Source organism: Xenopus tropicalis, chromosome 4 (assembly GCF_000004195.4).
Source record: "Xenopus tropicalis strain Nigerian chromosome 4, UCB_Xtro_10.0, whole genome shotgun sequence".
Taxonomy (NCBI): Eukaryota; Metazoa; Chordata; class Amphibia; order Anura; family Pipidae; genus Xenopus; species Xenopus tropicalis.
The window spans coordinates 117,404,311-117,476,399 of NC_030680.2; the positions used below are offsets into that span (position 1 = coordinate 117,404,311).

The 72,089-nt window shown below is 36.9% G+C and overlaps 1 protein-coding gene across 1 annotated transcript; it reads left to right on the plus strand.

Moving 5' to 3' along the window:
- Nucleotides 1-29,555: 29,555 nt before the first annotated feature.
- On the plus strand, nucleotides 29,556-55,934 carry rgs21 (regulator of G-protein signaling 21). Its single transcript, XM_018093248.2, has 3 exons — nucleotides 29,556-29,615; nucleotides 38,412-38,575; nucleotides 55,556-55,934. Exons 1-3 carry the CDS (start codon nucleotides 29,573-29,575, stop codon nucleotides 55,742-55,744), a joined length of 396 nt encoding a protein of 131 aa, XP_017948737.2. The 5' UTR covers nucleotides 29,556-29,572; the 3' UTR covers nucleotides 55,745-55,934.
- The last annotated feature ends 16,155 nt before the right edge of the window (nucleotides 55,935-72,089 follow it).

A 72,089-nucleotide genomic window follows, 5' to 3' on the forward strand; every position in this document is an offset into this window, starting at 1 on the left:
TATTATATGTAGGGATCCATAGGGTTAACTAGTCCCTATGGCTTTAAACCCTGCAGCTTCCTGGTTTTGTGCTGTTACTGGGCAAAGACCCCTGTATCAGTTTTGAGTTCAGATGTGTGATTATTGGTTCACAGGGAGACCACTCCCTTGGCACTCTGATATAGTGTTTAGCAGGGGGGTGGGTCTGCCTCTTTGGCTGCCTGTGTTCACAGGGGAAGGAGCACTGTGCTGGAGGCAAAGGAACTAGGCCCCCAGTAAAGCCATGTGCCCCAGAGTGTGTCAGCCACTCTGGTGAAGTCGGGGACAGGGACCCCGTGAATGAGGACCAGTTAGATAGCAAGTTTTGTGGAGCACTTTCTAGGAAAGTGAGATAGTGAGGGAAGAGAGCACGAGCAGTTTGGCTCAGAGGAAAGTAGCTGTGGGAGTACCCTTCCAGACAGGCACTGTGCCTTAGTGTAGGGCCACGGTTTAGACCTAGGAGGCAGGTAGATTGAACCCTGATCCAAAGTTGCCGTGGGGCCTGAGGAGTGTGGTATCCAGCTGACTGTTCCACAGAGTGAGCAACTGAACCAGTGGCACTGATCCTGCCTGGCTCAAGGGGAGTTGGGAGGAGCGGGTGTGCACCCTCTCTGTGCTGTCCGCAGAGAAAGCTATGCTAACTGATGTGTGTGAGTATATTGCATAACCCTGCAAGTTGCTTGTTGCTGAAAATAAACCAGTTCTACTGTTAAACTGCAAGAACCTTCTGGCGCCCATTTGTTATTCTGCACTGCACACAGCTACAGTGGGTTGTAGTTGCACTACACCATAGCTCCGTTTGGTTACTTCCACATAGCGAAGGCCCATCCTGAAGGATTGAGTCACGTGTACCCCATGCTCAAGGCCTATCTAGCCGTGCTGTTGGCTTGTTACAGCCAAGAAAGGGTTACATATATATTGTATAATATCGCGAATGTCCCTTTTTGGTTTGCGTAAAATTCCCAAAGTGGCGAAAAGTCCACAAAGTGTGTTTGTCGCGCAACTTTTTTGGCACACGTACTGTATTGTGGTTTTCTGAAGTTAAATGCAGCTACAATAGCCTAAATAATCAACCAAGTATGGGCGGGGTGTTAGTAGTCAACATATATTTATTCATTATAGAATATAACAGTTATATAACATTTTCTACATGTGTTAATTTTACTAACGGGTTGGAATATTTCACTTTTTTTAATTATAATATAAAGACATTTCATAAAAATATAATTATATCATTTTCTACATATCTGGAAATACAGCCAAATATTAACAAATGAAAATGGTGTTCTTGGTTCAATCACTTATCTTTACTACAAGCCTTTATTTGCATTGCTAGGCAGCAGCTAAATCAAATGTGAAGGCTGAGCCTGAAGAGAATCTAACTCATTTTTAAATATTTCCTAACATGTCCATGCTTGTTATTTTTTAGCCTCTCTTATATGATTTGACTAGATTATATTCTGTTCCAGGCTATCATCAAATTTCATTACAGAGCCTTATCCTAAATGTATGAAAACCCATAGGCCTAAAGCATTTAGACTTCTTTAGCAATACTAAAAGACTCCATGTTTACTGGTCATTTACAAGGGCATTTCTTTCTTGTTTAACTAAATATAATATTTGTTCATCTCTGTTTTATCCCTAATTGGTACAAGCAGTCATATTTCAAATATTATTAGTCAAAATGAGTCAGATTAGAAGGATGTGTATAAAAGATTCCACACTGTCCTTTTTTAGCCTTTCTATGAATATTAATCAGAAAAACATTACTCAGCACTGATCTAATACCACTTAACTGACCTAGAGGGTATTAGGAATTTTAGCAGAGAATGCAAAAAAGCGCTCTTTATTACAAATTTCATTTTAGCTTAGTAGGAAAATGCCAATCTTTCTGTATATAAATATTAAATCTGTATTAAATATGCACACACAAGTATCTGCTCATCCAACCTAACTCTATCACTGTCTTTTTGTATTACCTTTTTTTCTAACCCCACTAACTGCTAACTTGGGCAATAATTTATACAGTTATATCTAAAAGAACTAATAGGGTTGGATCTAACCAGATGGAGGTAAGTTGGCAATAGTGATGAGCGAATCTGTCCCGTTTCACTTCGCCAAAAAATTTGTGAATCTTTCAAAAGATTCGCGAAACGGCGAAAATGTTGTGCGTCAAAAAAAAATCGTCGCCCGTGACTATTCTTTTGTCACCCGTGACTATTCTTTTGTCACCCGCGGCTATTCTTTTGACACCTGCAACTATTCTTTTTTGACGCGCGACTATTCTTTTGACGCGGCTTATTTTTCCATCCATTTCGCGAAACAATCCGCCAAAGGCGGAACGTGGAAATTCGCTGCAAATCCATGCCTGGCGAAACATTTCGCCCATCATTAGTTGGAAATCAAGTATTCAGTGTGCAGAGAAACGGCTGCTCTTTTGAGTATTTCCTCAGGAGTTTAAACAAAGCAAACAGAAAATATTAGAGCTAAACATGCTCATCCATGACTTTGGCACTTCATGTGGCCCTGTGAGTTGGATGCATACATATAAATGCAGTAAGAGAGGGGAAATGCTTTATATACTGCAAATGCTGCCATTCATGCACTATTCAGAAGTTTTTCTGTGTCATGATGACGGACTCTATAATGATAATTTCCATTGTTCTAGATGTTATGGAGTCAGTTTCCTTAGGGTATTTTTTTTATGATGCCTCTGCAACCAAGTTTTAAGGATAACCAGCAGCTAAGTCTTTAATTACCTATGGCCTCCGCTGCAACAGTTTCCATGGTTAGTCAATAGATTGGGAAGTTAAAGGAATACTGTCATGGGAAAACATGTTTTTCTCAAAACGCATCAGTTAATAGAGCTTCTCCAGCAGAATCCTGCATTGTTCATTCCCCAGGGTGCCACACCCATGTGACCTGTGCCCCAGCAGCCAATCAGCAGAACAATGGGAAGGGAGCAAGATAATTTAAATCAACACATAAGTTTTTTAGTGAAAAGAACAGACATTTATTGGCTCAGAAGATTTAACACAAATTCAAAAAACATAAACCATACTATACCACAGTGGAAAGGAAAACCCAGTGCCTCATGGTACCCACTCTCCTTCCTAACGCGTTTCGCACCATTAGGTGCTTCATCAGAGGAAGTGTGGTGTGAACATGTCACTTCCTTTTTATACCCTAAAGGTATTAATTTTATACATATTCCAGGATTACTAATAAAGCCCTGCAACAAGCACATACTATATACAACCTTTACAAATACATCACACAGGGTTCAGAAAGTGGCCCCGAATTCAGCATAAATAATAACAAATGACCAAAAAAAAGTGAATCACCTATCAAAATATATCAAAAATTATTTGTTAACAAAGAAAATGTATAAACTAGAATAAACATACATATACATATACATCTAAGCAGTTCTAAGCCCATAAATGTATGTATAAATCACACAAATGGATTATATAACACATATAAATATATATATATATACCCAAATCACTATCAAAAAAACTTTTTTATTTACATTTTAAATTAAAAGTTTTTTTGATAGTGATTTGGGTATATATATATATATTTATATGTGTTATATAATCCATTTGTGTGATTTATACATACATTTATGGGCTTAGAACTGCTTAGATGTATATGTATGTTTATTCTAGTTTATAAATTTTCTTTGTTAACAAATAATTTTTGATATATTTTGATAGGTGATTCACTTCTTTTTGGTCATTTGTTATTATTTATGCTGAATTCGGGGCCACTTTCTGAACCCTGTGTGATGTATTTGTAAAGGTTGTATAAAGTATGTGCTTGTTGCAGGGCTTTAATAGTAACCCTGGAATATGTATAAAATTAATACCTTTAGGGTATAAAAAGGAAGTGACATGTTCACACCACACTTTCTCTGATGAAGCACCTAATGGTGCGAAACGCGTTAGGAAGGAGAGTGGGTACCATGAGGCACTGGGTTTTCCTTTCCACTGTGGTATAGTATGGTTTATGTTTTTTGAATTTGTGTTAAATCTTCTGAGCCAATAAATGTCTGTTCTTTTCACTAAAAAACTTATGTGTTGATTTAAATTATTTAACATTCAGGACCTTTTAGTGAATTTAACTTAAGTTTTTCTGCTCAATTTATTTTTTCTTGATTACTTATTTAAAGGGAGCAAGATAGCAGCTCCCAGTAGGTATCGGAATAGCACTCAATAGTAAGAAATCCAAGTCTGGCTTGGGACTCCTCCAGTTACATGGGAGTAGGAGAAACAATAGGTTATCTGAAAGCAGTTCTAATGTGTAGCAATGGCTCCTTCTGAAAGCTCAGACTCAGGCGCAATGCACTGAGATGGCGCCTACACACCACTATTACAACTACAAAAAAATATATTTGTTGGTTCAAGAATACAATTTTAAATGGTAGAGTCAATCACTTGCTATGTAAACAGTTTATTTGTAAAACAGTTATTAAGAAATAAAAAGTATACCATAAAAATCATGACAGAATCCTTTAACTTATGTTCTACCTAATTATTTGAATCTTTTAAACCAATATTTGTCTAAACTTTCCACTGTGCATACTTTTATGTTCCTATTTCCTGAATTTTAAATATAATATTTTACTAAATGGATCTCATCTATTCCAATAGATGATTTATTAAAAACATTTATAGAAAGGGCATAATGCTTAGACCACAAAGCATTGCGCAATGAGATGTGATAATCACCAGTTTCCTGCACTAATGGGAGGAAATTGCAACCTTATTAGGTCATCTTATTAATCTTCACTACAGTAAAGATAATAACATTAATAACAACAAAAATAACATAAATAGTGGATGGAGCATTGTAAAGCCTTACAGGGTTGTTTGTTATTTTCTTAGTATACCAATTTATCAATTAAGGGCCCACTAACACAAGACATGTAAAATAAAACCATGTATATTATTTGACATAAACCTTGAATTACATTTGACCAAGGCCAACTCAAGAACTAAAAACCATTTCATTCTAAACAAATAATCTTTTATCAGCTACAGCCCAAATAGACCCGGAATGGCAGCGACCTTATTTATATAAACAACATTAGAGATTCTGATCAAACAAAACATACAATTTCTATCAGTACGGGGTATGAGCATTTCATATTTAAACGTATGATACGATATATTTTCATATTAGCAATTTTAAACAGAATTAACATGTATCTATTAATGTTTATGGAGTTTTTATGATGATATGTGCAGGATAATTTCAGTTTATATTATTATGTACCATCAAACCAGTTATTGTTGCTGATATTATTATTATAATTATCACACTTGAGAAGTTAAAGTAAAAAAACACATTTTGATAAATGAAAAATGTTCCTAGTGCATTGTTTTTACACTTCAATGCCTTTACCCAAATCAATTTTGTGTCTGTTTTCTAATGTATTATTTTCTTTTATGGTCTACATGCACACACAGTATAGTTACTGTAAAGTTTTCTACCAAACTTTCAGAGAACAGTTAATAAAAACATAATTACTTCTTTGGCAAAGAACAAATAGAAGCCAGACCTTATATCAGCTGTCAATTTAGAAGACTGTAGACTATTTACAGCAGAAATGTTAACTGCATGATCCTTTTTCTCAAGAAATTCAGCTTGGGGCTCCACAAAAGAATGAAGCGGCATGTTAAGCTGGTCAGGTCACTCTTTGAGGTCAACCAGGGTAAATGGTAGAATTTTAACTGGTTAGATGCTTCTTGGCTGTTAACAAAATTACAATTACTAGTTATTAACCTTGTAAGAATGGTTACTTTTCAGGTCTAGCTTTAAAGAAAGAGAGAAAAAAAGTAATTTGCTGCAGTTTATGAGAACTTACTGGTAACCCTGCGCTGTGCCATTCCTTTCCCAGTGGGTGTAAGATGGATAAAGAACAGGTGTTACGTTTATTTGTGGATACAACTTTGTATAAAAAAGGTGTTTTTCTTTTATTCAGAACTAGGAACTTTTTTATATTTAACTGCTATTTAGCTTCACTTCTTAGTATTCTTTCATAGTCAAAGCCATCAGCTTGGAGTTAATGGCATATTCTATAAGTAAACGGAGGGGGGTTGTTCCAGCTAATACATAACTGAAAATGCCATATTTGGCTACTTTTAATGGACACTTTACTAATGGTATCATCCCAACCCCTGGGCCTCTAGAATGCAGCGCTGTTAGCCTTTTGCAATAGGAGTGTAGCACTACAGGAGATCTATGTTTTACGAGTGCCAGGAGACCGGTGCCAGGGCTCTTCTATTTCACCTAAAAGGTTGTTACTAGCAGTCTACGAGCTTCCTCATATTACAGTCCGTAACACTATGGGGCACATTTACTAATGCACGAAGGTGCCGAATGCGTCCGAATGCATTTTTTTCGTAATGATCGGTAGGGATGTAGCGAACCCGCGCAAAAATGTTCGCGAACCCGTTCGCGGACTTTCGCCAAAACTCGCGAATATTCGCGAACTTTGCGAACCCCATAGACTTCAATGGGAAGGCGAACTTTAAAACCTAGAAAAGCCATTTCTGGCCAGAAAACTGATTTAAAGTTGTTTAAAGGGTGCCACCACCCGGACAGTGGCATGCAGGAGGGGGATCAAGGGCAAAAACTTCTCTGAAAAATACTTGTAAAAAAATCGCCAAAAAAAAGCACCAAAAAAAAACGCCAAAAAATAACGCAAAAAAATAACGCAAAAAAAAAAAACCGCAAGCTATTCCTATGTATATGCATAGGCGATAAAACGAAGCGGAAAAAACGCGGCGGAAAACCAAGGAGAAAAAACGCGGCGCCAAAAAAAAAACGCGGCGAACCCAAAGTGGCGAACATCGGCAAAAGTCCGCGAATTTACGCGAACACCCGATGTTCGCGCGAATTAGTTCGCCGGCGAACAGTTCGCTACATCTCTAATGATCGGTATTTTGCGATTTTTCGCAAAATTGTCGCGACTTTTTCGTAGCCATTCCGAATGTTTCGCAAAATGTCGCGACTTTTTCGTAGCGTTACGACTTGCATGAATTGTCTCGACTTTTTCGCAGCTTTCGCGCCAAGTACGAAACTTTCGGATTCATTCAAGCTTCAGTATGGTGACTTTTCTTGGGCCAGGTTGGAGCTGCAGAGTGCCATTGAGCCCTATGGAAGACTTTTCTTGGGCCAGGTTGGAGCTGCAGAGTGCCATTGAGTCCTGTGGGAGACTTTTCTTGGGCCAGGTTGGAGCTGCAGAGTGCCATTGAGCCCTATGGGAGACTTTCCTTGGGCCGGGTTGGAGCTGCAGAGTGCCATTGAGCCCTATGGGAGACTTTCCTTGGGCCGGGTTGGAGCTGCAGAGTGCCATTGAGTCCTATGGGAGGCTTCCAAAATCATGCTAAGTCTGAAAGTTTCGCCCGCCGCTTACGAGCGCTCAATATGAAAAAATTGCGTCAATTTGCGAAAAGTCGTAACGGTGACGAAAAAATCGCAAAAAATACGAAAAAGTCGCAAAATGTTCGTTTTCCAATCGGAATTTTTCCAATTCGGATTCGAATTCGTGTCTTAGTAAATCAGCCCCTATGTGAGCAAAACTGTAGCCAGACAGTAGCATCTTAGGCTAAGCTAAACTGCAAGGTGAGCCAACAAAACAACAGCTAGGGCAAACAAAAACTAATGACACAAATACTTTGTAACATTTTCATCAAATACAGTTACATAAATGTAGACATGGTGGCATAATACACATTGGAGCTCTCCTTCCTTCGTTACCAGGTATATATTTGCTACAGAAAGGCCTTACAGATACACACCTAAAAAGTTCAGCTGTAGTTCCACAAGTACAGGTTTGTCATTACAGAAGAGTGGGTTTAAGGGAAGAAACAAAGGATAGAGGCCTAACATGAAAAACCAAAAACTCTTCAATATTCATCTCTCAGCAGTCTGATCCTATTTATTCTTTCTTCATTTAGTCGGAGACAGAGTTTGACTAACAGCTCTAAAACATTATTAGTGTTGCCTAGACAAATTATTATAACCAGCTATCTTTTAGTTAGCTGCCAATCATACCATGATTTCAGCATGTAGAGAGACAGATAGTTAAATCTATTACTTCAGCAACGGTACAGAACTTTTAAAGAATATAATTTTGCCAGTTCTATATTTCCATGAGATGAAGCTTATATTAAATTTTCATTTTTGCAATATTTCCTCTTCAATTTAAAGGCAGAGCATGATCGCTAGTGAGCCCTAGCAATGCAAAATTCCCTCTTACGATATAAACTATTTAGTGTCTACAGACCCAGACCATACTTTTCAGTTATCTATGGTTATGCATTAAAAAAAAAACTTCATCTGTTTCTCAGTTCTAATTTCCATGTACAGTCATCATGAACATAAAATATATTGTTCATCACTGTATCATTAAGGATGGCATTTTAAGTTTATTGCAAAGTCAGAAGTGGAATGAGCAATATATTCTGCCCACTCACAACAACCTGAAACCTCTCATATCTTACTGTGACAAATGGAGCGATTGTACAAATGTTAATTGGTCAAAAATAAATACACAGGCAGCCTGCAGAAACGGGAACTGAACAGTCTGCGAGGCCGATCTCCTTGTCACAAATCACCAGATTAAAACGAGTTAGGGAAGTCACGGAATGACAAATTCAATGAGAACAATTGTAACTTTCCTATCCACTGGAGCTCTACGACTTGATAACTTTCCTTATTTTATAATGTAGATCGGCAGAGTTACTCTGCTTCAAAAGCAATTGATAAATCAAGAAGAACTCATTCTGCGGAGAAATTATAACTGCTGTATCTTACAGCCACTTAAAAGAAAATGGCCCAATTTCTGTTGTTCTACATTTCCTACTAAAGGGAATTTTTAAATGAAATGAATTGTATAGCAGAATGGATACTTTCCAGTGTGTTACCGACCGTACTTTTGCATTGAATTGTTATTATAATGCATGGCGCAAGTTTTTTTTTTTTTTTAATTTATTATAGTTTGCTCGAGAGATTTACAGCAACTCCAAAATATGAGATATGTTGGTTTATTATACTGTCCTGAACTGTGCTCTCCAGTGAAATGTTTTACTGAACTGTGTTCCCTAATGTAACAAAAAACTGCACAGAGTTACTGATATATTATCCTTATCTTCTTCTGCAAAAGACGGATGATATATTTAGGCATTTCTCAATGTACATTGCAAATTCTTTATAGGGATTTTTTTAATATATTAAAAAGATTAAACAAAATTAACCATATAAATAACTGAAACAAAGGAAGTGCTTGCTCACAATCTGCAGCATTCCTAGGTATGAATTATTGCTTCCTATAGTTTCAGATAAAAACTGAAAGCAATTATAAGTCACAAAGGAAAACTGTATATTCATTCTATATATGCAATGAGATCAGTTTGCTGATTCTGACACTTCAGGTTTCTAAAATAGGATTCTAGCTACATTTTTCTTTTAAGATAATAAAAAAAAAATAAAAAGAAGTTATGCATTAGATGATACTGAAGAATGGATTGAAAATCAAGTTCAGCCTTATACAGTTCCCAAATCCAATTACTATTTCCTTGGGGTGCAGCAAATAGGCTTTAAGTTTGAGCCAAGTAATTGTTCAGAGTTTTTGAGAAGAGGAAAAACTCTTGCAGTGCCGACTGCAGTGAACTGTCTTGACCTTTTTCCTCACGAGATAAAGGTATAGGGCTGCTAGTACTTATCTGTGTTGGAGATAGATGTGATAATGTGAAATGGAATAGCTGTTAAGGAGATTTTTATTAAAACATTAATAGATTTGACATGGTATTTGAATTAAAGTTGTAGAATTCTTATCAGAAACATCTGGTAATCTCAGTGGATCTGACTTAGATTCACTTTAAAGGGGTGCCAAAATTGTGCCTGATCAATCTGTATGCTAGAGACGGAGGGAACTGCCTGTTGGGATAATCAGTTATACTCTTATGGAAAAGACTGGTGCATTATAGGTGAAATCTCAGGATCCACTTTGACCATGATACATAGATAACTGTGATTACAGAGATAGCATTGAAAGGTTAAGTGTTGAATAAAAGCTAAAGTGTATGTGCGGGCTGTGTGGAGAGCTGATACAGTTGGTTTAAATGCAAAGGTTGTAGTGCCTAATGTGATAAAAACATGAATCTGGATGTCTAGTTGATAGGGGTGAAGTGTCTATAAGAATTGTTAGATACAATGGTGCATAAGGGAAGAATAAGCTTCAATGGAATCCAGCTATGCATATTCCACTATCAAAAGCACTAACATACATATTAAGGTCGTAACATACATTAGTTATTCACATTTTTGAAAAGAGATCCTCGCATTTCTCCCATATTGTTACAAAGTGGAGATAATTGCCTGATAAATAGAAACGTAGAAAGGATTGCAGAGATAATGGATACAAGAACAGAAATGCAATGCCCTGCAGTGACAACTGAAATAGACCGTAAAAGAAAAAGATGTTTTGGAAAAGGTGCACTGACCTCGAAGCTGTGCAATGCAAGTCTGCGGTACTTTCACATACATATTGCAGCTATTAATGGGGGGAAAAATCAGATTTAAGGGTGCCATCGATATTATATTGATCCTTGATAGATCGAAAATACAAAACAATGTTTTTTCTTGTCATGGATAAAATTAGGGCAGTGTGTATGCAATATGATGGCATTTTGTGTATTTTAACTTTACATACGACTGAGTTAAATTGAGAAACATTATACAGAACAGTTATAGGTTTTAAAAGAAGCACATATTAAAATTAAAAATTAACATTTTTCAAATTTGAGTTTTTTGTACATACGTTTTCAATATTTATCATTTGAAAATTGAAATTGAGCTTATATTGAAGTCAATGGGAAATGGGAGGTGTATTTTTTCCATTGTAAAATACTGAGTATTTTAAAATTTAAAAGACAGAAGATTTTTGTTTGCAGGGCCATGTCAGACCATTTCCCTACTATATGGACTAAACACTTTGGGGTGCTTTAGATGGATAGATACTATAAGTTATATTACCCCAAAAATGTGTCAAAATGCTTAAAAACAAAATACAGCTTGATTCTGTTCTAACATAAATAGGCTTTTTATTTTATCAACTCTTTTTCTATAAATGAAGATTACATGTATTAAAACCACATGTAGCAGATTTGCAGGTGTAGAGCTTAGGCTTTACATTCAACAAAATACATGCACATGGAGAAATGTGCCTTTCTATGGAACTGCAAACAGAGCAAGACTATGACTATCATAAAGGGTTTAGTAGAACAGGGAATGTGCTTCCATTTACACAGTTTGAAGCATAGAACATTTAAAGTACATTTCTGAAAGCCCTGCCAAGAAAAGGATAATTTGCTGCATTAGCTGACCTGTGACTAAAATGACATCTAAACAACCTAGGGACACCTTTGCTACCATAATAATAATAATAATAATAATAACAGCAAAAGTGCATACCCTGGAAAAACTTAGCAATTACTGAAGCTTTGACCATGTAGCTCAACTAGAGTTATTTACTGTTGGTTACTGTACTTAACCCTATTTGTATCTAAGTTACTTGAGTAGGATCATAACCTCTAGGGCAGTGTTGTACAACTACTTACAAAAAAAATCCACATACTTATATGTGGATGTTAGGTGGCTGACTAGACAAAGGAAAGCCCTGGAACTATAAACGCAGGGGCTGCATGACAAGAGTTCCGAATGACCAGCAGCCACATTAGACTGGTTTATGTTTAAAGATTGGCAAAATCAGATGTAGCTGTGATTGGGTGAGAAGCAATGAGACAAGGTGGGGGAAAGCTGGGCTGGGGGTGGAGAAGGATATGGATGTGATGTCACAAGAGAAGCAGTTCACTTCCTATCTGCTGAGCAGGAAACAACCCATCCTCCCCTCTTTTTTTGCATATTTTGTAAAATGCCAGGAGATTCTATATGTTCTCAGGTTATATATTAATAACAGAATGTGGATGTTTTCCTGTATGCACTGATATATTGTGGTTTCAGTAACATTATACAGTATAAATGTGAGAGTCTGCATGGTATCATTTATGTTACATGAATGTCAAATCCTTGATCCTTGAAATGTTTCCGATTGCCATGGGGGACAGGAAGGAATTTGCTTGAGGCATGATTGGCTCAGGCTTTAAGTTGGGTGTTTTGCCTTCCTCTGGATGAAAACAGTTGATATATTTATTTGTCACAGCAGCGGCAGGACCTTGCCAGATTCTGCACAGGTAATTTTAGAAGAGGGAGAAAGGAGGTTTTCTCCTTTCTACTGCTTGTGCTAGGTGACAGCCCGATTGGATTTCCTATCATCGAGACTGTAGATTCAGGACCGGCAGCAGGGCTGCTGAACCTCTCTCATGGTGGAAGATGCAGCTCCTGCTAGTAACAGAGTTTGGGGCCATCCTCTTTGTAGGTAGAGGCAGCCTAATACTCATTAGGCAGGGGTGTAATGAGGTTGTGACCATAAAATACATATAGGCAACAACAAGAGATCCTCTGCACTCACCCATTATCAATATATATAGCACATTAAGACATTCTGTGCATTAAACTACCAAGAAATGCCCTCCCCATTAAGCAAAACAGGGATTGCTTGTCCAAATATTGCAATATACTACAAGTTTAAAGGGGAGGGCATTTCTTAGTAGTTTAATGCACAGAATGTCTTAATGTCCTATATATATTGATAATGGGTGAGTGATTTAATGCACAGTTGCAGGTAATACTCAGTCCCTTTGCTGAATGTACTGTATATTGAAGCAGTAGAATTCTTAATGAATTGCATAAGTAAGTGAAGGACTTGCCAGAGGGCATGGCTTTGACATACTGTAGTTGGCCAGCTTGAAGTATATTGCAATATATGGACAAACAATCAATGTTTTGCTTAAAGGGAAGAGCATTTCTTGGTAGCTTAATGCACAGAATGTCTTAATGTTCTATATATTGATAATGGGTGAGTGCAGAGGATCTCTTGTTGTTGTCATCTATGTAACAATGGGGTTCAGAGGGATGGTTAAAAGCGAAGGGTCAATTGAGGAATCCTCTTGTCAAAGGGTTTCCCTTGATACCACTTGTTCTGTTTTGATCCACACCTGATTTTAAACTGTACCCATAGACAGACATTTGTAGCTACATACAATTTGTATTATTCAGTAGATACAGTATATATATGTACAGGCCCAGACTGGCAATCTGTGGATTCTGGCAAACGTTGGGGGGCTGCTCTATGATGCCACAGTCAGTCACTGTTTAGTGGGCTGGTGGGGGTCTGTTTAGGCCTTTGTCTACTTAAAATCCCGATACAGACCTGTATATGTATTTATTTACAAAAATAAAGATTTTTTTTTTATTTAATTGCAAACCCACATTAACTGTGACCTTTCTTAAGGGAAGGGCTGTATCAACTTGGGAAGGGTCACAGGTCGTGACCAAAATGTCAGATAAAAAAAATCTTTATTTTGTGTAAAAAAAAAAAAAAGACCTGTTGAGGGCTGTACTTCCTGGAACTATTGAACTTTATGTTACTAGCACCCAGACATTTTTTTTGTGCAATTCTTTTGGGATTATGTATATATTTATATAATGATGGGGCATAGGTAGGTATGTACGTAGGTCCACAAGGTATCCCTGCCCCATATTTATTCAATCATGAGGCCAATATATAAACATATAATAGATAATAGGTGATGCAGGCCTTTTCACCCATTGTACCTAATTAGTGATGAGCAAATGTTTTTGGCAGACATGGAATCGCAGCAAATTTCGGCATTTCAGCATTGGCAAATTGTTTTGCCAAACTTCCACAAAAATTTGCTGCAGAAAAATTCGGCACACGTCAAAAAAAGCTGCGGTCAAAAAAGATTTTGTTTCATGAATTTTTCACCGTTTTGCGAACCGGGACAGATTACCTCATCACTATACCTAATCCTTTTTTTTTTGCTACTTAACTCACCACCTTTGCCCTTCTTTCCACCCAGGTCCTGTTACCCTTCTCTTGGGAGGCAGCCATGGGCATCTTCCTTAATATTTAAACCTTTAGAGTTAATGATAAAGACAGCTTGTGTCTACTTTCACTGCAGTACATATTGGGATGAAAGAAAATCCAATAGCAATTAAAGGCATCTGACCATCAAATCCCACCACTTCTCATGGCTACTGGATAAGCTTCTATCTAATGATGAGCGAATCTGTCCCGCTTCACATGAAAATTTGCAAACTGTTAAAAATTTGCGAAACTCAGCTATCACGCGACTTTTCAATGCATGCATCTTTTTGAAAAGCACATCTTTTTTTTGAAGAGCATAACTTTTTTGGTATTATATGTTATTTTATATAGTATTATATTCATTCCACCATCATGTCAGCAATAAAATTCATTTTACATTCACTTTTGGCTCACCCAATTGCTGGTTTAAAAGGGATTTCAATACTGTATATAACTACCACCTGTAGGCCAGACAGCCCTGCTCTTCATTAGTAAATAACTCAGTTGATTTATGAATACATTTTTTAAAGCAGTATCAGACATTCAAATCAGAAATCAGAAATTGTTTTGACAAAGAAATAACAAAATAAGCTAATGTGCATTTTTGATAAGAATGTAAATGCATGAAAGTTCAGTGTGCGTTGAGATCATTGAAGAATGAGCCGATATACCCAACTGCATCAATTCTGACAGATAACAACTGGATTTTTTTTTTTTTTTTAAATAAAACTGACAAATCTGAACACTGGCATATTGCCCTTGAGTAAATCTGTCTTTGAAATGTGAAGTTAGGACAAATCCTGAGTAGATTTCAAGATGAAAACAGGGCACAGCTCAAACTACAAATTATTCAGATCTATTAGTCTGTGGATAGCAGGCAATCTGAAGGGCGCATGTGGTCCTCACATTTACATATTCACTGATTGCTGTCCTGCTGTCTTTCAAGGGCAGAATCTACATTTGTACCCAATGTAAGAAAGCAAAATATCAGCTTAGAAAGTCATCCTTGAAAAAGTGCAATACAAAGCCTACAAACAAAACAAGGTACAGATCCCCCTCATTGTAATGCCATCTTCTTTTTTTTTTTTTTTATATTTTAGATATTTTTTATTTATCACTGGCTTATTAGGGTTCCTACACTTGGGCATTTCTGCCCACATTTAACTATGGTGGATCTTTTCTTTCATGCGTTTCTCCACAAGGTAATGCAGGAAGAAATGCATCTTATTCTTTCAAATGAGTTTGTTCTTGCTGAGGTGCAGGCCAGAAGGTGGACTGCAACTTGATGTGCATTTCACCTGCATTGTCTGAACCTCAGTCAGTACAGAGTGTTTCAAAACAATGGGCTACGCCACGCAGGAACAATCCACTTCAAAGAAGGGTGGGCAGGAACACCCGAGTTTAAGATTTTCCCGATTTTTACAGAGAGAATGTTCATTCACGAGACCATACACCCCTGTAGCATACAGTCTCATTTTCGTTCCAGGGGAACCCAACCTCTAGATCACGGACACATTAAATGCTAAATAAGCTTCAGGTTTTGGCCTGTGAATAGATATTTGTAGCATGATAAAGAAGCCTGTTTAAAAAACAAGGAGAACATAGAAATCTCACCAACTTAAAGGCCAATGGCACACAAACAAAGATTTCTGGCTTTGGCTGAATCATTTCTCTACTTACAAAATGTGGAGTAAAAAATGCTCCCTCATCCCTCTGCCTATGGCTGGCAATCATTACTAATAGTGATTCTATTCAAAATTGTAATTGTGCCACCCAATTCCACTGCAGTGGAGGCCATTTTACTAATTTTCGAGGTTAAGAAAACAATTCATACGGTTATGATAGATAGTTCTTAATTGTTAATTAATTAAGAATATTCTTGAGTATATTCACATTCTCATTTTTTCACCACTTTTTTTTTCTTGAATTGTAAAAAAAACCCACAAACCTGAATTTAGATAAATTGGCCCCTAAATGTAAATAATTGGAAGGACAGGTATATTAAATTGTTCATATTAAATAGCTACAGTTGCTGAATTTTTAGCCAAAGTAATATTCACAGTGAGTCTCTAAGGTATTACAGGATATTGATATAAAGTTCCACCTACTTGTATGTATGTATGCATGTGTTTATTTTTAAAGTTCTATTTATGTAAGCAGCATTTTACAGCAGGACAATAAATTAATAGAACAAACATAGGGTCATTACAATAATACTTGCAAATAAATACAAAGTACAATAGGTACAATTAAACACAATGTACACTTGCATTAAAGCTAGGTGCAAAGAACGAGGATAGAGACATGAGGATAGAGGTCCCTGTCCTGTAGATCTTACTGTACCTTAATTATACTTTAAGATAAAATAACATAATGTGTGTATCAAAGTACAGGTATGGGATCCATTATCCGGAAATCTGTTATCCAGAAAGTACAGAAATTTGGAAAGGCCATCTCCCATAGACTCTATTATCAAGCAAATAATTCTAATTTTTAAACAATTTCCTTTTTCTCTGTAGTAATACGACAGTACCTTGTACTTGATCGCAACTAAGATATCATTAATCTTTACTGGAGGCAAAACAATCCTGTTGGGTTTATTTAATCTTTAAATGACTTTTTAGTAGATTTAAGGTATGGAGATCCAAATTATGGAAAAATCCCTTATCCGGAAAACCCCAGGTCCTGAGCATTCTGAATAACAGGTCCTATACCTGTAAGTGAATGCAGGAGGGCTGCCAGTGAGCAGTAGAACTGTTGGCTGAGGAAAGTGACCTTACTCCCTCCTATCCTTGCAAACCCTTTGGTTCAGCAGATAGGGGATCAGCACAGAGGATTAATCCAGAAGGTCCACCAACCTTGCAGTGATTCTTTTCTCTAACATAGCTTTAAACAATAAACATTTTAATTTTCGAGGGACATTACAAGTCTGTGGTCAGTGTGCAGCATAACTTTCTTCCTGTGTTACAGACAATGGTTTACTCAAAATAAAGCACTGATTCATTGCCAATCAAAGCCAGTCTGAAAGACGAAACAAAAAAATCATGTTGTTGGACCAATCTATCCCCCTTAGAAAAATATATCCAGCAGAGATTGCATTTTATTACACCTTTGAGTTCCATGTGGGTGATTTTAATGAGATAATATCCAGAGGTCATTCTTGTTCAGAGTTGTGACTTACACAGGACTCCAGCTGCAGGCCCATTTCAGGAATACCAGATGCACATGACGAAATCAATGGGGCATAGAAGGAAAAAAAATGCTCCTTTCATTATATTCTCGGAAGATCTTACAGAAGTGTCACCAAACTGTTCTTTTCTCCTTGATGTCACTTTATATGAAATGCGACCTTAGATTGGGTTTTCCGTAAGCTGACACCGCTGTGCTCATAAATCCAAACCTTTGTGATTTCTCCTAGATATGTATACTATGCAATAAATTTAGGACGCGCAGTTATAAAGCAGTGAACATTTTACAAGGATATTATGAGTTATACAAAAGTTTGTATTTTTGCTTAGTAAAACGGATTCTTTGGTTTTGAAATATACAAGTGAATGCCATAATGTCATGAATAGAAACAATAACAGACTTGTAATCTATAACATAAATCAAGGTCAATAAAACAATTTTGAACTGTAGAGTAAGGTAATAGAACCAGAGGAGAATGCTGTACTGTCACTAGAATTCTGGGTATCAGGAATAAACAGTCATTTTTGTGTTTGGGGAGGAAGATTCATTCATAGTTGCCCTGGGACACATTCAGTTGTGTCATATGATGTTACTGGGCCCCACAGCAAATTCAGTTTAGGGCCCCAAAACATAAGTTGAGCTATTCTATAAAGTATTATTGGAATTGCTCGTTAACTAGGGCATTACTGGGTCCCCTACATTCCTGGGGCCACTGCAACCACAGGGTCTGCTTCCCCATATAATACCCCAGAACATATAGCAGGATAAATACAGTGCTGGTTTTACAGAACATATGGTAGTCTAAGGGGGGGCATGTTTAATGTTCGTCCACACGAACCACGCCCAATTTGATGCGGCAGAGCCCACTATGACAAGACCGCGCCCTTTTTTTGCCGTGTCCACGCCCTTTTTGCCGCGATGGGCAATTGAATGCGTGAAATTTTTTTTGATGCACGCCAAATTTTCACAGAAGGTTTGCGAAACACTTGACCAATGGCGAAATGCGGAAATTCGCTGCGAATACATGTCTGGCGAACAAATTCGCTCATCACTATTTTTAACCCCATATAGGGTTAATGTATCATATCCATGAACATATGGCAGGATAACTACACTGCTACCTTCATGTATAACACTTATGTTCAGTTTGTCATAGGATATTTATTGTTTCCAGTGTGGGACTGATTAACCTCCCTAAGCTTTCAATAGCTTATGATATCCATAAGAGTGATGGAGACAAATGGAACCATTTGCTGTTATAGGTTAGATACAAAAATCATTTTAGTGCCAACTAAATTCAAAAAATGCTTGCTGGCTTTTCAGGAAGTGGTTTAATATAAAAGAACTATAAAAACAAAAGCAAAACAAATTTGAAAAGCAACAAGTGTAATGTTTTTTTAGGAGAAGCAAGACAGTTGCTAGGCAATGCTTTTCTAAAAAGATCCTAGGAATATACAGCACACGGGTAGTCTTTTGTCAGCACTGCAGACTCCACTATGTGCAATACTTAAAGGGGTTCTGTCAAGATTTTTATGCTGTACGTTTTATTTCTAAATTACACCCTTTACATAAATAAGTAATTCACTCTACCATTTAAAATGTTATTCTGGCACCAACAAATGTATTATTGTTATAATAATGGTGTGTAGGCAGCCATCTCAGTGCATTCTGAGCTTTCAGAAGGAGCCAGTGCTACACATTAGAACTGCTTTCAGGTAACCTATTGCTTCTCCTACTCCCATGTTACTGGAGGAGTCCCAAGCCGGACTTGGATTTCTTACTATTGAGTGCTATTCTGATATCTACCACTTTTAGCAATACAGGTGAAATGGAGCTGCTATCCATTGTTCTGCTGATCAGCTGCTGGGAGGTGGGTGATATCACTCCAACTTGCGGCTCAGCAGTAAAGTGTGACTGAAGTTTATCAGAGCACAGGTCACGTGGCTGTGGCACCCTGGGGGAAATCAAGAATATGGCTAGCCCCATGTGAAATTTATAAATTAAATATAAAAAAAAATATTTGTGTTTTCAAAGATTTCAATGCAGGATTCTGCTCTATTAACTGATGTTTTTTTAAAAAAAAAAACCCAAAACATGTCTTTTCATGACAGAATTCCTTTAAGGGGTTACACAACCAGTGGAGTGAGTTTAGTTAAGGAGACAGTAGGCAGGAGAGTAGAAAGGACAAATAGAACAGGGGAAGAGTACTCAGTACTGTGGCTAGAATGCTACACTGATTATATTATTGTCTCCTAAAGCTGAGTAGACGCAATGTGTAATTAGGGCACCCCTAACTACCTATTAGGTAGGGTAAAGGGTAAAGAAATGGGTACAATTCTGGCACTACATAAATACTAGAAAAATCCCTAAGGCATTGGAAAAGGGAATGAGAACTTAATGGGCTAGAACAAAATAACAGGGAAACAGAAACATCTTGCCAAGGAAATAATACACTATACAAAGGCTAATGAGGGTAGCTGTTAGAAGCCCATTCATATATTTCTTCTAGCTCTACTGGTACAGTAGTTGCAATCAAACAGTATGAAAGGAAGGAAATGTTTTCTTCATCAAAAAAGCATTTCAGTTAGCCAAAAAAAGGTATCCTTTAATTTGTTTACCTGAATCATATATAATATGGCAGAAGCCCAATTTTACATTTTTCAGGGGACAGGAGTAAAATTTGTAAAATACAGGAAAATGTAAAATGTTTAAAAATTTACTTTGACATTTACTTTGAAATATATTGACTATGTTAATAAGAAGGGTTAAGCAGTGCAGCATTAATATCACACTATGCGGTGCAAGACCTTTCTGACAGTCAGATGAACAACCTAAAGCAATAGGTGTTTGTGAATGGCTGCATGAGGTGCAAACAATGGTAATGACAATTTATAGACAGAACCGTGGCAAAATATGCATCTAGTTAGTATTTAAACCTTTTTATTTTGCTAATAATAACATTCACAGAAAACAAAGAGCCATTTTTTGAAACATAAGGACAAACATTTTAATGTAAAATCAGGGAAGAACATTATGTAAAATGGAAAAGCACAACTGAAATGCATTATACATTGGTGTAACTACAAAAAAAACTATGTAAAATTTGGGAACTTAAAATCAGGGCATGTAAAATTGAGGTATTACTGTACAAACTGTACAACATACACTGTTTCAAAATGTATGAAGCTTACCAGTGCTGTCTCCTCAATGAAGAGAATTCCAAACCAGTTTAAATCCTATAAGCATTAACAATTCAGGAGTAACACTAGACTGCAGGCAAACCAACTTCCACGTGAAGTTTTCACTGGAGCAAAAATTGAGCGCAGATGCTGTGAATATATTCTATGTCTGCCTGGTCAGTGTTTAGCATGCACCCTGTTCTTTCAGTGCAAGTGTGCTGCACCTATTGACGAAAAGCTCTAAAGGAACCCTGAACTACCACCTGGTAAGGAGGTGGTGGTAAGTCTAGGGTTCCCCTGTGTCAATAGTGGCAGCAGTGCCTGGTAGTGATGAGCGAATCTGTCCAGTTTTGCTTCGCCATAAAATATGCGAAACGGCAAGAAAATTCGTGAAACAGTGGAAAATTTGCAATGCGCATTTGTCGCCCAATTTTTGTTTGTCACCCGCGTCTTCTTTTTTTTTTTGTTGCCCACGGTTTTTTACATGGCCGCGCCCTTTTTTGACGCGATGACGCCCAATTTTGATGCGACCGTGCCCAATTTTGACGCGACCAGGCCCAATTTGAAGCTCAACAAAATTTTTCTACACGGATTTTTCCGCGCAAATTTTCACTGAAGTTTTGCAAAACAATTTGCCAATGACAAAATGCGGAAATTCGCTGCAAATCCATGCCTTGTGAAAAAATTTGCTCATCACAAGTGCCTGCTTCAGAATGGAAAATAGGAAGGACTAAGCAATGCCAGGCGCAACTTTAGGTCAGTGCGAAAGGCCCTTTAATAAAAGAAGCAACTGACTACTGGGAAATCTCATGTTACTGCACCATAAATATTTTGAAACTTCTTTAAACTTTTCACTTATTTCTTGTTGCTGAACTATGTCAAGGCTCAGAATAACCAAGTGCTATTATTTTTAACCAGTAAAATGAACCAAGGCAGTCAGGTCTATTTAATCACTTTAATTAATATTAGATTTTTACATTTAACAAAAAGTGGAACTGGTGATCATCCAAAAACCACAAAACTAAAATAATATAAGGAGAAAATAAACAAAAAAGTAATTAGGAACGGGCAGCAAAACCTAGAGAATCTGAATTATAAGAAGAGAAAGCATAATGGCACGGGGTGGAGACCAAACCAATCACAGTTGACTGTAAAGCCACAATATAAACTGCAATAAGCTAATTCAGAAAGTAAAATATATTTTTGGACATTTAGTAAAATAAAATAAATACATAATTTTTCCTCTTCATAAACAGATCCAGTAGTCAGACTTTTGATATGTTTATCCATTTAGCCTTCTATCTCAAAAAAATAACTGACTTTAACCTACTAAATAGCAAAGGGTTAATTTAAATGAAAGAAGAGGAAAAACTATGTATTTATTTTATGACTAATAAATGTCCAAAAACATATTTTACTTCCTTCTCTATAAAAATGAACATAAATATACAGCACTTGTATGTAAATGTCAAGTAAAAAAAATGTACATCTCACCCTGCTGATTCTTTGCATATTAATAGTAACCCCCCCTGCTGTCACATTGCTTGCAGTCTGAAAGCCACTGTGTATCACCACTTTTGTATCACCTGTTAGAAAGTAGCAGTGAAAGGAAAATGGCCAGAAAGTGAGTTCCCATGTATAGCTTTGTATAATACACTAAGAACTAGTTTAAGGGCTTGTACTCACAAGCGTTTCCTTCCTGCGTTTCCCTGCGGTGCTTTCCTCTGAGTTCCACTACAGGGAAGTGCAGAAACAAACTCATCCTATTTTTCCTAATGTGCTCGTACTCATATGTAAGCCTGTAAGTGCCAAATGCAGGTGGAAGGTAACATGATGTAACTCACCTGTGTTTTGATGTTTACATGCGCCTGTGTAAATGCAAGCACATTAGAAAGAATAGGATGCATTTGTTTCTGTGCTTCCCTGCAGTGGAACGCAAGGGTACGAAATGCAGGGAAATACAGGAAGAAACACTCAGGAGTACGAGTCCTTAGAAAGATTTAACTCCTGAACACACTGAGCAGGCTGAATTTTCCAATCCAATTACTAGGTACGGGATATGCAAATTGAATTTGCTCCCAGTCTCTCCTTATTCTCTGTCATATGGTTCAACAGGCTTGTATATATGTGATTTTACATTGTCTAAAGTAGCTGGTGCTCTCGCACATATTATTTGCAACATTTCAATAAGTCCATTCATCAAATATGTACCCATTGTATTCTGCAATATCTAAAATGTTGTAGGTAAAACATATGCAGGTAAAAGATATATTCCAGGCATTTCCTCTTTGTCCCAGAATCTGTATATTAGGGAAATGCACCCGTTTGGAACAATGCACTAAATGAACAGTCAGTGAGAATTGGGACAATCATTTGGCACTACGTTCGTTATTTGCATATTAGCTAGAAACAAATGCCGTGTAATGGGATGGAAAGCAGAGGCTTTCTGCTTTCTAGAAATATATTACTTGTTTTGACTCCCAGGTGCCCCATGTGTAAATGGTAACTCATTGTCCGGAGCTACTTTGCTCTTCCCATAATGCACAACAATGGCAATATCAATATACCGTATATTCTCGAGTATAAGCCGATCCGAATATAAGCCAAAGTAGCTAATTTTACCTAAGAAAACTGGAAAAACTTATTGACTCGAGTATAAGCCTAGGGTGGGAAATGCAGCAGCTACTGCTTAGTTTCAATAATCAAAATAAATACCAATACAGTTACATTAATTGAGGCATAAGTGGGGTATTTGTTTTTAAATATTTATTTAAAAGAAAAACAGTAAACTAGCTCTGTAAGTGGAGAAGGTGGCCAACAAAAACAATATGAGTACTACCCCACGCTCATTGCACATTTGCAAACTGGCAGCTGACCTGATCCGGAAGACACGTAAGGGGAAATATGTATTGCGACTGGGAGTGGGCCAGGGCACTGGAGGGTCTGGTTGCGGGTGGCCTAATTTGCGCACAAAGGACAGAAGGTGGTAGTCTGGAGGGCCGAGGGTCACTTTTTCAGCACATTTTGGGTGCTGAAAAACTAGGCTTATACTCGAATATATACAGTAAGCCTCTGTAACAAATTCTATTTACATTATAACATTTAACGCTGACCTTCTTTTACAACCAATAAAACACCTTCACACCAGAGCTGGAACTAGTGGTAGGCAGAAGAGGCACGTGGTGGAGGCCGCCCTAGGAAGGTACCCCTTCTCTCTGCCTATCCCTAGTCTGGGCCTGTCCTTGCTCCCACCGCCCACTCCTCAAGGGATCTTGTCCCCTGCATCACTGCTGCTCACAAGTGCTCACCCACCCCACTTTCCACTGCACGTGAACACTCTTGTGCATTCGCTCGTATGTACATGGAGATGGAAGGGGGAGGCAATAGTGATGAACGAATCTGTCTCGTTTCACTTCGCAGGAAAATTTGCGAATCTAAACGGTGAAAAATTAGCAAAACAGAGAAAATGGCATGCGTTAAAAAAACAATTTTTTTTTACACACGCAACAAATGTTTTTTTATGTGGCCGATCATTTTTGGTCAAATTTTGGTGAAATTTTCAGTGTCAAATTTTGTCGCCCCTTTCACGGAAAAATCCACCAATGGTTAAAATGGAAATTCGCCATGAAAACATGCCTGGCAAAAAAATTTCACCCATCACTAGGAAGCAATGTAGGTGGCTGGATGGGATGCCTAGGGTGCCTTACTGCTTCACACCGAAGGACCTCACGAGATATATGTGCAAAAAAGCCCAACTATTTTAATCTTTATGTACAAACTGTTTAACGGCCATGGTAGCTCCATTTTGGTCTGAAAAATACACAGCAATAAATTTCCCATGTGCCACTGTGGTTAACAACAGGCCCCTTTTCTACAGCAAGTAAAGCAGGACCTGCAACTGTGTCCATACATATTCATTCGACTTTTGTGGCCCAAGATTTGCTCGTGGGTTTTTTTGCAGGTTTTGCAGCAGAAAAACTACCATAAACTTCATAAAAAAGTTGTGCAGCTTAGAAAAAGTTGCTGCTAAAAACTCCAATTGACTTCAATATGTTTTTTTTAACACTCACATTGACACAAATGGAGAGAAAATACAGAGCACATGGGAGCGTAATTATTAAAGTGCATTGCAGGGTGCTGCATTCTAATGCAATCTTTATCCTTCTTAGAGAACACTAAGGGGCTGATTTACTAACCCACGAATCCGACCCGAATTGGAAAAGTTCCGACTTGAAAACGAACATTTTGCGACTTTTTCGTATGTTTTGCGATTTTTTCGGATTCTGTACGAATTTTTCGTTACCAATACGATTTTTGCGTAAAAACGCGAGTTTTTTGTATCCATTACGAAAGTTTCTTACTTACCATTACTTTCGTAATGGATACGAAAAACTCGCGTTTTTACGCAAAAATCGTATTGGATCCGAAAAATTCGTAAAGAATCCGAAAAAATCGCAAAACATACGAAAAAATCGCAAAGTACCGATCATTACGAAAAAAACGCAATCGGACTCCATTCGACCCGTTCGTGGGTAAGTAAATCAGCCCCTAAAATTATCTCAAGGAAAATGCCTCCACTCAGTGCTGTGTGAATTCATCACTTGACATACAATATATTATTTGAAGGTTTTTATACATTAGTATCAGAAAACTGGTCCTCACCTGCAAGTGCAAGGGGATAAAAGATTTGCAACAGGTTGAAGAAGTCTCTTTCTCTATTGCACCATCACTTGAGTTGAGTTGTTAGATTCACTATTTATAAATACAAAATGGTTTATCTGCTTAATAATAAGTACAAACATTGAAATGTTTCTGCAGGATATCCTCACCAATCCCTATGTATAGTGGTTTGTTTTATACCTGTAGAGATAACAACACAAATCTGGTGGTTGTGGGGCCAGGAACCCAGTTGGTGGAACTCCACTCTGTCAGTAATTGAATGGCTTATACTAAGCAGAAAGATCTAAATGATTACAGCATGGCTTACATAGATGCCTACAAGGCTGACAAATATCTAAATCCAGACATAAAGAACTGAAATATAGCATGCACACGCGTCTAGCTTCCCCAATTATCTAGCATTAGTATATTTCACATTAAAGGAAACTATACCCCCAAACAATGTAGGTCTTTATAAAAACACATTGCATAAAACCCTGCTTCATCTAATTAAATAATTTTCATATACAGTAAATATACTTTTTTGGTAATCATAGTAACATAGTAACATAGTAACATAGTAAGTTGGGTTGAAAAAAGACATACGTCCATCAATAGAAAACTGTCATTTTAAGTTCTAAGGGCCACCCCCTGGGATCATACAATTTATGGTGCATATAAACAAGCCAAGGGCATACAGTACATATTAGGTCCCATGAGCCAGTGAATGGACAGAGTTCTGCCTTTTGCTCCCACACTACTTCCTGTTACAGTCAGAGCTGCATTATTTCCTGTCAGCTGATCTCTGAGGGATCACACAGCCCATCACTAAATGGTGGATCAAGGGAAAGGATGTAAAAAAAAACTTTATTCATACTCTGAATACTCTGTAATAGGTAATTTATTATGATATAAACCAGTGTTCCCCAACCAGTGGCTCGTGAGCAACATGTTGCTCCCCAACCCTTTGGATGTTGCTCCCAGTGGCCCCAGAGCAAGTGCTCATTTTTGAATTCCTGGCTTGGAGGCAAGTTTTGGTTGCATAGAAACAAAGTATAATGCCAAACAGAGCCTCGTGTAGGCTGCCAGTCCACATAGGGGCTATTAAGTAGCCAATTATTGCTCTTATTGGCACCCCAGGAACCTTTTTCATGCTTGTGCTTGCTCCCCAACACTTTTTCCATTTGAATGTGGCTCACGTGTATAAAAGGTAGGGGATCCCTGATATAAACTATCTGTTAGTTAAGTATTAATTCTAAACGCAGAGTTTTACTTTAGCATGGGACCTGCTTTTCCTGATTTAAATATTTTTTCAGGGGAATCATGTTTCCTCTAACAAAAACATTTTCATCTTCATCAGCGGTGAATTTCAATTTGCATTTCTATTATCAATAACATCTCGCAAACAGAAACAAGTACTGTAATTCCTTTCTGTTGCCATTTCCATGATCGTTGACTAACAGACTATGAAAAGACACCTTGTGGCTATAATACTGAATTAAATATTTATCTTATCACCTGAAATGGCTACTATCAGACATTCTTGCATACAACACACTTTAAGCAGGATTCAATCGCCCCCTCAGTATATACAGAAGATCCAATAGAACCTAATGTACATGGGAAGCAAACGATAGCAATATGCGGAATGAGTCAGGCAGGGCACAGTGTTTATTTTCAGTTATGCCTGCTTTTAAACAACAATCTGTCCCCCATTATATATATTTTGAAGTCCTACAAAAGCACAGAAATAAATGATACATAATAACTTTAACAACCGGTTTAAGAGCAACAGAAAAGAGTTTCATTTGCAAAATTTCAGTTTCTATAAAGTATACTTTCTCTTTTAACAGACATTATGGTCTTTATGCAAATAATCAGACGAGCAAATAAAACAGACTCCCGGAACTATGTCTTTGAAGGTCATCTTTTCTGAACCGAATTCATAAACTTGTTTCAACAACCCTTTTTTTAGTACGCATCTTTAAAATAAATGTGACACGTTCTCTTTCCAGGAGATGGGATAATATTTTCCAATAAAAAAAAAAAAAAAGGATTATTGTTTGTTTTATGGTTTATTTATAAGTTGCAAACAAAATGTTGGTAATGGTCTTTGGAAAACATATGTAGCAATTGCACAGCTTCAGTAGCTGCAGATCTTTGAAATTAAATTTACATAAAACAGTAGCAGATTGTTTTAGTATATTTTCAGTCTTCTACAGGTATGGGATCCATTATCCAGAAGCTCTAAATTTCTGGAAGGCCATCTCTCACAAAAAGATTATTCCATTTTCTAGAAAATGATTTCCTTTTTCTCTGTAATAATAAAACAGTACCTTGTACTTGATCCCAACTAAGATATAATTACCCCTTATTGGGGGCAGAACAGCACTATTGGGTTTATTTAATGGTTAAATGATTCCCTTTTCTCTGTAATAATAAAACAGTACCTGTACTTGATCCCAACTAAGATATAATTACCCCTTATTGGGGGCAGAACAGCCCTATTGGGTTTATTTAATGGTTAAATGATTCCCTTTTCTCTGTAATAATAAAACAGTACCTGTACTTAATCCCAACTAAAATATAATTAATCCTTATTGGAGGCAAAACAACCCTATTGGGATTATTTAATGTTTAAATTAGTTATAAAGATCCAAATTACAGAAAGAACCCTTATTTGGAAAACACCAGATCCTGAGCATTTTGGATAACAGGTCCCATACTAATAAACTGTAAAAAAATGGCAAATGATAGCGTAATAACAATGACTAGCAATGAGTGAATCTGGAAAATTTGTGAATCTTAGAAAAGATTTGCGAAACAGCAAAAATTGCAAAACAGTGAAAATGTTGTGCATCGAAAAAATTATCAAGCGGCTTTTGTTTCTGACGCATGTCATTTTTTTACATGTACAACAAATTTTATTTTGACGCACGCCAATTTTTTCCGCAGCAAATTTTGTCGCCCATTTCAAGAAAAAATCCACCAATGGTGGAAGTTTGCCTCGAATCCACGCCCGGCAAATTATTTCGCCCATCACTAACAATAACTTATGTAATTTTGCAAATTGTTCAGAGCATCCAACAGAGTTTTGTAGTGTATGTGAAGGTATCTGTATTATATTTATGGTACAGTTTTTATTGTATGTTATTTTGGGAAACCCTGAGTTTAACCCATTATGGTCCAGGGATCATATGATCTATTGATATAACAAGCACCAGTGTGCCTGTGTGCATTTTTCAGCTGAGAGAATTAAAGAATTAAACATTTGCCACATACTGTACCATATCTTCTACCAGTTCTGGCTACAATAAGAGGCACTATTTGTAGGCCATGGTGTGATTTGGTACTACTGTAACTACTGCAGGCTAAGTTTGATAAGTGATATCTGCACAATAGGATTTATATAGGATTGTAAGCTCTGTGGGACAGGGACCTCCTTGCTCTTGTTTCTTTAATACTGAACACTTCATCGTGTACAAAAAAGGATCCATTCTATATCAAACTTAAATGAAACTACAGGTAAATATAGAGTGGATTTGGCTTTCTAACAAGTCTAATAATGATTAATGACTAATGCAACAATGTATATTTGGTTCATGTTTAAAAGATGAAAATATTGCAGAATTTTTTTATTCAAAATGAAACCTTTGGGAAAGTTTATCTAAAAGACGTGGGAGAATAGGTTGCCCCTTACACTACCTACAACCAGTTGTTAAAAAATGCTGTTTCAATTCAAATTTACGGAGCAGTAACTATTAAATTAACAATATAAAGTAGCCGGATCCATTTTTTTTTTTTTTTCATTATTACATTCCCCTATTAGTCTCAATTCCCATCTGCAAATGTACCTATAGGGGGAGATTTACTAATCCGAATCCTGAAAGGGAAAACATCGTATTGGAAACGAAAATTTAGCGATGTTTTCGTTGCCGTCATGATTTTTCGTATTTGTCACGACTTTTTTTGTATTTGTCACAACTTTTTTTTTAGCGTATTTTGCGCGATGGCGCAACTTTATTTCGTCGCCGGCGCAATTTTTTCGTATTGAGCGATTGTAAATGGCGGAAAAACCAATCCGATTTTTTCGCGACGGAGACGAAAAAGTTGCGGAAAATATCCGAAAAAAGTCGCGACGGCGATGAAAAAGTCGCAAAATACCGATCATTATGAAAAAACGCATTCGGAACGTTCGTGGATTAGTAAATCTCCCCCATAGTGTCTGTTTAGTTATCTAAGTAGGAAGGGAGACAGGTCAGACCTAAAATATCACTACTATTAAAACTGCATTTAATGTTAAAAGTGTTGGCAAACTTTGCTGCCATGTCAGTTTGAACATGGATGTCCCCAAAAGTCTGAGAAACTTTGCTTTAGCATACACTGTATTTTCAACTATAATTTAATAAGTAATGGTAAGTTTACAAAGTATATTTGAACCAATACGGTGCAATTTTAATGATATATATCCTGTCTCCATAGTTCTACTTCCACTGAGGAAATGGAATGTTATGACACCTTGGACAAGTTACTCGCCAGTAAAGGTAACAAATATTTAGAGGAATTTATTAATTGATTAGTGATGTAAAAAGGCTGCTGGGCCAGAGTTGATACAAGGCGGCAATGTTTGGTGGTTTTAAAAGGCAACAAGTTGATTCCTTAATAATCCAGTAAAATAAAGAAAGAAAAGTTAGCCAGCAAGGGGGTGAAAAAGAGGATGCACACAAAACAGGAAAAAACAGCTGCCTAGGTGCAAGAAGAAAAAAAAATCAGCTAAAAAATTTAAATAAATCTATCTACCTATCTATCTTTCTCTCTCTCTCTCTCTCTCATTCTATCTATTTATACTGTATATATAAGGCCACCATCAGGGGGGGTACAATTGTGCCGGGCCCTGTAAAAAATGTTCTTTCATAAGGGAACCCGGTCACATCGTGAAAGTTATGCAAAATACATAAGTTACACATAAAGTCACGTCAAAACGTATGCAATTTACGTAACTTCCACAAAGACTGGCCTGTAAACTGTACTCAGTTTACAGGCCAGTCTTTGTGGAAGTTACGTAAATTGCCTAGAAACTTAAGTAACTTGTGTATCAAGAAAAACACAATGCAGAGAAGCTTTGCAGGGACAAACTCCACTGACCAACATTAAATTAAAAAACTTAAGGTAAATTCCACTTTGCAGCAGGGGAATGACTGGGTATTGCGCAACTTACGTAACTTATGCAAAAACTTTCAAAGAAATTTACGTAACTTACATGTAAACGCCACTTACCCCCCAATTAAATGAATTTTATAGTGATACTGACTCAAAACAAATTCTCTTCAAAATATTAGGGTGCAGGCATGGGATCCGTTATCCAGAAACTCGTAATCCAGAAAGTTCAGAATTACGGGAAGGCTATCTCCCACAGACTCCATTGTAAGCAAATAATTCTAACTTTTAAAAATGGTTTCCTTTTTCTCTGTAATAATAAAACAGTACCTTGTACTTGATCCCAACTAAGATATAATTAATCCTTATTGGAAGCAAAACAATCCTACGGGGTTTATTTAATGTATAAATAATCTTTTAGTAGCCTAAAGGTATGGAGATCCAAATTATGGAAAGATCTGTTATCCATAAAACCCCAAGTCCCATGCATTCTGGATAATGGGTCCCATACCAGTACATTAAAAGTCACCTATATGTCATGTTGATCAAGTATTTGCTTAAACGTCTTAAACCTGAATGTTTTGCCAACCCGACTGTCCATTCTCAACCTGGTAGAATTTTGGACTACTGCTGCACAAATATGGCAGCCTCCTTGTACAGGAACATGGGGGATCAGATAGGTAATGTAAAAGCACTGAGCATAAAATTCTGCCAAGATTATAAATATCAGGCAAAACCAATGTTATGATAAAAGCAAAAAAAGATTTTATTACTAGTGTCACCAGTTAAATCCTCACCAAATGACAAATTCCACCTGTTTGGCAGTCTCGTGTCCCTCAGTATACAGTATACAGTGTATGCAAAATGAAATACTGTACTCTTTATGTCCACTTAGCATCCATGCAGTCACTGGGTCTATTGCCACATTTGTTAGATTATTATACAACACAAATGCATACTGGACACATAAATGCATATTAAACTATAAGAAGGAACATAAACGTAAAGATGGAGCTAAAATGGAAACATGGATATCAAGGGTATGGAAGGACAGTGTTTCAGCATTAACCACCTGCAAATGCAGATTGTGTACTGTTGGCTTAAGTTTGACCCACACCTGCAGATGTTTTATACACGGTCATTATTTTTAGTTGCCTCAAAGGTATTGTGCTATTGCCATGACAATATGTTCTGCCAATGTGCTAGAAGCCTGGACTTCTTTGAAATTAAATTTTAATTACCAGAGAAATTTTATCCAGAAAAACAAACTAAAGGCAAAAGAAATAGTGCAGCGTAACTGTGGAAACTGCTAAATAACATGAGCCAAAAACAAGCAGCCAATATGTTTATTGCTATCATATACTAAAATAGCCAAATAAAAAAAAAGCCTCTGTGGAATATTTGATAGGAGGGGTTTCCAACTCTGCTGCCTGTTGGGATAAAATAGATAGTACAGGGTTAGCAGGGGAATACCTGAGGGCAGCTGCAGTCACTAGTACCATCTAGGTACGCCAGGACCTTGTTGCTCAAACCCTTGAATCCAACCTTATTCTTATGAAACTTATAGAGGCTCATTGCTCCTGATACATGGCTACTGGATTAATTTTCTTTCCTATTTTAAAGAATCTAAACTGAGATCTAACTGTGCAGTAGGTTAAAGTGATACTGACACTAAAAACGACTCTTTAAAATATGAATGTACATAAAGGGGCAGGTTTATCAAAATTTGAGTTCATGAAAAACAAAAATGCTTCTCGAATGCTAGCTTATTTAAGAAAAAAGTGTGATAGAATATTCCCCTGTGCATTTTGTCTTCGAAAAAAGTTGCATGCTGGCGAGAGAATCACATAGTTCCATTCATTTTCAATAAGGTAAATGAATGGGAAAATAAATAACTAAATAAAAAATAAAGGTATTAGAGACAATTCTTATTGACTTCTATTGAACCTTGCATCGCCTTATTGACTCCTGAATGGTGTCAACATCATTTTATATATAGGTATGGGATCACTTAGACGGAAACCCATTATCCAGAAAGTTCGGAATTATGAAAAGGCCATCTCCCATACACTCCATTATAAACAAATAATTCTAATTTTTAAAAATGATTTCCTTTTTTTCTGTCATAATGAAACAGTACCTCGTACTTGATCCCAACTAAGATATAAGTAATCCTTATTTAAAGCAAAACAATCCTATTGGGTTTATTCAATATTTATATGATTTTAGCAGACTTAAGTTATGGTGATCCAAATTACAGAAATATCCCTTATCTGGAAAACCCCAGGTCCCCAGTATTCTGGATAACAGGTCCCATACCTGTACCCATGAACAGCCAACTTGATGGTTCATCTTTGTCTTAAAAGAGAGCAAAAGCTGAAAAAGAAAAAATAGAAAGAAAGTTATTTTAGTAGTTATGACAATTTCAACCCATATATATACTTCCCTCTGAGATAATCTTTTTTTCATATAATTTGTCATATATTATATGTCTAAGAGAACAGGCAGTACTATGAGTGGAGCTCATTATGCACAGCTCAGTATGCCTATTATCCCTGAGTGAAATAAAGTAGAACTAAAGTTCTACTCTTTTTTTGCCGGTCATTCTTTAAAGTACAAGATGATACAATTTTTATAAAGAGTTTTAAGCACATACACACAGGTGTGAGATTTGGTATATGGTATATGGGAACCTGAAAGCTCCAAAATGCAGGAATTCCTTTTTGGAGTCCTATTCTTACATTTTTAATAATGCATATAATGCCTTAAAGTGATACTGACATGAAAAAAACTACTTTCTTTATGTACCCAGTGATAATGTGCTTCTGTATACAATTTGTTAATATAAACCAACCTTAATGTCACTGAGAGGCTTAGAATGATTTTGTTTCAGAAAGTGAAAATAAAACTTTTAAGCAAAATTTCAAGATTAATACAAATATTTTACAGGTTTCCAAAAAAAAGTCTATTTTATATTTTTAACTATTCATAGCATTCATAATCTTACATGTGTATGACATGAGATAAAATATTTTCTAGCGGCACTTTATCATTTTCTAAAATATTTTTTAAAGTCAGAAAATGACTATGGACAATGAAAGGAAAAGTTTAGAGGCCCATCAATACATAAGGGGCTTGCAGTAACCGAATTTATGGCAGCCTTAATGCTAATTTGTCTTGTCTCCCAGAAGTACTTGTTGGCACTGCATTGCCCACTACCATTTGGAAATAAATAATTATTGAACCTGTCATAGTTCAACATTCAGTAATGGCTGCTTGCTTTTAGCACACACTCAATCCTTCTCATGTCAAGGCTGCTAAAAGCACAATAAAGCTCTGCAGCCTACCATTGCCTTTCCATGTTCAGCTGGAAAGCTTATTTCAAATGTTTAAACTTTTAGAATGTGCAGAAGAAGGAAATGTTTGTTTGATAATTAAATAACTTAAAAAAGTGCAAAAACGTAGATGAAAACTCTGAAATACATTTATACTTGTGGACTTCATATATGTGTTCAACCCAAAAATGCTTCTTAGAAGGGAAACCCCTATTACTTTATTTACCCTAACAGTAGACATTGGTTATCAGTAGTATAAATATAAAAATATCTATGACTGTATAGGAAATGTATAATGTACAGGTATGGGATCTGTTATCCAGAATGCTTGGGACCTTTCCCCATGAAAAATTTACTCCATCAATTGTCCCCATCTCTGAAAGCTGTCCATTATCTGTCCCCTTGGCAACAGAATTTCACTCCAGCCAGTCATTGCTATTCAGGACAGGAGGAAGAATGGATCTTCTGTCACCTGACCCCTTTTCCTCCTCCCACATCCTCCAAACATCCTGCACCAGCTTTTCTGTTGCATAAAGTTATTTTGAAGCTTTTCTAGGTAAATATATAAAGATTAAAAAATGTGATTGTGATGTTGAGTGGGCGTACGGCATTGGGGGATTTGCCAAAAAGTGGGCCAAGCATAAATACATTTTGCACACTGCTCTGGGCTTGCTGTAGGCCTTTTCCTGTCCCTGGATTTCACTTGGATTTCATTTACTTTATGAGGCGCATCCTGAAATGCCCTGCCTGAGATTTCAGTAACAAAGTAGTAGTAAACAAAACAAAATTCATTTTAAAAACAATGCAGTTGGAGTTAGCTCTTTTTGTTGTATGTATGAGAATTAGCAGGAATACGTACCTCTGATCACAAATAATAACACTTATTTAAAACATGTGAAAAACAGAAATCTATATGAAAACAGGCAAGCGCTGAATCTGTAATATGTGAGTTAACCACGCTAGCATGATAAATTGTGGGCTAGAGATTTCAAGAAAGAGAGAAGGCAGAGGAGCAGGTGTTTGTGAGCAGTTTGTGCTATTCTTAATGCAAATGACACGGGATTTTGCATGGCAGTGAAACAGCGCGCTCCCTTTTAGACTGGAAAACAATATTTTCCTATGCTTCTTTTAATAAAGCAGGTTGAGCATTGAGGACACGGAAGTTAAATTAGCTACTTTAGAAAAAATAGAAACAGGTGCATTTAGAACATTGCAGTTTTAACAGTTTGCGGAGCACATAAAAATACAAATATCCCGGCAGATTTATCATAATCAAATCGCCTTCCTATAGCACCTGCACAGGTTTTGCAAGTGAGATAAATCTAAATCTTCACGTCCGAAGCACAAACACATTTGCTTTAATACTGCTTCTGTGTGTTTGAGCTTTTTAAATATTTATGGGGCATAACAAAGTCAAATATTTTGGCACAACTTGCTTCTTTCTATGGTGGTATCCATTTACAGCCAAAAACTGAGATCTCTGGGAAAAAAACTATGTTTCAATAAAGTATACGTTTCTGCATGTATTAATTTAGGGTTCAAGACCCAAGAACTGCTCTGTGGGAATATGGGGGAAGCAATTTTAAAGCTAAAATAAGATTGCTAGCAAAAATCAGTATTTTATATGATTTGGGAACTATTGTACATATTAAACAGCATAGCATGCATTTTAATTTTAATATCTTTCTGTTTAGAATTCCTATTTTTTTTGCAAATTCATAAAATTCCAGAGTACCCCTTTTTGTTAAAAAATACACAGCACGTTTGGTTTGCAGAACTAGGGAACTGAAGTCTGTTACTGGGTAGGGAAACCATAACAAAAACAGAAAGTTACATTTTAAGAAACCACCTTATTGCTATTGGTCTGCCTTTTACTTAAGAGTAGAAAGCCAATAGCTAATTAGACATTTGCTTTTATGAGTTTTTTGTACTTGACCAGCCAGACCTAATTGCTAATTTAATATGTGCTAATTATTCTTCAGTCAAATGAGATTAGCTTTCTGAATTTGCATATCTCTTCATCTGAAGTTCCGCTTTCGTTATTTTATTATTCAGTCTCAGAAAGTTCTCAGGTCCCACTTATGTGCAAAATGTTAAATAAGTCCTGGGTGATGCCTATTGATATATGTATTGTACTGATACAAGGAGCCATGGAAAAATGTAACCTTTGTGGTGAGCAGAATGGAGTTAGAAGGCAAAGTAATACTGTATCATGGCACTGTTGTTACCATAGTTATTATACACAAGCTGCTAAATGTACGGCAATTCTTTGCTGTAATGGAGCTCTGGGCTTAATGTGGGAGCAGCCATGTTTGTATATATCCAAACTCCATATTTTAGTCTTGCAAAGTGATTAAGATATCATATAAGCATTTCAATTTCACATAAATTAATACTATCACAAAAATGCTCAGTGCAAAGTTTAAAACATAATAAAAGATATTTTTAAAACCACAAAATGAATACATACATGTTTCATACCAGTCTCCTAGCTCCTCTAGCTCAATATATGGGGGCCCACATTTTTCTATCTGAAACTCAGCTACTTATTGGTTTTTACTCACAACATGATAATATTAGAAACTGCGTGAATACTTACCACACTGTACCATGCACCTATTCGTATATTCATAAATACATATAAACAAAAATAGCATAAAGTATAGAAAAATGCATAAACAATTCCTCACAATCTGTGTACTGCACCCCTTTTTACCGCGCACCTGGGTATTTAACTAAAGCGGTGTGCTACCCTCCTGGTAATATATATATATAAGTACAAACAGTTCGTAAGCTGCACACCAAAAGTTAGGGACGATACCTGGGTGCCAGAGCAATATAGCAATATAGACAAACGAAAAAGAACGGCACTCACAGGAAATTTCACACCAAGGACATCAAATGGTTTGAAGAAAAGTGAGGTTTCTTTATTAGTCCGACGTTTCAGTTCCTACAGGAACTTTCATCAGGGACAGCTGAAACGTCGGACTAATAAAGAAACCTCACTTTTCTTCAAACCATTTGATGTCCTTGGTGTGAAATTTCCTGTGAGTGCCGTTCTTTTTCGTTTGTCTATATATATATATATATGCCACACAGTCAGTTTCAATAGACCACTGGGTTATTGGCATGTGTATAATGGAGAGTGAAAGAGAAACAGTTTGTTATTATGTCCATTTAGATATGTTCATTTTTGCCATCAGTCCATGCTTTGTTTTATTTCACTTTTTGCTTTGGGAGTTGCCTGGCAATTAACAATTCCACATCTTTATTAAAACAAAATGATATGTAAAGAGCTAATAAAGCTATTCTGTCACAGGAAAACATAATTGTTTTTTACAAACACATCAGTTAATAGCACTCCTCCAACAGAATCCTGTATTGAAATCCATTTTTCAAAAGAGCAAACACATTTTTTTTTATTTAATTTTGAAATTTTAAAAGGGTAGATACTGTATATTCTTACTTTTCGAGGTGCCCACAACCATGGGACTTGTGCTCTGATAAACTTCAGTCACACTTTACTGCTGATCTGCAAGTTGGAGTGATATCACCCCCCTTCCCCCCAGCAGCCAATCAGAAGTACAATGGGAAGGGAGCAAGATAGCAGCTCTCAGTGGATATCAGAATAGCACTCAATAGTAAGAAATCCAAGTCTGGCTTGGGACTCCTCCAGTTACATGGGAGTAGGAGAAACAATAGGTTACCTGAAAGCAGTTCTAATGTGTAGCGCTGGCTCCTTCTGAAAGCTCAGACTCAGGTACAATGCACTGAGATGGCTGCCCTTTCACTTGCCAAAAATTAACTGAAGGAAAGGATATCTAAATAAATATTCCATAACATTTCTGATATGCAAAAAGTAAAGCATTTTAAAAGGAACTGCTCAAGGGTGGAGAAAGTTCTCACTGTGCGCCAGGGCCTCTTTATAGAAGGTCAAATTCTGCATTTGAATATCTAATTCAATTCAAATTACATTCATTACTTTTTTTTATTTGCAAAGTCTATTCTAGGTTACTATAGTACTGCCACCCTCAGAAAATCCCATGCCTTTGGTTAGGTACACATAGCTGGCTCATTGCAACTCTGGTTCTGACTGCCCTGTGGCGGATTTATTAATGATTGCATACACACGGGAAAAACTTCTGAATGTTGGCCAAAAGCTGAACACAGAACAAAAGGATCAAGATCATTTTTTCTTCATTCAGAAAATCTTTAAGCTTTTATCTTACTTATTCAAGAACACACGCAAATACATTGCCCAATTTTAACCTGTTCACTGCCTGGCAGGGGACTGGGATGGGTGCTAAAGGTTGCACAAGCAGCAAAGGCCCATTTGTGTTTTAAATGCTAGTACATACTGGACCTCCCAGCATACCTCTGGCAAGTTTAAAATGCCTCCTACCCTACCTCATTCACTTTACAGACTTTACCTTGATATTCCAGTGTTATAAGAAGTGCTAAATATTTTGTATTTATTTTAGCAATCATGTAACGAACATGTAGTGAACATATAAAGAAAATGATCCTGGCATGACTTGACAGATGTAATAGTTGTCCTGGGTCGGGCTGGCCATGCAGCATAGGCAACCCAGTGATTATTTTTTTCAGCCAGCTGCATGTAGAACAATGAATGCAACAATTTGATTGGTTGCCATAGGTTACTGCCCATGGGCAAATTTGCCCAGTGTTGATAAATTACCCCCTCTTGTACCTTTTATTACTTATAAATGATCATATTTGAAATATCTGAAATATTATTAGAGTCTTTGCAGAAAGCATTCTCTGTTGCGGGACAAGTAATTTATGGAGCTAAATACTAAAATATTCCCCCCATCTCTTTAAATCTAGATGGTCTGTCGGCTTTTAGAGCTTTCCTGAAATCTGAATTTAGTGATGAAAACCTAGAGTTCTGGTTGGCCTGTGAAGACCTAAAGACATCCACATCTGATCAAATTTCTTCAAAAGTTTATGACATTTATTGTGAATTTATCAAGGCTGAATCTCCAAGAGAGGTAAAATGATATTTACTGCATTGCAAAAAATCACTCAGTTTTATGATTAAGATATAGTATGTCAGCTCTTTATAGCAGAAAACACGACAGTCCGAAATTGCTTATAACTTAAATAATTTAACCATATTTTTATGAGCGTGTGTGTGCTTTTTAAATGTGTATTGTTGTCTGAAATAAAATTCCTTTCTGTTCCATTTGTAACTTTCCCTACTTCTAGCCCAGGCCTTTCTCTATAGGGAGAGAGGTGGAATCTAGAATGCTGATGCATAGGTCTGTATACAAGCACACAACTGCTAAATCAAAAACAATAAAGCAGAAAACCATATAATAGATTTGTACAACACCATAAGATTATAGTGACACCTTCTTAGGTCAATGTGGCTTCGTAGGAAGGAAAGGCTACTGTCAACACGTGTGCTCTCTTCCTCTCCAATCACAGCAAAGCATACAAAATAATAATAATAATAATCATCACACTCACATTGCAGTATAAAGTATAACAATGTTTTTATGCAGAAGATACTGTGTTCAGAAACCTGAAAATGATGGAGCCAATATGAATTCATATTCCCCAGTCACTAAAGCCCCCTTGGTGGTTTAATTGTTGATCAGGGCCCCCATAAGAGCATAACAAGGTTAAAACAAAACAGTACAGTATGTAATATCTAAAAGAGAAATTAAAAAAGCGATTATTGTAATTCTCGCCATAACCACCATATCACCATAATTCTCCCCAAACATCACCCTTCAGGCAAGTTAGGGAACTGGTGGGGGGAGGAATTCTGCTAATTTTTTTTTATGCCTTTTTATGCACATCTCATGAACACAGTGCTGCCAAACACAGGCAGTGTTGTATTCATGGGTGGGGTCCAGGTGCAAAAAATATTGTGGATTGTGCCCTGCAATAAATGACCTCTACTGAGTTTTATAGTAGTTCTCACAATTCACGTGCACTGGAGCACGTGAAAAATATTATACCGAAAGTCTGTCACAGACAGGTCTACTAATAAGTAACAATACAGTGGTGTAAATAATTCCTGTTAGTGAATCCAAGTGAATCCACAGGCTAAAATAAATACATACATGTCACGTATTAATCAAAGAGGTAAAATAATTCTATACTGGACAAAGATTGTACTAGGCACAAACCCCAGAGCACAGGGCTATGTTTTTGTCTCTAACCTTCCATCTATGTCTCATCCTCTGCTTTTTTCCTGTGTACTTTATCAAAGTCTAGAGCTTGCAAATCCTTCAGCATTGCTTGGTTAGTCTCCTCCATAATACCCTGTAGCGCTCCACCAGGAAGGAGCCTTAAGCTGGCCATACACACACCCATGATATCGTCCAAAACCTTGATGGCAGATCGACGAGATGACCAATATTGCAAAGGGTGCGGATATCGGTCATCTCGTCGAGATGGCCGGGTTAAAAGATTTTGATCAGGCGCCATTGTAGGCGCCCGAACAAAATCTGCGTTCAGGGCTGAATCGGCAGGTGGAGGTAGACAATCCTATTGTTTCTACTGTACCTCCACATCTGACGATTCAGCCCTGAACTTTAGTGGGGGAAAAGAAAGATCTTTCCTGCGACTGATGGTCACAGGAAAGATCAGAATTGCTACGTGTATGGCCACCTTAAACAGCAATCCTCTGCCTGCCCACTTCCCCAACCTTTAGTGGGCCTTTAGTTACTATTGGAACCTCCCTCAGAAGTTTTTAAGGTTCTTTATGGAAAGTTGCTGCATGGACCTCCATGAACACGGGGTACAATCTGGAACAACACTATAAAAACATTCCTTTCAAGACCTCATGCGTTTGTCTAATAACCAGAAGGTATGGCATCAGAGAAAGAATTTGTTTTTTACTTTTCCCTTTTAGGAAGCAACTTGCTTGAAAATCCATTTAAGACATCAGTACTACAATAAAATCTGTTAATGGGCTTAATGGGATTAAACTTGCACTGAGGAGCATTCATCATGAATAAATAATATGGCTTCTCCTGATTACATGGTTAAAAACAAGTTTAAAAATTGGAATTATTTCTGAGGCATTTCCATTTGTCCGTGGTCAGAATTAAACCTGTATGGCCCTGGGCCCTGTCATCACATCAAACCCTACACAGTTTAAGATACAGAACTCTATTATTTTCTTTAATAAATCCATGTTACAAACAAAATGTCTTCACAGTCAAAAGTGTCACAATGCCTTGATGTTTGCAGCACTGGGTCAGAAATAGTGTGTTTAGGAGTCCTACCGTAACCTGCTGGCTTAATGTTTTCTGCAGAACATTCTATAAGGCTTGTTTATTACTTTGCAGCTTTGCTGCTGAAAGATTCCTTAGCTCTTAGATTTTATGAAACATTTGATTGATGATCTCACAAAAAAAGGTTGCATGCAATTTGCTCTTCTCGCATCACCGTTACAATGTAATTCTTGTTCTTATTACAAGCGTATTTCTATTTGTTTTCTTGGAAAACTAGATTTAAACTTCTGTCAAACAATTATCAGAAAATGAGCGTTGAACTATACACTAGGACGCAAAGTACTTTATCTCACGAATTCATTGAATTAAGTGCTGAAAAAAAAAGAGATTTTTCAAACCAGACTCTAATAATATGCAGATCTGGAAGAAAAATGGCTGTAACACAAAATATGCTGTTGCTCTTAGCAGGTGTCATGCATTATAGGCACTTAATCTTGATGCTAAGGAGATCCGCGATAACTTACACTGAATCATTAGGAATTCTGCACAAGCAGCACTTTGTGTGGTCATTTATTCAGAGTGCACTATTATAACATGCTAATGTATTCTTCAAACATAAGGCTTTCTTATATACAGTATACACATACAGTATTTAGGTCATCGCAAAGCTAGCTAATATTCTTAGCTGAGAACTATTGGACGGCTGATTCATCAAAATGATTCCCAAATGTTCAATATAGGCTTGGATTTTTAGCAATTGATCCTATTGGCTGTTTCAATTGTATAACAAACTAGCAAATGAATGTGGGGATGCACCAGTAAGGAAGGTGCAAGGCATGGAGCCATCAGCCATATTTTATTAAGGCAGTGCATAACATAAAGAGGTACCTATTTTAACAATAAATCCAGATGCTTTAGGAAAAAGGGGCACCAGTGAGAAGATAAAGAAATAAAAAGTAAGTGCGCCTATACTGATGCATTTGCTTTATGTTTGACCAGTTTAATTGATTTGATTAATATTTATTTTTGTAAGCCTATAGGATTCATGTTCCCAAAGCACCAAAAATAAAACATTGGGATACCAAATGCTAAAATAGGTTATGGGCAATGATATAGATTTCTTTAATTTTCCTTCCTGATAATATGATAAAAAATAATGTTTCTAAAAACATATATTTGAGTGATATCTTTTGTTTAATGGTGTACCTTTGGCAGAGAATGCTTTATGACTGATATACTAGATGGGAACAACACCATTACAAGACATATGATGTGATCAGTGATCCTGTGAAAGGTTTACTGAGGGAGAGCTAATAAAAAAAGGACTGAACTTTCAACACATTAAAATGACCCTGATGCCTGTAAACATTTAGCACTATCATGTAGCTCTTTGAAAGCTGACTTTGTTTTGCTCTCTTCTTTTTCTTGCAGTTTCTATAAAGCAGGGTATTTACACTTACTTTAAACCCTGAGCTTTAGGGGAACCTCTTCTCCATTGTTTCATTGTAGTGTAGCTGTGCCTACATGTCACTGACTGCTTCAACATTTAATATTTTCCTTTCATATGCATTTATACATACAGCTCATATATAATGATGGACAACATTTTTTGCCAAGTATGGATTCGCAGCAAATTTCGATGTTTCGCCGTTGGCGGATTTTTCCAAGAAATGGCCATCAAAACTCACCGTGAAAATTTTTTCCGCACAACCAAAAATTGGCAAGCATCAAAAAAATTGTTGCGTGCATCAAAAAATTTATGCACATGACAATTTTTTTGGACACGTTTTTGCTGTTTCAAAAGATTCACAAATTTGTGGCAAAGTGAAACGGGACAGATCTGCTCATCATATACTGTACCCTTTACTCTTAATCCTATAACATTCTAGTGAAAATGTTAGATTATGTTGAGCTCCCACACAGACAAATGCTTGTCCAGTTTTTTCACAAGTTCTTTCTCTAAGCAGAATCTTTTTGCAGGCATAGAAGGGATTTAAAAAAAAAAAAAAAAAAAACTGGAGATCACTAGTCTAATTGTTGGGTAGGGTAACTGGCATTAATTGGTAGTAGCAGATGCTTACCAAGTAGGATGCATATTCCAGGTGCACATGCTCAAGATGTTTAGCAAGGGGTGGTAAATGGACCAGTTGTACCAACCACTTGTATGTACTTTATGTGTAGATTTGTAAATAATGCGTGCAAAAAAAAAACTAGAGAAATATCTGATTATTTTTTCTTCTTTAATGGTCCTGTATGGTGATCAAAACATCATTCTATAGGGTAAGGCCAGCTTAACATATATTTAAGGTCTCAATTACATCCCCACAATTTAACTGCAGTCAACACCTCATTAAAGGTACTTGTGCCAAAATGTGCTCCTTGCATTTCCATAGAGTTGCCCTCAGTTCTTCCTACTTCCCATTCAGAATCAAGCGCTGCTGCACCTATTAACCCCAGAGAAGGCAGTATCTTCAGTGTTACCTTTACACCCTACATCAATAGGCATGGCACACATGCAGCTAAAGAAACAGGGGCAGACATCACTGGCATAGTGAACCCTGGAAATGAACCCCTGAATAAGTCACAAGTACTGAGATCTTTCATTTCTGTTTCAGTAGTGCACCTTGCGTACTGGATACCCTAACTACCCTATATTCTAGGTTGGTAGATTCCAGTTCTGTGTATAATTACATGCTGCCAATAAATCTATACCCCTTTTACTACATTACAAAATATCTTGCATATCTTCACTGTTGCTTGCTGAAATTGCTTACTTTATTATACAAAAGTGCTAATTTTTTTTATCATATATGTATTTTTTACATTCTAAATCCATCATCTTACACTTGCAGTATCTAAAGTGCCCTCCACAACATCATTAAATAAACATTAACACAAACAACAGGAAAGTGTTGCACTGCACTGGTAAAAGTTGTGTGTTTGCTTCAAGAAAGACTGTTATAGTTTATATAAATAAGCTGCTTTGTAGCCACTGGGCAGCTAGTAAAGCTGGAAAAAAGGGAGAAGGCGCATGTTACATAACAGATTACAGATATGCTCTGAATACAATGGTGTTTTACTGAGCTTATTGGTTATCTGCTATGTAACCTGTGTCATTTAGCCCTATTTTAGTTTGAATAAATAGCTGCACAGCAGCTTTGTTTATATAAACTACAGTAGTGTTTCTGAAGCAAACACAACTTTTACCAGTGCAGGGCAATAGTACATTATATTTTAATTACTTTGTTATACTCACATTTTTTGGTGTTACTGTTTTATCTATAAACATATATATATATGTACACATTTATTTATAAACATATAATAAAAGCAAACCCAATACAAATCATTGTGGGCAAACTATTTAGGACGCCTTTGAAAGTAAGCCCTAAGTGTAATGAGCTAAACTGGAAAGCTTTTCAATAAGAAATGTCTTGCCTTAGTCTATGGACACAAAGTGCTTGAAAGCCAATGCATAACTTTGCCAGGATATCAGTATGCAAAGCAAGATATAGAAAGCCGAGCAAAGAAAATTAACTTTAAGTAATCTGGAACAAAAAGTAGATGTTGCTATACATTACAGCACTGGCAATTTTCTTAAGCGCAGAATAGAACAGCAATTTGTCTACAATTATCAACTGCATTAAGTGGTTCTATATTTTTCAAGTTACTGTTCGCACCCTCTTTGCAATAAAAAGAAAAGGCAAGAAACATACAGTATTTGTGAAAACATCAGAATAAAATATGCTGGCTACATTTAAGCCATTTTTACTGTAGGAAAGTTGGTCCACAGAGAGAAATCATTTATTATAATCCCAGTATTTGATTACCTCTTGCAAATATATTCCAAGGCAGGCAAATGGCATCTTTTTCACTTCTTTCGAGATCAATAAAATTCGGAATATTTCAGAGTACAATATTGCATTTAAAAGACTGGATTTTATTAACATTTTGTAGCAAAGTATTTTTATTTCAACAGCCAGTACTATGTATTCATAATTACATCACAGATTCCTGCATGCATAAAGAATGTTACTTACAGCCAGAAGTTTATATTTTGCATGCTTCTGAGTTTTATTGGTACTAAATTATCTGTGTGAGAACATTCTTAATACAAGTGCAAGTCTAATAAATTATGCTCGCTAACCTTGTTAAATCTCATATTGATATTTCTGAAAAATGGCAGGGCAGAGAAGATAACATTTCTGTGCAAGTGTAATTCAGTGCTTTTGTCCTGATAACAGCGTTACTACTATAAAGAGGTGCCCCGACAATAGAACCCCATCACATTATTGCTGTTTTGGCATTTTTTCTATTGTATCCTATGGAAGAAATATATAACATATCTAAAATTTCCTTTCTTGAACTACTTCAGACTTGTCACAGACAGTATAAGCCACGACTAATTAAATACCTGTGCTAGTTATTGTAGCTTTCTAACTCAGTGATTTTAATCATTTCAGGAGGGAAGCAGACAATTTAATTTATGAAATGGAAAACAGCGTTCTTTTAAAATCATAATTCACATTTGCTCCCAGGAACTTTTCTTTCTCTCCTTCACAATAAATCACTTTATTCTGAAACTAAAGTTAAAGCTACAGATGCAGTCTCCTTAAATGCACTGAAAATGGCAAGATGCTTTGTCTGGAATGAATTAGTGGAGAAAATGGATCACAGTCTGCTTGTGGGGGGGGGGGATAATTTGCTAGACAGCCCAAGCTACAGCAGAAAATACTTCTTGGTTCATTATGTTTTTGATTTAAGAGCAAAGGCATACTTTTAAGGGCAGATTTATCAAAACGTGAGAGATCACCAAAGAAAAATGCACCCACTTTCTATTCATTCCTATGGGATTTTTTAGAAATGTGTTTATCAATGGGTGAACATTAGCGGCCACTATTTGATAAATACACTTCTAAAAAATGACTAGAAATTTGGTCTTTCTGTGGTGATCTCTCACATTTTAATAAATCTTCCCTTTAGGGTTCACTTCTCTCTGCCTGCATTTCGTAGGCAGGTGGAGAGAGGTGGATCTGCTCCTATACCAGGGATCCCCAACCTTTTTTACTTGTGAGCCACACTCAGTTGTATAAAGTGTTGGTGAGCAACATAAGCATTAAAAAAGTTATTTGGGGGAGCCGAATAAGGGCTGTGATTGGCTATTTGGTAGCCCCATATGGACTGCTGGCCTGCAGGAGGTTCTATTTGTGTATTTTGTGTAGATGCACTGACAGTTACAGTTTTGCCCAGAGTGCAGCTACACGTAAAATGCTCTTAAATGATTGCTTTCACATTTCAATCTCTGCTCCTTGCAGCTGCATTCAGGCTGACACTATACCTGTCAGAACAGCTACACACAGGAGTGGATAACAATTTGGACTCCATGCTTAATGTGCCCGTGTCCAAATCACTAGGCCTTAGTTTATTTTTGAATTATCTTTGGAATGGAAAGTGTAGGGTGTTAACTAGAGAAGGAAATAGAACAAGGAGATATACATCCAATTCAGATAAACCACATCCTCAAAGGATATTACTAAGCAAGATTATATCATTGATGCACTGTAATTGTTGTTAATCAGTGGTGTGAAATGTTGGGATAATAAGTTAACCCTCTGTTTTTCTTTGTGGCTATGATGATCACATGATGATATGTATATATATAAGCCAACTCTTTCCAACATAAACATCAGGGGAACACAGTTCATCAGCATTACAACACAACTTGTTCAAAACTTGTCCCCACTCTGTGCTCACACAGGCAGACAGCCTCCCTGCCCTGTGCCCAGCTCTGAGAGTGAACACCTTGTTGTGTAAGGCTGATATCAGACGTGGCGTATGGCATATATTTTTGGCAAGCGGAAAAGCGTCATCCGCCTCCTACCTGTGCCTGCACCTGAATGAATGGAATACGCTCGGGTGCAGGCACATGTAGCTGAAATACACATAAAAATGTAAGACTTTGCATTCTCTCACGTTTTTATGCATATATCAGATACATGTGCCTGCACCCGAGCGTATTTCATTCATTCGGGGGCAGGCACAGGTAGGAGGTGTATGTCGGTATTTTCGGCAAACGCTTTTCCACTTGCCGAAAATATACACCAGACACATCATCTGACATTAGCCTAATCCCACAGCTCTTTTATTTATCTGCTAACCTGCAGCCTAATGAGGCAGCTCCCTACATCTGGGCTTTTCCTAAGCCGCTAGCATTAGCTACTGCAAAACCAGGCACTCATTTCCTGGTACTAATTGTACACTATCTTCAACACTGGTGGATATTAGTGATGAGCGAATATGTCCCGTTTCGCAGAAAACTTTGCAAAACTGAGTGCAGGCTGAAACGTCAGTCTCCAAAAACTTCCTTAAAGTATATACATATAACCATATAGGAAATAACAAATAAAGACCACAAATGTGATGAAACAAAGAAAGAGAACATGGATACATTAAATCAATGCATAACAAATTCTAGGCATATGGACACATTATTGAGCTTTAACTTATTTTGGGAGGTTAAATAAGCAACCCACACAAAGGAAAGAGGAAACATTGCAATATAATATCCACCTCACTTTCCCATCTGACTATACACCCCTCGTCTTTCTCTTTGGTTCCACCTTAGTATACTATTCCCCCATTCTCCCCTGCGCAAATTCAAATGACCTCTCTTTGGCAACATTAACACAACCTTCCTGTTTTTTGGTTGCTTTAAAACACAACCTTGCTTCTCTTGGCTACTTTACTTACCCAGGTACTGTAAATAATAAACTGAAGCCTAACCAAGCTACCCCATATCATACACTAGGGGGCTGATTTACTAACCCACGAATCCGACCCGAATTGGAAAAGTTCCGACTTGAAAACGAACATTTTGCGATTACTTTGCGATTTTTTCGTATGTTTTGCGATTTTTTCGGATTCTGTACGAATTTTTCGTTACCAATACGATTTTTGCGTAAAAACGCGAGTTTTTCGTATCCATTACGAAAGTTGCGTAAAAAGTTGCGCATTTTTCGTAGCGTTAAAACTTACGCGAAAAGTTGCGCATTTTTCGCGTAAGTTTTAACGCTACGCAAAATGCGCAACTTTTTACGCAACTTTCGTAATGGATAGGAAAACTCGCGTTTTTACGCAAAAATCGTATTGGATCCGAAAAATTCGTAAAGAATCCGAAAAAATCGCAAAACATACGAAAAAATCGCAAAGTACCGATCATTACGAAAAAAACGCAATCGGACTCCATTCGACCCGTTCGTGGGTAAGTAAATCAGCCCCTAGCTGTTCGAGAAAAAACACACTTCCTTTGTTTCAGTTGCTTTCCACCCCTGCCCCTTTCCTACCCCAAGTGATTTTGTCTCTACATCTATATTTCATTGCAGTCACTGAACCTTTCATTCCACCGCCTCAACTAATTTATCCTCTATTATCTCTCCCTCCAATAAGCTCTTTTCCAAGAAATGCTATTTATGAACAGTCCAGGACAGAACATTGTTCTAAAAGCCCATTTTCATTTTCCCAACTAAGAAAATGTATTTCATTTTTAATTCGCCATGAACAAACACCGCTGAAAATTCAGAGCAAATACTGTATACTGTGGGGAAAATGCCAAATCTAATTGCAGTGAGCCCTTTAAGAGAGGTCACAAATGTACTGTAACTAATTGAAAAACACTCACAGAAGCAAACCTGTCACTGCCCGTATTGTACCATATGAATGCTAAACTATGAATTAGAGTTGCTTATATGCTTAGTATTAACACCATATTCTAAGAACTGGAAAAAATATATACCTTTCAATTAAAAAAAAATGAAGCGAAGTAGAAGCAGTAGATGCAGTAGATTAACTCATGCTCATTCCAAAGAATACTCTAAAATACATTCACTAAAAAATGCAAAAAATGTGTGGTTTTCACATTTTTTCAATGCTTTGTGTGTTTTTTGATTCAAATCTTTTAATAAATAAATAGACATTCATTTGTGGTATTAAAATAAGTTTAGTTGTGGTTTAAAAAAAACTCTAAAACCACGAATATGAAAATGTTGATGTATGGACCTCCCCGTCCGAATAAAAATTATATCTAAAATAAATAGGAAAAGGGACCAAACACATTGCAGAATAATCGCTGTTCTAAATGCTTCTATTTATCTAAATGAGTCTTATATTCTGTATTAATAAGTGTCCAAGCTTATTAATGTCTGCTTCTTTGATTCAGCATTCCCTCTAATTTTTGGTAGGGCATGTGTGCCAAATTTAGTACAGTTTAGTGTGCAAAAACTATTTTTATTAAAAATAAAAATAGGGTTTTCCTACAGCAAACCATATATATAAACCTTGATTTTCTGTCCGGCCCCTATCTGTATTACTGTAATGCACTGATTGAAGGAGTTTTGGGATTGGAGAACTTTTTTCCAAGTGACCACAGTTATACAAAATAGTTTGTGGGTTGGTTTATCTATTTAAAAATCTATCTATTAGAAAATTGTTATATAATTTAACCAAACTTTTTTGTCCGTGTAGCTCCATTCAGAGCACTATTGCCACTGCTGTCCTCTATATTATTGGTTTCAGATTACCATCAGAGATTTCTATAAGAACCATAGTAAAGCCACAACCAACGTATTTTTTTCCTGAGTGAGCAGCCGTTGCACCAATGTGTGATAAAGCTCATATTTAAACATGATTACCTTTTGCCCAAAGTTGTCACTCCTTGATATTTTGTTTTACATCAGTGGCCACTGTACGGCTGTAAATTTTGATTAGGTATGGTGAATGCTATTATTACGCTTTTTTATATAGCGCATACATATCCTGCAGTGCTTTACAGAGGTTATGCATTATTCCCATCATGTTTAAAATGTTCTGATTTCTTTTTTATGGGAATACATTATGCAACAGGCACAGCACAGAAAAATCATTAGTATCAGGGTGACATTGTTTTAATAATATAATGGTTTCATCTTGGTTGTTTAATTGCTGCTTTTATAGAGGAAAATAGATAAGACCTGATAAAAAAATGGTATCCCAAAAGACTAAATTGCAACTTCATATGATCTCTTTTGTGGATTTGGGCCAAGATAATTAATCTTAATATCTCTTTGGATGGGCGCCAATTGAGGCTCTCCGCTGCAACATGCCAAATTTATAACACAAATGAATAAGTAGGTTTAAAATAATACTATTTTAATTTTTATCGCTTTATTATAGCTTTCCCCTTGTGAATCATTGGATAGCATATGAACATACTGTGTTATATTGATTTGCAGTTTTAGAAATTATACTGTGCAGGTTGAATAGAATGTCTCTAATTATGCAAAGAAAATAACTTTTTGACACTGGCACTATACATCTTCCACAAAAACCACTTAAAATTCATTAGACCGAGTTACATAGATTGTGCCATATCCATAAAGGGATACATGAGCACAATCATTTTCCAGCAAAAAACTCTGTTGTGCATTTGGGTGATTTGCAAATTTATGGGCAAAATATATCTTAAATCAGTGCCATGCAATTGTTTTATGTAGTAGGACACAAATCCAATATTCTGCACCAAATTTCGAGAGGCTTCTATCAGGCAACCAGAACTAAGGCAAGAACTAAGGGAGGAAAATAAATCCTTCTGGCCAGCAGATCTCTAATTGGACAGCCCTGTTTAAAATAAGAGACAAAGAATGAAAGATACTGCTGTTACCGAGCATCCTGAGACACCAGCCATGGTTTCCTTTCAGCATGAACGAGCTTGCAAAGACCCATTGTACATTATAGCTAAAATAATGTGACCTATATTGCAAAAGACTACAATATAATCTACAATATATTTGCTTTAATAATGTTCAGAGCTGGAATTCCTGGGTGCATCACTGTCACATTGCTACTTACCCTTATCTTGAAGTTCAGTGCCTCCTGTGCAGGATTTGGCTGTATGACTTGACTTATTTCTGCCAATGAAGACGTAGCAAAAATCATCATTGCCACGTGCCATCTGTATGAGTTTACTCAATCATAAGTATGTGCTCAAAGTTTCAGTCCTTTTTTACACTTAAGGCAGTGCTTGTCCAATTATTTCATATGTATACACAACGGACAAATGTGGAACATTACAAAGCAGGACCTCAATTCTGTTACACTATGTGAAGTAAACATATAGTTTACTTAGTATTGGGCTTGTATTGCAACCATGAGAAATACAGTAACTGCTTATTATGAAATAGATAAGGTTGCACCTTAAACATTAATGTACCCAAGTGAAATGAATCTTTCTTACTCTTTGTTGCTTATGTTTTAAAAATCAATACCCCATCATTATTTATATGAAAAGTGATAACCTTTAAGCCACAGAGGCAGTTAAGCTGCCTAACCTTGCCTTGGGCCATATTCTGTAGCTAGCTCTGGTTAGAAGCTATTCCCAACAGTAGAGTGTATCCATTGTTCAGCATTTGTGATGCATGCAAGAAGCTAAGATCAAGGCCATTAACACTGGGCCTGGTGGCCGTTGCGCTCATCACTAATCTATCAGGGAATTTGATATTTCTGTAGTATTAAGTGAGTATTGTTGGGGAAATCCTACAAGCTGCCTTCCCCAGTAAGTGTTCTGGTGACACTCATTGATAAGTACCTGCCAAAAGTGACCAGTGCAAAGTATTTTTAGCTACTTTCTCATATGTTTTAAACACCGTGAGAACCTATCTAGCCCTAGACTTTCTTATAAACTTAAAATTAAATTGAACTCTGAGTCCTATGGAAAAAAATATGCTAAAAAACAGTCAGAGAAGAATTTAGACCATTCCCATACATAAGTTATTTGTTCTTCCCTATTTTATAAGAAGTCATGTTTGTATAAAACTGTTAAACACATCAAAATATACCATGATAAACTGGGTTCTGAAACAGCATATGGTGAATAAAAAATGTCTAGTTGTATAGTTTTTCTCTGGTTAGATCTGACAGACACCTCAGCATTCTTAATGCGAAGAATAGCGGTGAGAGGAGAGAAAAAAAGATGAACAAAATAAAGCCCTATAAATCCTGGTCTAACACCTACTATATTTTCATTTAAGGATTACTAATCACATTGTCTGGTGCGTGTGACAACAAATCTGACAAAGTGACACGTGTACATTGATACTAATCCTCTTTTGTTGAATGCCGTTGCATCTATTATGTGTTCGCCCATTTATAAAGATTAAGATATGACTACTGAGTAAATTCGCCATCAAAATGTTCCATTTTTCAATAAATGCTTGTTCAGGACATTTTTTTAAATAAGATTTATTATTTCTTGTAGCAGTTGTTATAGCAGCACTAGTTTGCTGTCTCCATTGTAATGTGCGTTTCCGTGATAAAGTATATCAGGTCTCTCAAGAAATGCTTATTTTAGCTTTTTGAATTCACTGCTGAGAAGCCAGTGTCCCATGATCATATTTGTTCTATGCATTTTAATGTTATAAGCCATAGCCAAGTCCTGAGAAATGCTATTAGCTGGATTAGAAACTAGAAATGACATATTTCCACTTACATTTTTCAATACTTTTTATAGTCTCTAGTCCATTTTCATAGACTAGTTAATCCCTGCTGCTCTTGTAATATGAAGTGGAACCATTTCAGATTATGAAAAATAAAACCTCTTTGTTGGAAATGTAATAGGTTTTTCAAAGCTAAAAATAAAAATGGGATTGATTAAAACTCTTAGCTTCTGAAAATCACTTTCTAGAGAGGCAAAATTTTGTTATTATAACCCAGAGCTTTTCAAACACTTTCCAAGATGTCAAATGTGAATGTTACAGCAAAATCACAGTAGAGTTTGGAGTACTCTTTCAAAGCTTTTATATTTGCTAAGGTGAATAAAGTCAATGCTTAGAAGGATAATTCACTGTAATTTGTTCTATGCCTTTGCTTTTTTCTGTTTCAAAACAAAATACAATTAGATCCAAATATCTATCTGTCATCTATCTGTCTATCTGTCTATCAATCTATCTATCTATCTATCTATCTATCTATCTATCTATATATCATCTACAGTATCTATCTATCTATCTATCTATCTATTGTCTATCTAACTGTCTATCTATTATCTATCTATCTATCCATCTATCTATCATCTATCTATCTCTATCTATCATCTATCTATCTATCTACAGTATCTATCTATCTATCTATCTCTCTATCTTTATCATCTAATTCTATATCTTAATATACAACAGTCTTTTATTTATACTGATCATGATAGCATCATTATTCATTTTTGTATTATTGCAGAGCACGAATAAATATGTGCTGGGTTCTCAAATAATTTATTCAAATCAAAATTATTAACACCGTTAATTAAATGGCTGGCCAGCCATCTACTCAGAATTCATTAAAACAACATTAATAAATATATAAAAAATACATGAAAAGGCCATTCATATCACCCTAAAAAATGCAGCAATTCAGGTTTGATCTAAGATTAAAAAAAACAGAGTTCATTAAATCAGTACACATGGAATTTACTCAAAGGGGAAAATAGGCAATTGATGTGGGGGAACAAGTGTTGACCTTAAGTACATGGTATATCTTATGGGTACTGAACACTGCCCACAATTCTCCACTGTGTTAGATAAGATGTACTGATATTAATATAAAAAATAATCTAAAAGCCTTCAATTAAGAATTCTTTTGCAACACGTTCTCCCCACAGCAGGGCTTCCTTAGGCATACTGTATAACAGTGATCCCCAACCAGTGGCTCGTGAGCAACATGTTGCTCCCCAACCCCTTGGATGTTGCTCCCAGTGGCCTCAAAGCAGGTGCTTATTTTTGGATTTCTGGTTAGGAGGCAAGTTTTGATTGCATAAAAAACCCAATGTAATTGCCAAACAGGGCCTTCTGTAGGCTTCCAGTCAACATAGGGGCTACCAAATAGCCAATAATAGCTCTTATTGGCACCTCCAGGAACTTTTTTCATGCTTGTGTTGCTCCCCAACACTTTTTCCATTTGAGGGTAGCTCACGGGTATAAAAGGTTGGGGATCCCTGCTGTATAATATTGACCAAAATTATTATAATTCAACTGCTAACAACTGCTACTGTGTGGAAGAGCCCTACCAACTAAGTCCGCCTGTATATCTGCATTCCTTTGGCAGGGATTCCTGCAAAGACATATTCCCACTGTGCAGTCCCCATAAGATATTCCATATACTTTAGGCCAACGCTTGTCACCCCACATTGCCTGCCTTTTTCCCCCTTTGAGTAAATTCCATGTGTACTGATTTAATGAACTTTGTTTTTTAATCTAAGATCAAACCGCTGCATTTTTTAGGGTATCATGAATTGCTATATTTGAATTGTTGTATTTTAATATATATATTATTACTGTTGTTAATTGTGATTAGTAGGCTTGCCAGCCACTTAATTACCTGTGTTAATAATTTTGATTTAAATAAATTGTTTAAGAACCCAGCACATATTTATTGGTATTGTCAAACATTTCCCCTGCTTTGGAAATAGAGCTCTTGATTGGTCCTCTGCAGAGTGTGGGTCCTTTTCTGCACTATATCCCTAAAACAAAATGGGTTGTATTAATGCATAGATTGTTATACTATGCAGTGCTACTAATAAAAGTAATCCCAACTACACAATTTAGTCATCTTATCATATGATCAATTCCTGAACACAGAAAATGAAAACCATAAAATAGGAAGCAGCTAATTAACTTAATTACTATTCTTTATTTATATAGTGCCAACATATTCCACAGTGGTTCTTCACATCTGTCCCTGCCCCCTTGGAGCTTGCAGTCTAAGGTCCCTATCACATTCACACGCTATGGTCAGTTTTATAAGAATGTGTTTACCCTTCTTGTATGTTTTTGGAATCTGGGAGGAAACCAGAGTTCCTTTCAGATAACCATAAACAAGAAGTTAAGAGGGTGCCCCAAGAAGCATCTATAAGGCGCCCTGTTATCCCACACCCACCCTAAATAAAGGGTGTTTTTTTGTTGGAAAAAATAGTTATAATCCACAGTCTGCACTAAAAGAATTTCCATTTAAAAAAATGTAAATCCAGCTCTTAAATTTACCAAAGGAAGCTTTTTCGACACTATTGGTAACCCACTGCCCTCTGAAGCACGGTTCTGCCAGCAAAGCAATAAAAATAATAACAAAATAATAAAAACCTTAGTAATTAAAATTCCACAAAACCACACACACAATGGTCCTTTCCTCTTGTGTATCTATGAGGGCCATTTACTAACATTCAATTTCTTTTTTCACGATTTGAAGTTTTTTTGTGTGTCACATACAATTTAATCGCAGGAAAAAAAATGTTTTTTTTTTCCGCAAATTAATTATGTGACAAAACTTCAACAAATTTGAAAGCAAAAATATGCCATCTAAAAGCTGTTGAGATCATGTAGAAGTCAACGGCAGGTGTCCCTTTTACAACTAGAATATCTTTTTTTGCTTTGTGGTTGTAAAAGGTTTTCACGTTCTTCAGCATGTTTTTTCATTTGTGCTTTTTCAATTCAGATCTTTTAATAAACGACCAGACATTGTTGGTTTTAGAGAAAATTCGTTTAGTTGTGGTTTCAAAAACCTCTAAAGCCACGAAAATGAGAATGTTGATAAATGGGCCTCCCTGTGTTGCTGAAGACAAGAGATGAAATGCTTCATTAAAGTGATCAAATTTATATTATATATATTATAATAATCAGCATTACAAGCAGAAATTACAAGACCAAATGAACATTTTGATTAAGTAAACACTTTGCACTTAAAATTATTATTTTTTTTTCCCTACAGATAAATATCGATCATAAAACAAGGGATGATATAGCTCAGAACATTACACAAACAACGATTCATTGTTTTGATGATGCTCAAAAGCTTATACTTTGTCTAATGGCCAAGGACTCATTCCCACGATTTCTAAAGTCCGAACACTACAAGGAGTTGGTGCAGAAACAACAAAACCATGTGCAAAAGAGATGATTGTCATGATAAAAATGCAATATGCTGTTTGCTCTGGCTGGGCCACTATCAAACACTGTTGCAACTTAGTGCTGTTTTTCAAAATATATCAGTGTACACACACACATATTACAGCCCAAAATTAAATATATATTTGACTTTTTGAGGACAGAAAGGAAATGTGTCTACTAAATAAAATCTCCTTTAACAATTTTGTAGTGATTGTGTCATATTTGTTTAAAAATAACACATCATGCAATGTCTCAAAGCCATATTCCACAAGCCATGGTTGCCAAAATACTATGGACTAGCCAACCAAGTGCGTAATTATGTTGTATAAAGGATGTGGACACTGTGGTTTTATCTTTCTTTGCCTAAATATTTCTGGACTATAAACCCCAGCATGGGATCTATATACCAACAGCATAACTTATTCTAGCACTATACACCTAATCAACACTATGTCCTTTTGATGTTGTTTTAATATACTTTGTATTGACTAGTATCTCTGGGAAGCAAATCATGGTTTTCAAAATTAAAAAAGTCAGCAATTTTATTAATGTATGTTATTTTATCTGTACTGTAATGCTTCTCTTTGCATTTGTTGATATTTAATATGACAAAAGAAAGAATGGTATGCAGGACCCAAGAGTAGAAACACTAAGCAAGTCAAAAACATAGTCCAGGCGCACTATCCCTAGGCGCACAGCACAACCCATGTCAACCAATTAAATTGTTGCTTCTTGGTGTATTTGTTGATATTTAATGAAAAAAGAATGGTATGCAGGACCCAAGTGTAGAAACACAAAGCAAGTCAAAAAAATAGTCCAGATGTAGTGAGTAGCGAATTTTTCACCAGGCATGGATTTGCAGCGAATTTCCGCATTTCGCCATTGGAGAATTGTTTCGCGAAACTTCCGTGAAAATTTGCCGTGGAAACATTTTTGCACTTTTTTTTGTTGTTGCGCGTCAAAGTGAACGCGGTCACATTGTTACAACTCGAATAACAAGGACTGCAAAACATGGATAAAGGGTTTAAAACCCTCTGTTGACCTTGCTGCATTTTCCTTTGCCACTTTTTTTTGCTAGATTTATACATTTCAGCCTTGTACAAGATAGGAATGCATGCTTGGGTATATGTAAATAAAATTAGATTATCATGTAAAGTCAAATACCAAATATTGCAGAAAGGAAAAAATATAACTCAATTATACACCTTAGTTAAATCAGCAACAATTAAAGAATCCCAGTGGGATAACTATTGTGCCTTCTCACACCTTTCAAACTTCCAAGTGACAGGCAAGGTATTAGTTTCAAGTTCAACACAAAAGATTTAGTGCCAGGGAGTTTTTTAATGTGATAGTGACACTTTTCTTTATTTTTATGTTTAACTACTACCAAAAAAGTCAGGAAGAGCTCTGTGTGTGCTAAGATCACTTGTACTGGGATGTAAACACCATGAAAGATCTTTCTATTCTCTATTTCCCATGGCATGGGCAATGTCAAGTCTTGACCCCAGTCCCCCCCAACCAATGTCCCCACTCTTTGCTAAACACTCAAGCGGAAACCTCTTTATTAACCATAAAATTACCAATCAGAAAAATGTACATTACCTCTTCTTTATCCCTCCCCTTTTACCAGCCGCAGACCTAATCAACTTCTCTCATCTCTCCTTGTCAATAGCTTTCTGCCCTTTACCATAACTTTATATGACTGTGACTAAGTAACTTGCCACTCATTATACCAACTTTGGGCAGAGCTGCCAAAGTAAAATGGCACCTGCTAACTTCTATTCTGAACACTTAAAACCTTCTATTGCCCTCTGGCCAATCACCTGTTAAACTACAACCCTTACTGCCCCTTGCAAACTACTTTTTCCTGTAGCCACTTCCTAACCCCAATACTGTATTTTAGTCCAGTGCCGCTCTAGGCTCTGGACCTCATCATGCTCCATTGACGCATGCCCAGTACGGAAGTGACATAATGTGCATGCATGGAAGTGATATAATGTGCATGCATGGAAGGAACGTAATGTGCATGCATGGAAGTGATATAATGTGCATACATGGAAGGAACGTAATGTGCATGCATGGAAGTGATATAATGTGCATACATGGAAGTGATATAATGTGCATGCATGGAAGGAACGTAATGTGCATGCATGGAAGTGATATAATGTGCATACATGGAAGTGATATAATGTGCATGCATGGAAGTGACGTAATGTGCATGCATGGAAGTGACGTAATGTGCATGCATGGAAGTGACATAATGTGCATGCATGGAAGTGACGTAATGTGCATGCATGGAAGTGACGTAATGTGCATGCATGGAAGTGACATAATGTGCATGCATGGAAGTGACATAATGTGCATGCATGGAAGTGACGTAATGTGCATGCATGGAAGTGACGTAATGTGCATGCATGGAAGTGACGTAATGTGCATGCGTGTTTCTTCACTTCCATCTGCCACAGGCCAGCCAGGGAGCCCCTACCCCACACCCCCTTCCTCCACTGCTAGATTTAGCCAGAAAGCATCTGGCTGTGGCAGGGGAGATTTTTTTTAATGAAAATGTTAATTTTCCATATAGGTGACCAAGGGCAGGCCCCTAAATCTGCCACCCTAGGCACAGACTCTCCAGTGCCTATAGAGTAAATACAGCCCTGCCAAGCCCTGTCAATAGCCCCATACTTTCACTTGGCCCCTAGAGTCCCTGGGGCCCCATTTCCTGTACATCACAATTCTTACATTTATTATAATGGCAATTTAATGGTTATGACTCCCAAATTAAGCTCCCAGGCACAGCTTGCCTTGAACTTTAGTCTTGACAGATTCACCTGGCAATTTAAGCTGAATGAGGGAAAGTGAAACAAATTAGAACTCATCAGAAATGATGAGGCATGCAACAACTACATAGATCATCACATAAGGAATTAAACCCATGGTGGAACATAATGAGGCATAGTGCATGTAATAACCACACAGACCATTACACATGAAATAAATCCGAGAACCTGACTCTAAGGCAGCACATTGCATTACCAAAGAGCGCAAAATCAGCTGACAAGCAACAGTGTATGGCAGTAAACCTCTAATATAAGGCTCTCAATTAAAAAAATAAAATGTGCAGACAAGCACCAAGCCCCCTGCCAAACTATATTGGACTTTAAATGTTTGGAAGTTTTCTTTGGAAGGATAAACAACTTTTATAGAAATAAATTCATTTTTAGCAGTGTAGACTCCCAAGCAGCATCTTGTGAAGCTATAGGGAAAAGATATAGTTTAGGTTTGTAAGGTTTGTAATTCAGTCGGCACATTTGCAGGAATAGTATTTAGCGGTGCTGAGCGTTATTTAAGCACGCCATGTTTTCCCACAAAAATATAAGATAAGCATTCAAAAAGTAATTTAACTCACTGCGCACACAGACAAATATATGCAAATTGTTAAAAAAGGAATCTTATTTGCAGGCTTTGCTTTCTCAGAAAATATTTATTGTCCTATTTATCAGCTAAAGAGGTAAAATTATACAATTTAAATTTGGCCACTAGATGGCACAATCCAATAAGTTTGGCCTTTAGGGGGAAGTCCCTTGCAGGAGTCTATATAAAGAGGTGCATTAGCCATGCACTCCCTCTTTCAGCCTGGTACTATCTGCCAGAGAGACAGACACCACTTAGTAAAACCAGGTGGGCATCTGCTCCTTGCTAGGCTGGCCAGGGAGGTAGAGGTTGGTAACTACCTCATTCTAGAAGCAAGAATACAGGGTAGCTAGCAAGGACAGTTTGAACCCCCAAAAGGAGTCAGTATTTGGGGTAGAGCACCAAAGGTGATTGTGCCCCCGACAGAAATTGTAAGTGTGTAGGATTAGTGTAGGGGCCTTGTAGTAATGCTGCAGAGAGACAGCCCAGTTGAAACTTGGGCACTGTAAGAACACAGGGGTTCTGGAGGCTTCAGAGAAGGTACACTGTATGAAGCTTGGGCACTATAATGAGACAGGGCTTGTAAGGAGATACGTGGTGTGAAAGTGTGTGTGACCCATACTCGTGAAACTGAGAGAGAGTTCCCTCATTAGTTATTCCTGTCAGTCCTACTTTGCCTTAGGAGAAGCATGCAATAAAGTTAGTTCTGGTTCAACACACTATGTGGTCATGACTTCACCCAATTGTCATATTTTACAAGGTTATTTTACACCATTATATATATGGTGTAACCCATTCAAATTAATGGGAAAAATTCAGGTGGCAAGTACATTTCTGCTGTTAAAAAATTGCTGGTTTTATGATGTGTGGATTTGGTTTTTACACATGATAGATAAGCCAAAAGGATATATTCATAACCTACTGTATGTCTATTTCTAACTGGCACCATAAAGCTACATACAGGTGGAGCACAGGCTATCCCAAATGATTCCATGAGATATCCCAGATAAATTTAAGATTTTTGCTGGCTTTCTAAAAGTTGATTTGATAACATGGATCAAAATGTGTTGAACTGTTTTTGGATAAGAATACCAAGAGAGGAATAGAGCTTAGAAACTCTGGCAACAAGTGCTCCATCTGTACATACAATGTTATTCGATTAATTAGTCCTTAGCTAATGTGATATTACTGAGCTGAAAAGTGGACATTTGAAGCTACACCATTCTCAGTTTCTGAGCTTGCAGTTGCTAAGTGTCCTTTTCATATGGAAAGAAAGTGTGACATCTTTAAATTTCATCTTAGACATAATGTACATCTATTCTGATAAGTGAAAAAAAAAAATAGAATCCAATCTTACTGAAGAGTTTAAAGCATAATAGCTTAAAGCCATCATACATGTGTCAAAGAAGATCTTACCAGCTGTCTCATTCTTTGTTAAAGCATTGAATGGCAGCTACCAGTGATCCACTTATATAACTTAGGGATAAAGAAGTATTTAAAGAAATTGATCACTTTGAACTGCTATTTTATGGACAGACTGTATGATGAAAGTTTGAAACTTTAAAGTAACACATCCTCTAGCTACAGGCCATAGAAACACTATAGTGGAAAATTAGCCCGGCCAATGTGCATCAATTAGGTTTGAAATTTAGCCAGGACACCAATATGAAGGATAGTATGCATCCTAATTAATTCTAAGGGGCTGAAATGGTGCTTGAACTGCAGAATTAAAGGCAGAAAGACAGATTGTACTGTCTTATTGTCTATGCACTAAAATGCAAATGCTCAGAGAGCTTGGGAATCTGGTTAATAGGATTTTTTTTTTGTAAACATAGTTTAAATCTCAATCTGGCAGCGTTCGCAAATACCTTAAAAGACCTTTTTTCTTAATAAAGGTAAAGTATCGCTTTTTTTTCCCTCTTTCTAATAAACTAGCGTTTGGCTCATTTTCTAATTAAAAAGTTAGTTCTGTGAACAAGAGCCTACAGTATGAATCTACGTTAGTAATAAAATAATAAAAAGAAATTGAGGACTCATTAACTTATATTGAATATTGCTGGAAGAAAGCTGACCTGAATACTCTGAATACTCTCTGGAAATTGCAAATATTGTGTTAGACTGCTTAAGGTGTGTAATGAAATGCGGCAACTGCGGATGAAGTGCATATATTATGGTTTGTTTTCAGTTGTAACTTACTTGGGTTTAGGTGTTTTAACACTTTAGGGTGAAGACACACAGAGCTACTAGTAGCAGCTACTTGTCACAGCTACTAAAATAGACAATGCTGATAGTTAAATGATAATTGTCCCTACGTGTGTTTTAGCAGAGGCGAATATCAGTATTGTCTATGGCAGGGTGTTCAGTAGCTGTGACAAGTAGCTGCTACTATGTAGCTCCATGTGTCTTCATCCTTAAGGGTTAAGGGCAGTGGAAGACAGGGAGATTAGTCACCCTGCAACAAATCTTCGTTGCCAGAATGTAAATTGCTGGTGGGAAGTTTCCTCTCAAGGCATCTTCGGGCGACTTCAGCAAATCGTAGTGACGCGTATGCCATCCCACCGTCGTTTTACATTCTAGCCGGTGGGATGGGGAGATTAGTCACCCGCGACAATGGAAATTGTCACGGCCCTAAGATACACAGAGCTACTAGTAGCAGCTACTTGTCGTGGCTACTAAAATAGACAATGCTGATAATTCACTGATAATTGTCTCTATGTGTGTTTTAGCATTGGCAATATTCTGTATTGTCTATGGCAGGGTATTTTCTGCCAGTTAGTAGCCATGGCAAGTAGCTGCTACTAAGTAGCTCCATGTGTCTTCACCCTAAAGCTGTGATCCTCAACCAGTGGCTCGGGGGGCAACATGTTGCTCACCAACCCCTTGAATGCTGCTCTCAGTGCCCCCAAACCAGGGAGTTATTTTTGAATTCCTGACTTGGTGGCAAGTTTTGTTCAATTATAAACAAGATTTACTACCAAATAAAGCCCTGTAAGCTGATAGTGTCCATAGAGGCTGCCTAATAGCCAATCTTAGCCCTTATTTGGCACCTCCATGAACTTTTATGATGCTTGTGTTGCTCTCCAAGTCTTTTTACATTTGACTGTGGCTAATGAGTAAGGAAGGTTGGGGTCCCCTGCCATAAAGGTTCAAATCTCTTCCTTAGATATCACTTTTTATTTACAACTCTGCCTCATGCTTTTTCTGCCGTTTAGCCCTTGACTTCAGTTGCTTACTGTTTAAGCAGCCTGTGTATAGGCTTAAATCTTCCCTTCAAACTAAAGTGAGATGATTGCATGAATTTAGAAGAGGGTATGGAATTCATGTCCCCTCTCCTTGTTTGCAGACATTCCCCACCCCATGAACGCACACTTTCTCCAAACAGAGTGGACATCTAGCAAGCTTTTGTCATTAAAGTGACTACCCTTGGACTTACTATCACCTAAAACTCACTAAAAACAATCTTGATGTGCCAATGTCATTTTCATTCACAGTTTCAGAACCAGCAAATTCTGCAAGACAGCGCCATTTAAAGAAGCATTAAAAGGAAAACATGGGGGTGGCCAAATTAATGTTATATACAAAATGAAGAGGCTGAGGCATTGCTAAACTATTCAGTATGGTGTGCTTCACTTTTAAAGTCTATTTTTCTTAGTGTCGGTGCTCAGCTAGCTCTACTGTATGGTTCTACCTCTCATTGCATTAGTCTGGCTACAGTATTTCAGCACAATGCCTCTTTTAGATTGGTTTATTAACAAGTACCCTTGTATTTCCTCTAGGCTGCTATTTACCAATCTGTTCATGCTTCATTAGCTCTCTGCATGTGTGAGGAGTAGGTGAAATGTGCATGAGGGAGATAGCACAATATTCCCAGGGATGTTATTGCTTTAGAGGAACACTTGGAATGGAATAGTTTATTTTTACATACAGCGCTGCCCGCGACCTTGAAAGTAGGAGAAGCCCACACAGACTGCAAACACATCTCTCTTGCAGTTTCATAAGTTTTACCTAGATGCGTGGCATATACTGTCCCCGTGTAATGATATAAAACTACAATATATGTTGTGCTGAATATTGTGCAATATTATACAAGTTTGTAGATTTTGGAAAGGTTGAACATCATGGACTTTTTTATTTTTTACATAAAAGGGTCACTATGCTTTCAATAAAATACTCTGTGCTAACATCACAATTTAATTTTGGAGGTCTTTTAAAAAATTAGCAGGGGATATATGCTTCCCCAAATGGCTACCCCCATTAGACTAAATGTCATCTTATTTCTGGCTATTACTGTCATTAAGCCATATGCTTTTTTTGGCCTTTTGCCAAGATCTCTACCTACCTGGCTTATAAAGTGTAGGTGATATCTTTTATTGGCTACATTAGTAGATTATAAAATGCAATCTTTTTATAAAATATTATAATATATTATAAAATACATTTTACCTAGATGTGTGGCATATATTGCCCCCCCCCCGTATAATGAGATAAAACTACAATATATGTTGTGATGTATACTATGCAATATTATACCAGTTTGTAGATTTTGGAAAGGTTAAACATGATGGACTTTTTTTTTATATATATATAAAAAAGGGTCACTATGTCTACATAGTGCTAACTTCACAATTTAATTTTGGAGGTCTGCACGGTTTTAAGTCTCTAAGAGAATGAGCAGGGGGCATTTGCTTAGAATCCCCCCATAAGGCTACCCCCTTAGACTGAAAGTTATTTCTGGTTATTACTGACAGTAATCCCTTGGGCTTTTGCCAAGATCTCTACCTACCTGGTTTATACAGAGTAGGTGATATATTTTATTGACTAAATTCGTAGATTATAAAATGCAATCTTTTGGGACCCCCGCAGGGTCCCCCACCCAACGGTCCTCCCCTAAGCGTGCATACGTTTAACACGTCAGGGGAGGAATGGTCGGCCAGGGGAATGCTGGGCTGGCAAGGGTTGGGTCTGGGCCCAGTGCGACCCTGCATACCATGCCTGAAACAGATATCTAAGTAGTCCTGACAGCCCACATTTTATAATCTCCTAATTATCCAGTAAAAGGTATCACATAATCTATATTTTCTGGTTTTAATTTATGGCTAACACTACCTAGCTTATGGTATCACAGCCTGTTTCCCCATTAAAAGTCCTCTACCTCATGTTAATGAAAATGCAGGAATTTTACTGACAGGACATACAAGTTACCTAATTTGATTCTTTCACAGAATGCTATGTACATAAGCAAATGCTTAACAGAACTAAATATGATTCTGTAAATAGATTATTTAAGTTAATTGAGCAACTTGCAAGTAGCGAAGGGAGAAGTACCTTTGAACCTGTTAGCAACCACATGCACCTTTAGTAACATTAAACAGCGACAAAGGCAGAGATACACAGAAGGGCCATAAACAGGTTAGCATAACAGTTGAATGTGATTTTAAAATTTCTAGAACTCAGTATAAGGCAGAAAGGAGCGATCTAAGCAAGAAACAAAAAATGCAACAGTCACAGTATATTAATGCTTTTAAAACTGACCTGCCAGAACCCAAAGAGTTCAGAAGATCAGCTGGAGAAGAAGTAAGAAGGTGAGTGGTATCACTAACAAAAGCACAATTAAGGGATGAATAGGATAAAAGCCAGAAAGTTGTTATTTATAAGGAATTATATCTGCTTTAGCTCTAGAAGCTTTATGTCTAATTAAGCCTGTAAAATATAATAAAGCCTGGCTGAGGCAGTGTAAATACAAGCACTAAAATATAGATATAATAAAACATAATCATTTCACACATTTTATGTGGCCAAAAATAATACTATTATCATTATTAATATTATTATAGAATGGTTTAATTCTGTGCCCCAATTATTTATGCTATTAATGCATTTTAAGAAGGAAATTAGCTTTCAGTTTAAGAAGTGTAGGTGGTGAGGGTGGTGAGGGCAGTGAGGTTGAGGAATGCCCTTCCTAGTGATGTGGTAATGGCAGATTCTGTTAATGCCTTTAAGAGGGGCCTGGATGAGTTCTTGAACAATCAGAATATCCAAGGCTATTGTGATACTAATATCTACAGTTAGTTCAGGTATCAGTATATACAGTTTATGTATGTAGATATGCAGATAGGTTTGTTTATGTGTGATACATGGGCTATAGGGTTTATTCGGAAGGGTTGAACTTAATGTACCGTTGTGCTTTTTCAACCCCAATTAACTTTGTAAATATTTAACTGTGATACAGGTATAGGACCTGTTATCCAGAATGCCAGAAAAAGGGGTCTTTGCATGATTTAGATAATTTTTTACACTAAATTCTGGTGTGCTTTCTGTTAGTTTTAAAAAGTCACATAAAGTTTTATAAATCACAAATGTTTGTGCTTTTTTTTTAATTATACAAATATCAGAAACTCAAACAGATTTTTTTTTTTTTGAGAAAAAACCCAAAACAATCATATACTGCCAAAAAATACATACATAAATCTCAAAATAATGAAACATAAAAATAATTGATTAAAAAAAAACAACCTTGTAAATGGGCCCCTACAGTAAGTCTACTAAATAAAATATTGAAATATTCAATAAACCCTATAGGATTGTTTTGCCTCTAGTCAGGATTAATTATGTCTTAGTGTCAAGATCAAGTACAGGGTACTGTTTTATTATTACAGAGAAAAGGAAAATAATAAAAAAGTGTGAATTCTTTGATTTAAATGGAGTCTATGGAAGATGGCATTTTCATAATTCCTGGACTATATTTAAGAAGCAGTGTTATTGCCATAGAAACACCATGGCGCTGCTTTATCATGCAGTAATGATGATTAAAATATTACAATTTGTTTTCCACCTGACAGGAAAGTTTTAATAAATCCATAAACAGATCAAACTGCTGGGAATCCCCCTGTAGTCCCCAATTTGATACTTGTATATCAGCCCCCATTTGTGTTTGGATCACCTTCCCCAGAATTGTTTTGGGGTCATTTTCACAGAAAAAAAACAAAGAAATATTGTATACCTAGTGCCTTATTTTGTACTGAGGGGAAATTGTTCTTAAAAATGCTCAGTTGTGTCTTGGTGGGGGGGGGGGGGGTCATTTTCCCAGGAATTACTGCAAGACTTCACACCATTACAGCATATGAAACAGAACCAATACATTTGCTACTGTGCTGTGTTACAGTAGCCGCATACCAATTTTGTTCCTTTTATTAAATAATTAGTCATCTTTGGTATGTATAACTCTCTTCACATCATATGGGAACACTTAATATTGGTTAAAACTGTGCAGAATTCTGGATTATTTTTTTTCTATAAAAGACTGTGATTTGATTAATTATACTTTAATATGTACATTATGAAAGTTAGGATAATGCTTTATATTTAAGTACCCTTGATTTTAATTAACATTATAAAACAAAGCAATAGTTTAATATAACTTCGAAGTTAAATATGTCAAGAAATTATGTTTCCAACATAGGGAAAACAGAGAGTGCTTTCTGTACACAGAAACAAGCTATTAGAAAGTTAATAAATACCCCTTAATAAATGAACATTCTATACATGCTGCTTGTACATAAAGGTCATATGCACATTCAGTAAATGGTACAACATTCATTTTATTGGTGGCCATGTTTGACCAATAAGCACTATCCTTACAGCGGGAATCTTTCATCCAACTTCAATGCAAAGATGTGGAAAACCAATAACTGCACAGACTGCTAGATCATAGATCAAAAGTGCCCAGGTTAAGGGGCATGAAGTGCACATCACAGAGTTAGACGGTGCAGGCCACCCCTTATTATAGGCAGTAAGGACTGGGTCCTATTGTGACTTGTGTCCTCTTTCATTCCATAACTTGTGCATATAAAGTCTACATGGCTTTACATGGCCCCTCTTGAATAGAGCACTGCTCAATGCAGACAGGGGTCTATTGAAGGGGGGGGAGGATTCTGTGCTCTGAGGTGATCATAGAGACCTATGGCAATCCAGCAACAGCAGAATGCTGCGTGGAAGGTGCAAAAAAACAGAATTCACTTTGCACACTGCTCATATAGTCCTGGATGGTCCCTTAAAATATGTATGGTTCAGTCTTACGGCACACCTTGCTTACTCACTCATGTCTATTGCAATAGAACCGCGGCCAGTAATCCATTAATAGAGATTAAAACTTGTTGGGTACACTCTAATGATCACGTTTCAAGACCCCAAGTCTTGGAGCTGCAGCTCAATTTGCTATTATTATTACAGTTCTGAGGACAAGCATGGTAAAATAGGTACTTACCACCATTATCTATTTATAATGTTATGATTCTTTGGGTGCTATGGAAAAAGTTCAAATTACTATACAATCATAACATTTTCTTGCACCTTTACGCTGTTATTACTGTCAGACACTAAAATACAGTTCTATTGTTAGACATTATCAAAATGTAGCTCAGGCGAAGCTAGAGAAGAAGACCTTCTCCTATATTTAAAGCGTGCAATGCCTTTTTTTGACGTGACCGCAACTTTTTCTGACTCACCTCTAACTAACTCCCAGTTGTAGAGCACCATATAAGCTTTCATCACTGTACAAGTAATCATATCACTTGGTAAGGCAAGAGGAACACAGAGTAAAGTGTTAGAAGAAGTTGGTAATCATTTGACTAAAATTTGCATAGATTCTGCAATGGTTACCATTAAAGGAGAAGGAAAGGCTAGTAAAGAGTTAATCTCAAGCTGCAGGCATACCTTCAGTTCTCTCAATAGTGCCCTTAAAGGAACAGTAACACCAAAAAATGAAAGAGCTTTAAAGTAATAAAAATATAATGCACTGTTGCCCTGCACTGGTAAAACTGGTGTGTTTGCTAAAGTAACACTACTATAATTTATATAATAAGCTGCTGTAGCCACGGGGGCAGCCATTCAAGCTGGAAAAAAGGAGAAAAGGCACAGGTTACATAGCAGATAACAGATAAGCTCTGTAGAATACAATAGTGTTTTATCTGTTATCTGCTATGTGCCTGTGCCTTTTCTCCTTTGAATGGCTGCCTCCATGGCTACATAGCAGCTTATTTATATAAATTATAGTAGACTTTCTGAAGTAAACACACAACCTTTACCAGTGCAGGGCAGCAGCACATTATATTTTAGTTACTTATACACTTTCATTTTTTGGTGTTACTGTTCCTTTAAGTCTCTCCATATTTCTCCCGTTCAGAAGATCAGAAGCCAAACAGGAAGAAAAAACGCTGAGCTGTGTAAAGAATGTTGCCATAATGCCTCACTCCTGCACAGACACCCAGACCAAGTGAACATGCTCAGTTACAGTAGTTAGACTATGGGGCAGATTTATCAAAACACGAGTTCGAATTCCGAATGTGAAAAAATCGGATTGGAAACAAAAATTTCTGAAGATCGCAAATATCACGAAAATGCTTATGAAAAAATCATATTAGTCACGATAATATCGTATTGGCAATCCGAAAGTCACAAAGTTTTAGTACCGAACAATTGTAAACAGAGGCAAAACCTTTCTGATTTTTTTGTGCCTAAAATACGAAAAAGACGTGCAAGCGTCGAAAAAGACGTGCAAGGTATGAAAAAGTTGTGGAAAATACGATTGGACCGATCTAACGAACGCTCGGAGCGTTCATGGATAAGTAAATGTGCCCCTATGAGTCAGCTGCCTGCTGATTGGCTCAGATCCACATTCCTAAGGGGACAGAGTGAGTTCTTAGAATTCTTGAATGAAGGGAGAGCAGGAGAAAGGAGAAAGCAGAAAGCTGCGTGTCTCTGGCACATGAATTACAGACACAAGAAATCTTTTCACAAAGTCAGTGTAGCATTTCTGTGAGTGCTTATAGCTGTATTTACATAGACCTTTCTGATAAAGCTTACTTAGTTTTTACCTTTCTTTCTCCTTTAAAGGCTTTTTTCCCACATTGTTACACTAAGGGGGTCATTTACTAACCATCTGATTCGACAGCTAAAAATTGCAGAGATCACGTATAAGTCAATAGCAGATGTCCCTTCCCTTCCCTGGAGGATCTTTCTTTTGTTTTGAACCTTTAGAGGTTTTGGATTTGTTTACACTGGTTTTTTTTGTGCAACAAAAACGTTTTGGGGTGGTTTCAAAAAGTTGAAAAATTCCAAATTTTTGCATCTTTTCTGTCACTTTTCCCCCAGGGACTTTTTCATTTCAGATTTTTTAGTAAATGTCAGACATTTGTGGGAATGAGTTTATTTGAATTTTAAAAAGAAATGTTTAGTAAATTTTAGTAAATCTGCCCCTAGGATCTCTACATAATTCAGAGAAGCATATTTAACAGCTGCCAGTAACAGAGGAATTTCTGAGTTTCTCACACAGTGGCAGCTTTGTAATTATTGATAATGAGCTCAGCACCTTTCTTATGTGCTGATTTTATTAGCAGACAAAATTATCAAAGGGCTTTCCATCAGCAAGAAAGGAGCTAAACCTCCAATTTGTGTCTGCGATTCTCAAATCCTTACCCATGCAAAGCGTGCAAGGAGCCAGCAACCTCTAGCCTGCCAACAATGTCATTACTTTTTTTTATAAAAGAATAACAAGAAAATAAAAATTACCCACGGTTAATTTCACTCAACAGGATGTTGCACAGTATAAATGAGACATAGGCAGGAAGTGTTCACTGAGAAACAGCCGCAACCAACAGGTGGGGACTTTGATCTAAAAATAATGAGCAGGGCCCTCTAATCCCATTTTTATTCTGTAACCCTTGTTAGTTAAATTATTGCCTAAATTATTATCCCTGTTTGTAATATATTAATGTAAAGCTTTACATAACGTTGGTGTTTTATAAATGCATGATAGTGATTCCGATGATGATATTTGCTACAGTTATGAATATTCAGCAAATGTGAGCTTCAAATGAATGAACAACATATTGGCATGTGATATTTTAGCATGAAAACCTATTCACTGAATCATGGCCTTAAGGTGTGCAATGTGAGCTATGGCCTTGGAATGGACCATAATGATTTAGAGGTGACATATTAATGTGGAAATGCATTAATTGTCTTGTTCAAAAGATAGAATCAGTGCATCGCTCAAATTCATGTCCTTTGTGGGCATTTCATTAGAGAACACAGCTAATGGTGAGGTGAACCTGCAAGAGATGGCTTTTACATGTTTTACCTTGTTCCTCATACAATGTGAGGTGCACGTCTTACATGAACCCCCATATACAGTCTGAACTCCTCTATGGCCTATAAGAAGTTGTCAAGAGAAGTAATTACCATCTGGGCAACACCATTACACAGAGTTGCCATATTTGGTTTATTGTAGGCAATTGTAGGCAGAGAGATACTGTGGAATCTGGGAATAGGTAGGTCCAGAAAGAATAGGCAGCTTCTGTTATAGGTCACACTAGGGGGCAGATTTATCAAAACACGAGTTCGAATCCCAAATGGGAAAAAAATCGGATTGGAAATGAAAATTTCTGAAATATCACGAAAATGCTTACGAAAAAATCGTATTAGTCACCATAATATTGTATTGGCAAACCGAAAGTCACGAAATTTTTGTACCGAACTATTGTAAACAGCGTCAAAGCCGATCCGATTTTTCCACGCTAAAAATACGGAAAAGCCTCGAAAGCACCGAAAAAGTTGCGCAAGCACCGAAAAAGTCACGGAAAATATGATTGGACCAATCAGACAAACGGTCGGAGCGTTCCTGGATAAGTAAATGTGCCCCTAGGTGTGACAGACAGGCAGGGCTATTTAGTGAGCAGCATTTTGGCTCCAACCAGGAATTGTAGAGGGATTTTTATCCCGGGTATAATACTGCCCAGGGTAGGGTTAACAGTGTACAGACCTAGGGTTAGATAGTGATCACCCAGGTTCCACTGGAAGCATATACCTGAAAGCTGGGAGTTAACCCATTGTGCCCTGCATCTAAAGAGTTACTGTGACCATTCGTAGTAAGTACTGCCTATTCTGTGAGATGCTGCTACCTACCTATTCTATGCTGTAATTACTCCTAAGTGGCTGTGTAAATAAACAGTTCATGGTTTCAAATGTAAGAACTACTGGCGTCCCATTTATTAAGAAATACAACCCATATCTACCTGGCCTCCATATTAAGCGAGGGCTCACCCCTGAGGTCTCATCCTGGATAAAATAGGGTGTATCTTGTGGTAATAGAAGGGCTAATTTACCATAAGCTTACACATGCATGAGCTTTTTACATTTTAACCTAATGCCAGTGTTGCCTGGGTGATTAAAATACCCTTTATGAAAGAAAAGATGAGTTTGGAATTTATGTCTTGGGAAGGGTCATTGAGTAAGATATGGTATGTGAGTAAAGTAATAGTGGGAAAGTGAAAATGAGCTTTACCACCCCTTAGTTTTCTTTGCAGTCTTGTGAATGTTAAATAAAATAGCTCCATTCTCCTTTTCGTTCTCTCAAAGGAAATGTAATTCAATTGCCCATGGTGTGATCAATATGGAGAATGTGCTCAGTACCAAATGACATGCTGCTATTTATATACATATCTCTCTCAGCAAATGGTTGACAAAGCCAAATTTTGTTCAGATATAGTGAAGCTTCATGAAAAGTTCATTTTCTAAAATGCCAGGAAAGAACATTGTCTTTATTGTGATACGGCTTAACTCAGGCTGATGTGACAGTTTTCAAAAAGTCAGGAATTAAAGAGCTAGCTATCTTTAACCTTTCATTTAACTATTTTAAAATCGATAAAAGTAGGAAGAATGAGAAATTTCTGTGTTATTACACAGCCAAAAGGGGTCTTTAGCTTTAGTAGGATGTTTTACCTGCTCTCAATTACTTAGAATAAAAATAATTGCAGGGTTTAAAACCCAGGAACCTAGCCTCGACACAAATGAAAGAGCTAAGCAGGTTAACAAGGAGCAGGTTAACAAGGAGCAGCTCACACCTGAGTCCAACACTACCTGCAGTTTGCTCACCCCTGATTTAAGCA

Coding starts and splice junctions, on each gene's coding strand:
- rgs21 (XM_018093248.2), top strand. CDS start 29,573: ATGGAATGTTATGACACCTTGGACAAGTTACTCGCCAGTAAAG. Junction 29,616..38,411: donor CAAGTTACTCGCCAGTAAAG/GTAACAAATATT, acceptor CTTTAAATCTAG/ATGGTCTGTCGGCTTTTAGA. Junction 38,576..55,555: donor AGGCTGAATCTCCAAGAGAG/GTAAAATGATAT, acceptor TTTTCCCTACAG/ATAAATATCGATCATAAAAC.